At 31.5% G+C, this 71,582-nt stretch overlaps 6 protein-coding genes and 1 long non-coding RNA gene across 10 annotated transcripts in view; 4 read left to right on the top strand and 3 right to left on the bottom strand.

The window, feature by feature from the left end:
- The first annotated feature begins 546 nt into the window (after positions 1 to 546).
- Positions 547 to 2,167, top strand: LOC111712568 (uncharacterized). The gene is made up of 2 exons (XR_002767495.1): positions 547 to 619; positions 2,117 to 2,167. It is a non-coding gene; the product is annotated as an uncharacterized LOC111712568 (long non-coding RNA).
- A 61-nt stretch (positions 2,168 to 2,228) lies between these two features.
- LOC111712567 (acanthoscurrin-2) lies at positions 2,229 to 4,105 on the bottom strand. Of its 2 annotated transcripts, none has more exons than XM_023487218.1 (2): positions 3,569 to 4,105; positions 2,229 to 2,898 (listed from the first exon to the last, which is right to left on the bottom strand). In XM_023487218.1, exons 1-2 carry the CDS (start codon positions 3,580 to 3,582, stop codon positions 2,349 to 2,351), a joined length of 564 nt encoding a protein of 187 aa, XP_023342986.1. In that variant the 5' UTR covers positions 3,583 to 4,105; the 3' UTR covers positions 2,229 to 2,348. The 2 variants fall into 2 exon arrangements, with proteins under 2 accessions (XP_023342986.1, XP_023342988.1); XM_023487220.1 differs by having other exon boundaries at positions 2,229 to 2,895; positions 3,569 to 3,813.
- An 825-nt stretch (positions 4,106 to 4,930) lies between these two features.
- LOC111712566 (facilitated trehalose transporter Tret1) lies at positions 4,931 to 17,878 on the top strand. The gene is made up of 20 exons (XM_023487217.1): positions 4,931 to 4,991; positions 5,568 to 5,603; positions 6,250 to 6,335; positions 6,900 to 6,965; positions 7,995 to 8,071; positions 8,201 to 8,281; positions 9,306 to 9,386; positions 9,670 to 9,785; positions 9,994 to 10,035; positions 10,209 to 10,261; positions 10,579 to 10,637; positions 10,979 to 11,033; positions 11,202 to 11,228; positions 12,016 to 12,125; positions 13,172 to 13,226; positions 13,647 to 13,703; positions 14,135 to 14,173; positions 14,378 to 14,498; positions 15,120 to 15,238; positions 16,310 to 17,878. The coding sequence occupies exons 5-20, from the start codon at positions 8,012 to 8,014 to the stop codon at positions 16,462 to 16,464; spliced, it is 1,230 nt and encodes a 409-aa protein (XP_023342985.1). The 5' UTR covers positions 4,931 to 4,991; positions 5,568 to 5,603; positions 6,250 to 6,335; positions 6,900 to 6,965; positions 7,995 to 8,011; the 3' UTR covers positions 16,465 to 17,878.
- A 1,205-nt stretch (positions 17,879 to 19,083) lies between these two features.
- Positions 19,084 to 21,977, bottom strand: LOC111712565 (uncharacterized). The gene is made up of 4 exons (XM_023487216.1): positions 21,917 to 21,977; positions 21,374 to 21,452; positions 20,548 to 20,609; positions 19,084 to 19,762 (listed from the first exon to the last, which is right to left on the bottom strand). The coding sequence occupies exons 2-4, from the start codon at positions 21,442 to 21,444 to the stop codon at positions 19,203 to 19,205; spliced, it is 693 nt and encodes a 230-aa protein (XP_023342984.1). The 5' UTR covers positions 21,445 to 21,452; positions 21,917 to 21,977; the 3' UTR covers positions 19,084 to 19,202.
- A 4,590-nt stretch (positions 21,978 to 26,567) lies between these two features.
- LOC111712570 (long-chain-fatty-acid--CoA ligase 4) lies at positions 26,568 to 40,906 on the top strand. Its single transcript, XM_023487222.1, has 18 exons — positions 26,568 to 26,681; positions 26,794 to 26,869; positions 27,257 to 27,337; positions 28,449 to 28,552; positions 28,743 to 28,910; positions 29,594 to 29,669; positions 29,906 to 30,051; positions 30,695 to 30,819; positions 32,063 to 32,161; positions 33,246 to 33,463; positions 33,612 to 33,826; positions 34,179 to 34,307; positions 35,006 to 35,076; positions 35,310 to 35,419; positions 36,883 to 37,034; positions 37,207 to 37,308; positions 38,229 to 38,310; positions 40,238 to 40,906. Exons 1-18 carry the CDS (start codon positions 26,575 to 26,577, stop codon positions 40,358 to 40,360), a joined length of 2,184 nt encoding a protein of 727 aa, XP_023342990.1. The 5' UTR covers positions 26,568 to 26,574; the 3' UTR covers positions 40,361 to 40,906.
- A 1,877-nt stretch (positions 40,907 to 42,783) lies between these two features.
- Positions 42,784 to 50,781, bottom strand: LOC111712569 (uncharacterized). The gene is made up of 5 exons (XM_023487221.1): positions 50,549 to 50,781; positions 49,314 to 49,406; positions 48,776 to 48,860; positions 45,434 to 45,505; positions 42,784 to 43,262 (listed from the first exon to the last, which is right to left on the bottom strand). The coding sequence occupies exons 1-5, from the start codon at positions 50,779 to 50,781 to the stop codon at positions 43,161 to 43,163; spliced, it is 585 nt and encodes a 194-aa protein (XP_023342989.1). The 3' UTR covers positions 42,784 to 43,160.
- Positions 50,782 to 68,157: 17,376 nt separating this feature from the next.
- Positions 68,158 to 71,582, top strand: part of LOC111712572 (monoacylglycerol lipase ABHD12) — a 10,967-nt gene continuing 7,542 nt past the window's right edge. For 2 of the 3 annotated variants that reach the window (XM_023487226.1, XM_023487224.1), the window contains exons 1-4: positions 68,158 to 68,232; positions 69,262 to 69,376; positions 69,444 to 69,477; positions 70,213 to 70,286. In XM_023487226.1, the coding sequence (XP_023342994.1) occupies positions 68,163 to 68,232; positions 69,262 to 69,376; positions 69,444 to 69,477; positions 70,213 to 70,286 (293 nt within the window). In that variant the 5' untranslated portion in view covers positions 68,158 to 68,162. The remainder of the gene's footprint in view (positions 68,233 to 69,261; positions 69,377 to 69,443; positions 69,478 to 70,212; positions 70,287 to 71,582) is intronic. The other variant, XM_023487225.1, reaches the window with a different exon arrangement.

Genomic DNA, 71,582 nt, shown 5'->3' with positions numbered 1-71,582 from the left:
AATACTTTACACGTACATGTTATTTAATATTGCGGTTTTTATAACAGTGTGTACAGCAAATACGGACCAGGTTCAAAGCTGTTCATCATGAACTATTTATTTTCATACTTAATTTCCAGTTTTTTTTGTATATGGAATCAGAATGCTCATTTGGATAGCAGCCAAAAAATAATATCAACATGTTAAAAAATAAGATAGTGTAAACATAATTTCAAGTGACCCTGTATGCAAAGATGACAATGTCCTTAGGTGGAAAAAATAATCAAAACAGCCAAGAGCTATTTTCCACCTAATTGCTTTATACTTGTACTGTTAATATAATCATCAATTTTGTGATTGTAAACTCTATCTGTATACAGATACATTTATTTTAGCAATAAACTTTATCTTATCTTATCTTATCTTAAAGTAAAAAGTGTGAAAATTAAAATAGGATTACATGGCTCTCAAAATGTAGTTTTTTTCTTTCACTTTTGTTTTGCTTATTGCGGATGTATAAGAAAGTTTAGGTTGGGTTAAAAAATAAAAATCTGTATTATCTTTTTTTTTCAGAGTTTGCTAAAAGTAACCATCTGAAAATGACTCGCCTAAATCTGCTTATAATATTTCCAATCTAAAGGTATGTAAGGGTACTATTTTATATTAAATATGTTATTATTCTATTGTCCCAGAAATGAATCAGGATGGCGTAAAATCCTTTACCACGGCATGATAGGCAATAATACCAATATAATGAAGACGACTTTTTTAAGTTGTACTATTAACATGCTTTTTCCGAATTACAAGTTTACAAGTAATTAAAGAGAAGCTTTTTTAATTGACAGCTTCTCTTTGTTTTCATTTATTTTGTATCTATGCTCAGATGCTGTGTAAACGCTTGATATAAATCAAAATTTAAGTCGAAAGTCGTCTTCATTGTAATGATATAATCGCCTACCACCGTACAATGTCACACATAATTGACAAAGTTTACTTAAGATTATGAATTTTGATTTTGATGAATTTAATAATATTTGTCAGAATTTTTGGTTAATTTCATTTAAATGCTTTGACTAAATTACAACATATTTGTTTACTAAAACAAGATTCGGGTTTTCGGGACTTTTTATAAACAAGATTTACTTCAGATTCTGTTCAGCTATCCAGTTTTTGTTCTTTATGTATTCCTAAAAATATCGATATATGTTTCTACTTAAAAAATTGCAGTAATCGATAAGTAAGTGGTTTATATAAGATCTTAGATATATAAGTCTACTGGCTTGGAAACCCAGATTTGTCTGGAAACTACACTTTCCATTTCCACTTTAGAATCGTTTAACCCAATCAATAAAACTCCCGTGGTTCTACCAAGTTTGATTTATGATCTAACAGCCCAAGAAACAGAAAGACTACATTTTATATATGCATGTATATATATAAAAGATTATGTAAGAGTAACTGATGTATAATAAATAATTTCAAAATACAGGTTTTCAATTTTGCACAGACCTTAAATACATTCATAAAACACAATTTCAGCTTTATGTGTCTATAAAAAAATATTGTATTTATACATTTAAAAAAAGAATTATTGAAGCTTCGTGCCTGTTTATATGACTAAATATAATATATATATATACATATATGCAAATTAGATTTAACGATTTTAGCAGATAAAAATTAAAAGATTTTATATATAATGATATACATATAATATATATATATATAATATATTTTTCTCTCTTTTATCAAACATTTATGTCAGATGGTCTCTAAAATTTGCTTTCTAACATCTATATAATTAGGAATAATTTAAATAATTTTATGAAATTAGTTTTGACAGGACAGATATATATTTTTGAAGACAAAAAAATAAGACGTTTGTTCAAGCAAACTAATTATAATTATATTACTGTGGGGGGGGGGGACTTTATACAACAATTTCAGATTAATTTTGATAACTAATCATGTCTTAAATGATTTGTCATTGTAAGATAATGCACATTTTTTGAATTGTGAAATTCTGACCCCGTTATATTTCACGCCAGAGACCATATGAGGTCCCAGATCTTGGCCCCTTTGGCTCTGCAATTTCAACGCGTTTTGAATTCACAACAATCTTGTATTCTGTATTTAGGATGAAGGGTAAAAATGAGGGTAAAGAAAGCTATGAGAAGGAGGAGAAAAATGAAGAAATTGAAAAAATGTTGATCACTGGCAAAAAAGGACTGTTCACCGAAGAAAAGAGGTAAAAGAGGAAAACAAATTTATTTCTAATTTTTAATAAATAAATAAATAAGTTAGAAAGATAAGATAAACAAAATTCGTTTTTATCCAAATGCTTTGCCGGACTGAAGACCATTTCTTTTTCAATGATAGCCGTCACTTCCGTATCCGCCATAGCCACCTCCTCCTCCATATCCGCCTCCGTAGCCACTGTCTCCATAACCTCCACCGCCATATCCGCCTCCACCATGGCCTCCGCCACCATAGCCTCCATAACCGCCACCTCCGTATCCTCCGCCTCCGTGACCTCCACCACCATAGCCTCCATAACCTCCGCCCCCATGGCCTCCGTAGCCTCCGCCGCCATGACCTCCACCGCCATAGCCTCCGCCACCATGACCACCGCCTCCATAACCTCCTCCCCCATATCCTCCACCGCCATGACCACCACCTCCGTAACCTCCTCCTCCGTATCCTCCGCCGCCATGGCCTCCACCTCCATACCCTCCTCCATGACCACCGCCTCCATAGCCTCCACCGTGTCCCCCACCTCCGTAGCCTCCATGTCCTCCCCCACCATGACCTCCGCCATAACCACTGCTGTATGTTTCAACTTCTGCTACCTCGGCCTCGGCATATTCATCTTCTGACCTCGCAAGGCCTCCTAAGGCCAGCAAAGCCAATCCGAGCCTGCTTAAATAAAATTTGAATTATTTAATTTTTCTGAAAACATGTCTTTCAAACTAATAAGAGACAATAATTCAATAATAATAAACCTTAATAAAAAAATAAAGCCATGAATCAGAAAAAAAATACAACTCAAGATTTAGGCAAAGAAAATAAGAAAAAGTCAATTAGAATTTTTAAAAAAGTGTGTCTTAGTGTAGTTTTGGAATTATTCAATGAATACTAAAAAGTGGTGACTGTATATAAGTTTGCAAAGGTAAAAGTATTTTTTGAAAGCACAATTTAACAGAAAATTTTTATTTGTTTTTTGTGTCTATTAATTAACAAAATCTAAATCAAACATTTGATAAACTTACAAATTATTAAAAATGTTGGTGTATTAAAATTAAAAGTTTTTAAAATATTCAATTATACAATGAAACTAATAATTCAAAGAAAATTTAAAATTTAACAAAGGAAATGATTTTTCGCAACAAACTAAAAATTATAATCCCTATATATGTTCAACCCGATGTCGTAGATCTTTGATATTTCAAACTATGAATTCCGTTAGACCAAATAGCCTGAGTTTGAAATATCAACGGTTTATAGCATCAGGTTACAAAGAAATGGGGATTAAACATGTGAGTTTGTGGCAAAAACTCAATTCCCTTGCTTGAATTATTTCAACTGTTACCTTTTAAGCTGCATAATGGTGATTATTGTTGTTGTTCAGTAGATCAATACCAGCTCACTGTGCTGTTGTTGAGCTATTGATCTATGTCAGCTCACTGTGAACTTTTGGCCTAATTAGCACCTTATATATAGTTCAACTTTACACCTTAATCATTGAAGTCTTTACAGATAGGATAGCATACACAGGAGTTAACCAAAAGTGTGGGGGGGGGGCAATTATTATTTTAATTATCCCCCCTTTATTGTAATTGTATATCTAACAAAAAATTACACTGAACTCCCCCCTCCTTCCCGCACACCCCTTTTCCCTCTCACGCCCCTGATTTAGCGACAGCAAAGATAGGAATGATTTTGTGGATTATCCAGCTGAACAGATGAACCAGCAAATTCATCTGTGCATTCAGCTGTCATTCTTCCTAGCCTGTATTCAACTATTCATTAGGATGTCTTGAAAAAGATTTTAAAGTATGCACCCAAGTTTTCTTTATTCTAAGAGGTTCCCAGAGCTCAAATATAACTAAACGCTTTGTGTAAAAATCATTTCAGAAAAATGCAATTTTTAACTCTTTAAACATTTAAACAACTGCTAAGCAAGACACTTTGACTATTTTTGACAACAATTGTGTAGTTTAGTTCTAAAAATGTTTTTGTGCATTAATGGTCATGTACACTGACCGATTGAAATTATTCATTCTTTGAAAAAGTTCTAATTTTGAAAGAGCCCATTTTTCGTTCAAATTTTATTTAATTTCTTAGATTTTGTTGAAGCTATATTCTAACTAAAAATACCATAGAAGATGAGAAGACATGGCCGGGAGCATGTCAAGATCTATATTTTTTTTAGACACCCTACTTTTCATGGATGAATGAGTTGACTAATGGATAGACATGTTTAGAGTGACAAAAAATATTTCTTAAAAATCTAAAATTAAATTATTTACTTTTTTAGAAAAGAAACAAGTTTTCTACGAACATTTGTCAAAACTATTATTTTTGAATATAAGATTAAACGGAGAATAAGCGTGGATTTGCTAGGTTCAGTCAATATTTCAGAAAGCAGTAACTTTCGATCACAATTTGGCCCATCAAACATAATTTTTTCTTAAATACTTTTTTGTCGGCATATACGTTTTGAATAAAAAAGTTTGAATGAACAAATCAAGATTGTGGAATCGTAGACCGAAATATGTTTGATTTCAAATAAAAGAAATAGAATGCTTCCCACTCTGGCACCGGCAACCTTTAAGTTTTAACCCAAAAAATTAAAAACTTGTGACTTTATTATTATTATTATTATTATTATTATTATTATTATTATTATTATTATTATTATTATTATACCTCCCCCCCACTTTCTCTGAATATATTCGTGAGATACTGAGTGTTCTGGCGGTCAGCATTGGCTGCTTTATACATGGGACTAGGTAATAAAGAGATCCACACAATACAGTAGTTCACAGAGTTTATGATTTCAGTGGTCCATTCAATATAATTTTTCATAGAATACAGTAGTACGTCAACACCCAGGAAACATAACTGGATGATACATCTAGATGATAACTAGTTGTCCTAAACTCTACTTCAAAACTCCACTTAAACTCGACTTTAACTCCACTTTTGAATTCCAGTCACCAACTGGGTGAAATCTGGGTGCAAAAATTCGACTTAAACTCGACTTTTTGAATGCAAGTGTAGAATAAAGAGACCCAGAATACAAAATAAAATTAACCGTAAAATACTGTGGTTCACCGATTTTAGGGATATAGAGAACTGACCTAAAATATTTTTAAAACCATTTAAACATTTTTTTATACCTATTTTTTTTATTTACTATCTTGTCGCCTTCCAAAACCAATTTCAATGCAAACTAGTGGAATATTTCATGCATTTTTCATGTATTTTTTATTAATTTTTCATGTATTTTTCATGCATTTTTCATGCATTTTTTACACATATTCATTTTACATTTCCTTGATTTCAATTTGGCTTTTTTCTTTCAGTTTTGTTTGGCCGATCGTTCTACCAAAGATAATCAGGTATTTTCCAGAAATATTTGATAATTTTTTTCTTGCCAATTAAGCCTTTCTATCTTGTAATCTTTCTACCTTGTAATCTTTCTATCTTGTAATCTTTCTATCTTGTAATCTTTCTATCTTGTAACCTTTCTATCTTGTAATCTTTCTATCTTGTAATCTTTCTATATCTTGTAATCTTTCTATCTTGTAATCTTTCTATCTTGTAATCTTTCTATCTTGTAATCTTTCTGTCTTGTTATCTCTCTATCTTGTAATCTTTCTATCTTGTAATCTTTCTATTTTGTAATCTTTCTATCTTGTAATCTTGAAACGTTGCTGTTTTCAGTGGTACTTACAATTACAATCTTTTTAATTCTATATTTTTGGGATCAATTTGCACAGCTTTTGACGTGAAATTATCCTGCATGTTATTTCCGTAAAAAAGTATTGAGCCCGTTTGTTTCAGCCGTTTTGACTTTTATTTGATAAAAAAAGGGAAACATGATGTTTCTGTGAAAAAATTAAATTATTTTTCAAATAATTTTTTTTGTTTTTTTTTTCTCTCAAAGTTTGCTACAAAGTTATTTACAATGACTAGAGAAAGAAATAAGAAAAAATCTAAAATATTTCTTTATTTTTATTAATTTTTCTTAAAATCTTCATCCAGTGATTCCAACTCTTCTCTGGCCAACGTGACCGGCAGCGGGTATACAGGATACTCAATAGATCCAACCACTGATGTTTCATGGATAGGTATAAATTTGATAAACAGGGTGTCCCACTAAACCTGGAAATACAGGGTGTCCCACTAAACCTAGCAATACAGGGTGTCCAACTAAACCTGGAAATACAGGGTGTCCCATTAAACCTGGAAATACAGGGTGTCCCACTAAACCTAGAATACAGGGTATCCCACTAAACCTAGAAATATTTAAATGTATGTTTCAGTTAGTATTTTGGTGTTTGGTAACTTTAAATGTATGTTTCAGTAAGTATTTTGGTGTTTGTTAACTTTAAATGAATGTTTCAGTTAGTATGTTGGTGTTTGTTAACTTTAAATGAATGTTTCAAGAAGTATGTTGGTGTTTGGTAACTTTAAATGAATGTTTCAGTAAGTATTTTGGTGTTTGGAAACTTTAAATGAATGTTTCAGTAAGTATTTTGGTGTTTGGAAACTTTAAATGAATGTTTCAGTTAGTATTTTGGTGTTTGGAAACTTTAAATGTATGTTTCAGTTAGTATTTTGGTGTTTGGAAACTTTAAATGTATGTTTCAGTTAGTATTTTGGTGTTTGGAAACTTTAAATGTATGTTTCAGTTAGTATTTTGGTGTTTGGAAACTTTTTGGGAGGAGTCATCAGTGCACCACTTAGTAATACTTTAGGTAATACTTTTTTTCTTTTTCATTATCACATAGATATAGGCATTCATGCAAGTTATTATTTCAATTTGACATTTAAGCAATCACAACGCCATGGCCATTTCACTTTTTGTAGCCCCAGACATTTAAATAGTAAAACTGAACTAAGCTGGGAACTTTTGAATAGTGCATATCGGGAATAATACTTCATCCACTCTTTTTCTTAATCTTAAATAATGCTTGTTCTCCTCTTGTTATTAATCTCCTGAGCTGAAAACTAATTAACCGATCGGGATTAAGGATATTCCATTATAAAGTTTTCAGCTCAGAGCTGTAAACTTTAGAATGGTGGATATCGAGATCAATGCTTAATCCTTTCTTTTTACTAATTTTAAGATTAATTTAGTCTTTAGATTAATTTCTAGAGATTACAGATGCACTCTTTTTCATTAAAAAAACACTTTTTCAAAATTTAAAGAGCGCATCTCTGATCTCTAGAAATTAATCTCATGACTGAATTAGTCTTCAGATTAGCAAAAAGAGAGGATCAAGCATTGATCTGGATATCCCCTATTCTAAAGTTTTCAGCTCTAAGCATTCTAAATTTAGTGTCAAGGTGTTATTGGTAAATTCCTTAATTTTAGCTTGAGAGCTTGCATATTTTAGCACGTTGAGAACATTACAAATCGAAGAGGCAAACTTTTTTGTTGTTGGATTAATAAAATCTTTAAAATTTTCATTCTTCAGAGGGGTGCATGTTTGTCAAAATCTGAAGGACAAATTAATCATTTTCTCTATTTTGATTTCATATCGGAAAATGATTCAAAAATGACCACTTTATTTTAAAAACTCTGCGGAATGAACCATTTTTTCGAACAAACTTTAAAAGACTAAATAATTTCTGACGACTGAAAAAAACGAAATAAGTCAATGAGCGTTATAGAGAAGATTTTTAAAAGGCCGAACGAGCCCATCTCTACCCTTAACAGGGAGGCAATCAAAACAATCTTTTTGATAGTTTAAATTTTTTTGTAAAATTACTTTGAACATTAGGACGTAGGCTGACCTTGATGCTGGGAGTTGGGGGTATCTTCGGTCTGTCTTATATCCTAGTTTTAACAGCTGTACAGGTAATATTCATCTGTCATCTGTCATCTGTTATATATTCTTGTGAAATATTTTTTTGTTTTTCTGTTTATAAATTTTTATTTTTAATTTGCAACCTTTGACAGTCCCCTTAATTTCTCCCCTTGTTTAAGGTTAGCATGCTGTATTTGGCTCGAGTTCTCATGGGAATAGGATTAGGAATATCTACTTCAGTTTCTACCGTCTATATACAGGTATAGTTCAAGGAACAGAGGGGCGTATACAGGAATATCTACTTCAGTTTCTACTGTCTATATACAGGTATAGTTCAAGGAACAGTGGGACGTATATAGGAATATCAACTTCAGTTTCTACCGTCTATATACAGGTATAGCTCAAGATAAGATACAGTGGGGCATATACAGGAATATCTACTTCAGTTTCTACTGTCTATATACAGGTATAGTTCAAGGAACAGTGGGACGTATATAGGAATATCTACTTCAGTTTCTACCCTCTATATACAGGTATAGTTCAAGATAAGATACAGAGGGGCGTATATAGGAATATCTACTTCAGTTTCTACCGTCTATATACAGGTATAGTTNGGGGTTCTTTTTTAATTGTCCGGGAGGGGGCTCATGTAGTTCCCGTTTGAGTATGAATACTCCCTGCTGGGAATTATTGTTTTGACTTATTACAAGGGGGTGGGCTAAGTTCTGTATGCGCCATATATGAGGAGGAAGCATCTGATTATATTAGCAAACTTGAACCAATAATATTAAATACGAGATTTTACAAAAAATATTCCGAGGTCGTAACTTTTGTTTTGTTATCTTTTATTCCTTCAAAAGGTTTCAGTCCGTATATTTCATAGTTCGACGGAATTATGTTGATTACTCGTGGATACCTCTAAAGTTCGATAAAATATGATACATCTGTTTTCAAGGATAAAGAAATTGAGTTTTTGCAACAAACTCTAATTTTCTAAACCCTACATCTATGCAACCCAATGTCATAGACCTTTGATATTCCAAACTACGAATTCTGTTAGATCAAATAGTTTAAGCGTGAAATATCAAAGATTTACACTATCAGGTTGCGAAGATATTGATATTAGAAAATTCGATTTCGTGGTAAGAACTCAATTCCTTTGACATAGATTTAAAATTAAATGCATTGTGGATTAACACAATCAAAACTAAAGTTCCAAACTTTGTTTAAAATATCAACATAAAGTTATTGTTTAAACATTTATAACGTTTTTAACATATTCAGGATATAGCTAGCCCTAAGATCCGTGGCAGTTTAGGGGCTATACCTTCCGTAGCAGGGGCCCTTGGAGTATTCTCATTTCAGGTCAAATAAATCAATTACTTAAATATTTGATAAATCAATCATAAAATCAAATTTTTGAATAATCAATCAACGAATCAAACAATTACACAATCAATTAACTAATCAAACGTTATGAGTAATCATTTCACAAAAATAAAATATTTAAGCAATTATTTCAATAATAACACATTTCAGAAATCAGTTTTGCTCGAAGTAGCTGAGTTATCTTAATCAAATCTTTCGCAAATCATTAAAATCTGAAATAATTAGAAATTAAAGTGAATTAAAACAAAAACAATTTCAGATTCTGAATGCATTTATAACCTGGCGTCAGCTGAATGTGCTTGGCGCCACCCTAAGTATTCCATTAATCCTGGCGCTAAGCTTCCTTCCCGAGAGTCCAGTTTTTCTAGTTTCCAGGTAAAACTTTTATTTTAAAATTTAAAGTAAAAATATCCATCTTTTCCCAATTCTTTTGGAAGAGCAACATGTAGTGATTATACTTATCCAGGTTAGGTTATTTAAAATAGATAGATAGTCACGGAAGGTTGCTATTTCCAGAGGAACTGTCGGTCCAGTGATTTGATAAGAAATCACACATTTCTTTTTTCGCCTCATTTTATTTTAGGCAAAAATTGAAAGCTGCAGAAAAGGCTTTGCGAGCTCTAAGGTTAGTTCTGAATCAGATATACTTAAAAAAAAGATTCTATCCCGTAAAAAAATCTTAAAAACTAATCCTCCCCATTAAATTATTTCTCTAAAAATGATATAATGAAAACATAATTTTCCTAAAACAAATTGTTTTTCAAAAAATGTATTTTTTTAAATCAAAATATGTTTTAGAGGTCCAAATTATGATGTACAAAGTGAACTAAAAAGTTTGCAGGCTAGACAAGGTAAAACTTTTATATTTTCTATATAATAAAACAAGACATTCGTATATATATAGGGTGTCTATAGCCGGCCAAACGGCTGGACCGATTGGGCTGAAATTTGTTGTGGAAACTCAGTGGTGGCTAAAAAATCAGAAATTTTTTTCAATTTTTTTTTAATTATAAAAAAATCCACGGGCAACGCCGGGCCCTTCAGCTAGTGTATAACAAAATTAGTTGTAATTGAAAAAAAATACAACATACCAATACAAAAAAAAACAATGCGATAGAATAGCAATATTGTAAGTTAAATGTTCTTAATATTCTGATTTTATTTTTAGATAAATCAGGAAAATCTACCAAGAGTAGAATGTCTTTCGCAGTTCTTAAAGATAAAGAGGTAACAGTCGGTAATACTAAACAAAATCAAAACGTATTAAATTTCCAAAATTAAAAACGTTGTTTAAATAAAAAAATACAAAGAAAAAGAAAAAAGACTGAAAATGTCAAAATTAGAAAAAAAGTTAAAATAGAGTGCTTTAAAATGAAAAAAAGCTATCAAGACAGTTTAATAAAAACAGCCAACTTTGATTGTTACAAAAAAAGCAAATCAAAAGCAAAGTAAAAAGGCAAAAATATAGTCCTGGACCATGAATTAAAATTTCAGCTCCTGGTGTGCAATATAGCAATATCCAAGAAAAAAGAAAAATATAATGAATTTGTGTTTATTTGTATGTTTAGGTTTTAAAACGTGTTTTTATCAGCTGGATGCTACTTATCTTATTAAATGCTTCAGGAAATTGCAAAAAAAAGTACTACTACGAATAATGATTTAATAATAATTATAATGATATTTATAATGATATACGTATATATATACGTATCAATAATAAAAATAACAATAATAGAGATATATTTAAACTCTCAAAATCTCATTAATTTTTTTAATTGCAATTTTAATTAGGTGTTGGTTTGGTAATGAGTTATACAGGTAATATCCCTCATAATTGTTCGTTCTTGTTTCTTATATAACAATAGGAACCTAATTTACAAGAGCTAGTATGAAATAAAAAAGAATCAGAACGCTGTGTAACACATAGGTTTGAGGGAAAAAAAATCAGCACGCTGTGTAACTGGGTAAAACATAGGTTTGAGAAAAAAAAGAATCAGAACGCTGTGTAACTGTGTAACACATAGGTTTGAGGAAAAAAGAATCAGCACGCTGTGTAACACATAGGTTTGAGGGGAAAAAAATCAGCACGCTGTGTAACTGGGTAAAACATAGGTTTGATGGAAAAAGAATCAGCACGCTGTGTAACTGTGTAACACATAGGTTTGAGGAAATAAAGAATCTCTTTATCTAAGCTTGACATATTTTTTTAAATGAAACCCTGCCTGCAAACTCTATATTTGTAATGTTTCTAGCCAACAGAATATCATTAATTGAGAAGATGCACAAAATTTATAATCTTTTGTAAAATATATTGGCCGCTTGCTTTCATCCAGCGCAGAGTTATTCTATTAAAAATCAAAAACCTTGAGATATTTCCAAAAAATAAAATAGTTAATTTGTTAAGGATAAAAATTTGAAATAATTAAGTCCTGTATTTTCATGAAGGGCTCAATGGAAACTGCTTACATCTTCTTTTTTATAAGAAACATAAACTCATGACTTTTGACTTTGAATTTGAATTGGGAAGTTTGTTGAAAATAAGTATTGTATAATGTATATAAGATTAAATATAATCATCAAAATTGGAATCAGATTATTTTTTTAGTTCAAATCTTCCAATCTGTGAATAGTTCAGTAGATGAGTTCGTTGCTACAATATATGTCGGAAGTGCACTTCTAGCAAGCAATGTTGCTACAGTTTTACTAGCTCATAAGGTGACAAAACACTCATTTAATGGCTGATTTTCTAGCTCATAAGGTAACAAAACACTCATTTAATGGCTGATTTTCTAGCTCATAAGGTAACAAAACACTCATTTAATGGCTGATTTTCTAGCTCAACAAAACACTCATTTAATGGCTGATTTTCTAGCTCATAAGGTAACAAAACACTCATTTAATGGCTGATTTTCCAGCTCATAAGGTAACTTAACACCTGTTTTTAATGAGCTCACAATGTAATAAAACAGCTGATTTGATTTTCTGCTCATAAGGTAACTTAACAACTGACTTTCTAGCTCATAAGGTAACTAAACAGCTGTTTTTTTCTCATAAGTTAACTAAACAGCTGATTTCATACTAAGCTCATAAGGCGCCTAAACAGATAATTGTCTAACTCATAAGGTGCCTAAAATGCTGTGTTTCTACCTCATAAGGTAACTAAACAGCTAATTTTATATATAATAAGGTAGCTTAGCTGATTTTAAAGCTCACAAAGGAACAGCTGATTTTCTAGCGAATAAGGTAACTAATAAACTGATTTTCCAGCTCATAAGGTAACTTAACACCTGTTTTTAATGAGCTCATAATGTAACTAAACAGCTGATTTGATTTTCTGCTCATAAGGTAACTTAAAAACTGACTTTCAATTTCGTAAGGTAACTAAACAGCTGTTTTTTTTCTCATAAGGTAACTAAACAGCTCTTTTTTTCTCATAAGGTAACTAAACAGCTGATTTCATACTAAGCTCATAAGGTGCCTAAACGGATAATTTTCTAACCCAACTCATAAGGTGCCTAAGCAGCTGTTTTTCTAGCTCATAAGGTAACTAAACAGCTGATTTTCTAGCGAATAAGGTAAAAACAGCTGATTTTATAGCTCATAATGGAACTTAAGAGTGAATTTATAAAGATTCACATACAATACTTTTGGGAAGATATTAATTATTTCCGTGGCCGGGGACGCTGATATAAATAAAGCCATTTAAATGATCGAAAATGTTTGATAAACATAATTGAATTTTGGCAAAGTCCCTTTTTCAGTTACCTCGAAGAATTATGATGATGGTATCTTCTCTTGGTATTTCTGCAACATTAGGTATTTAGTTATATTTTTTTTCAGTTAACTATTTTTAATGTTTCTTAATATTAAAGCCTAATAATTAGATTGTTGGAACAGTACATAGAATTCCATTTCATGGATTGACGTTTCATGCAAAAACATTTTATTGAAAGGAAATTTCATAGATAAGCAATTTCAGGCATTTAATAGACAAAATGTCCCATCTGTAAAATGTCCTGTCTGTAAAATGTCCTATCTGTAAAATGTCCTCTCTGTAAATTGTAAAATGTCCTCTCTGTAAAATGTCCCATTAATGACTTTTCCTGATATTTTTATCTAAGAAATATTTTTCAATGTCCCAACACCAATTGTATAGTTTCAAGACCAAATTTTATAAATCCCAACATATTTTCTTGGGACAACCTGCATAGTAATTATTATTTCTGTTTTGTTTAGCTATTCTTGGTTTATCCTACCAGCTGCAGGACTGGGAGAAACAATGTATTGAACTAGGTGACAACAGAATAATGGAAAATTAATAATTTCATTTTTTTGAAAATATAAGATTTCCTGAGAACAAAATGTGAATGGAAACCATAACAATTGTAATATACTATTTCAATGATTAATAATCAAGTTGCAAACTCAAATATAATAACTATATATAACGCTTTTATTTTGGTTCGCAATGTTAAAGTTTTTGGACAGAAATTTTCTCTTTGTCGAGAAGGTTCGAGCCTTTTTAGATTTTATTTATTCCGAGAACCAATCAAAAATTTAAAGCACACTATTATGTACAGCTAATATAACTTTATACCACGTTTATAATAAAATTCACCAAGAATTGAGTAAGAATGATAAAGTACACAGTACATACTTGTTTCATAAAAGTTTATTTACAAAAATTTATTTAAAATTTTCTTATTAATATTAAATGTATTCAGGAAAAATAAGTGCTGAAGGATGTAGTTACGGAAACCTGGGTTAGTATCTATCTATCTATCTATCTATCTATCTATCTATCTATCTATCTATCTATCTATCTATCTATCTATCTATCTATCTATCTATCTATCTATCTATCTATCTATCTATCTATATATCTATCTATCTATCTATCTATTTATCTATCTTTCTATCTATCTATCTATCTATCTATCTATCTATCTATCTATCTTTCTATCTAGGCTGGTTACCCCTGTGTACCCTGATGATCTATATATTTGTTTTCAATCTTGGTATCGGAGCAATGGTCTTCATCACAATGGCAGAGATACTTCCCCCGCATGCCAGGGAGATAGGGATGAGGTAGACAGTCTCCTTTTTTCCCATTTTTTTCTAATGTTTTTTCATTTTCTTTTTTCTTTTTTTCTTTTTCCTTTTATTTTTTTATTTTTTTTCTTCATTTTTTTTGATTTATTGTTTTGCTTTTTATTGTTTTTTACTTTTATTTTTTTTTTCTTGATTTTTTCCTTTTTTCACAATTTTTTGAACTATGGAATAAAAAGACGTTTGTTGTACTCAAGTTATGATTTTTTATAGTTTAATAAAAATGAAACACAACATTTCTCCAGTCTACACAGAAAATTTATAATTGTTTTTCAAGCTGCTGGTAAGGGGTAACTAATTGTTTCATAACATTATTAAAAGATTGCGGAAATGTCGTCTTCTCATTTCGCAGTTTTAATTGTCTTGTTACTGTGAGATCCCCAGAACTTTGAATTTATTAACTGAAAGTAAAGATGTCTTAGGTTAAATTCTTATTATTACCAGTTTAATTTCGTTTTTAAATTATAAATATAAACAAAAATTGTTTCTTTTAAGGAATACAATGTAAAGAGTCAAAACCATAAGAACTCCGAGGTCATGTATTCAGACGAAAAATCAATAAAATATAGTTTTATTAGTTTAAGAAGATATTTTTTTTAGTCTTTGTATTGCGTTGTCGAGTCCTACAGCCTTTCTTGTTCAGTACTCCTTCCCCTACCTCCTACAGGAGCTTAAGGGACAAGGAGTTTTCTGGTTATATTCATCCCTATCTCTAGCAGGTAAATAATTCAAGGGGTTTATATTCATCCCTTTCCCTAGCAGGTTAATAATTCAAGGAGTTTATATTCATCTTTATCTCTAGCAGATTAATAATTCAAGGGGTTTATATTCATCCCTATCTCTAGCAGGTTAATAATTTAAGGGGTTTATATTCATCCCTATCTCTAGCAGGTTAATAATTCAAGGATTTATTCATCCCTATCTTTAGCAGGTTAATAATTCAAGGGGTTTATATTCATCCATATCTCTAGCAGGTTAATAATTCAAGGAGTTTATATTCATACTTATTTCTAGCAGGTTAATAATTCAAGGAGTTTATATGTATCCCTTTCTTTACCAGGTTAATAACTCAAGGAGGTTATATTCATCCCTTTCTCTAGCCGGTTAATAATTCAAGGAGTTTATATGCATCCCTATCTCTAGCAGGTTAATAATTCATGGGGTTTATATTCATCCCTATCTCTAGCAGGTTAATCATTTAAGGGGTTTTTATTCATCCCTATCTCTAGCAGGGTTAATAATTCAAGGTTAATATTCATCCCCATCTCTAGCAGGTTAATAATTCAAGGATATATTTATCCCTATCTCTAGCAGGTTAATAATTCAAGGGGCTTATATTCATCCATATCTCTAGCAGGTTAATAATTCATGGTTTATATTCATCCCTATCACTAGGAGGTTAAAAATTTAAGGAGTTTATATTCATCCCTATCCCTAGCAGTTTAATAATTCAAGTTTTTAAGACAATAAAAAAAAAAAATTTAGAATTTACGATAATGAGACATGTAAAAACTCTAGAATATGAACAAGAAACAAAGCACTTATGCAATGTAAACCACCCCATCACTTGATTTTAGTAAAGTACTTAATTTTCTGTTGATTTTTGTGGGCTTCACTGTAAGACATTGTATTTTTTTCCAAATTAAGATTTGTGTTTCACAGAATTATTTAGAATTCTTGTTTATATCATGCACATTTAGGGTTTTGGAATTTATAATCATATAATCCAAATGACTCATAAGATCAAAGATGATACTTTTAGACTTTAAAAAAACGTATTTTGATTTAAGGATTCGTTTTCATCACGTTCATGATTCCTGAGACCCAGGGTAAAACTGATCAACAGATTCAACAACAGATGCAATCAAATCAATCAGATAAACTGAACCAGGAATCTACAGTATCCATTGCAGATCAAAAAGTGGTGCAAAAATCTACAGTTTAAATCAGAAACTGGTGCAAAATTCCCCACTTTAATCAGAAACGTGCCGAAGTCCCCAGTTAAATCAGATACTGGTTCAAAAGTCCCAAGTTAAATCAGATACTGGTTCAAAAGTCCACAGTTAAATCAGATACTGGTTCAAAGTTCCCAGTTAAATGAGAAAGTAGTGCAAAAATCCCCAATTTAAATCAGAAACTGGTGCAAAAGGTCCCAATTTAAACTAGAAATTCGTGCAAAAGTCCCCAATTTATACCAGAAATTGGTGCAAAAGTCCTTATATTTTAATCAGAAAGTGGTGCAAAAATCTCCACTTTAGATCAGATACTGGTGCAAAAGTCCCCAGTTTAGATAAAAAAAATTGGTGGAAAAATCTTTAGTTATAATCATAAAATGGTACAAAAGTCTCCAGTTCAGATCAGAAAGTGGTGTAAAAATCTCCAATTTAAATCATAAAGTGGTGCAAAATCTCATGTTTAAACTGCAAAAATCTCTTATTCTCATTCACAATCGTTGCAAAATATCATTGTTAATATATAGGCATACAATCAATGGTTTAGATTTGATTTTATCTCGACATGGAAGCTTTCTGAGGGCAATCTTTCAATTTTATTATTTAGAAACTGACTTTGAAATAATTTGCAACCTGAGGGCAATCTTTCAATTTTATTATTTAGAAACTGACTTTGAAATAATTTGCAACTTAGAAATTACGGTCTCTGAATCAATAAATGAATATTTTTTTATAACCCCCATTTTTAGGGCGGAAAAATTGAACCGTTGTCTATTTATATATTATCAAAGTTATATTTTTTGAAAATCTCTCAAACAGATTTTTCAAAATCAATTTTTTTACATTTTGATAAAGAAAAAATTCTAAAACATTTAATTTTGAAAACAACGAGACTGATATTCCACTATTCAAGCTTCTTTTTAAAATATGGCTGTGCACAACAAATCGTACAGAGAGTTCCAAAAAAAATCAATTCGCAATCATTAAAAAGTCACTTTTTTACTTTGTTTTAGATCGTTAAAGTTCGTCCCTTTTTTCTTTAGCCACTATTTCTTTTTCACTGATGGTATACACCACTGATCAAAGATACAATTTTGAATTAATTTAAATTTAAATTTGTGAATTATTTTTACCAACATTGATCATACCAAAGAAAAGAACAGATAACAGATAAGAAATAAGAAATAAGAAGAACAGATAAAAAATGTCAAATTTTCATCAAACATGGAGCACTGGAGCCAAATTCAACTTAAATTTAACTAAGTTAAATTTTGCTCCGTTGCTCCAACAAAATGTATTTGAAGTTTGACATTTCTTAAAAAGCAAACTTCAAAAAAAAAACTTGTTTGGAACACCTTTTAGTATATACTGTACCTTTTTATACAGGGTAATAAACATGGGAATTAATTGCCGACTTCTAGATCGTGTTTGTTCCAAGCGGGATTACTTCGTAAACATAGTTTTGTGTATCACAGTTAAACATTTTTCACGTAAAACTGTTAGTCCTGGGATTTCCAAAATGTGGTCTACCATTTTTTTATCTTCAAAATTGAAGGAGATATTAGGAAATTTGTCCAGATTCCGCTTTAACACAAATCAACAAAATCTTTAATATCTCTTAAATATCTTAATTTTATAGATACTAAGATGTTTTGAAATCTCATAGAAGTTTCATCTTTTTTTGATGCACTTTATGTAATTTATCAATTATCGGAAATGAAAGACGATAGTCAAGTCGTCTCTCCATTCCAATGTTAATTGGGACATCTGTGCCATGCATTTTCTCACTCAGCCTTGTATTTTTAGCTTCTAAATTAAGCAGCCGACAAAAAAAGTTCAATATAATGAATTTTTTTTAAACATTGCAGCTCTTACAAGTTAAAACAAAGATTTTTACCGTTTTGGTTGTTTTTTAAATAGTCTTTTTCTTTTACAATCTTGAAAAGATCACCCTGTGTGCATAACTAAGCCTTTGCATTGGGATTAGGATCTCTCAAAATTCTAGATAAACAAAACATGATAAACATGATTTATCATGCTTGTATTTTTTACTGACAAGGGTTAGTACAAATTAACAAAAAAACGTTTGAAAATAAAATTAGGTTTAATTTTAAAAAAATAATTCAAAACGTGTGTTTTATACTATTTACAATAAAAGCTCAATTTAAGCTCAAATAAATATTTTCCCTTCAAAATGAGATTATCATGTATTCTCGTGTAGTGTATACACAGTAGATCCCAGAAACACATCATGAATAACGAAGACGACTAGAGAAGACAATGTTCGAAATGTTCAAAAAAAAAATTTTTTTTCTATTGCTGGACTGTTTTACATGTCAAGTCTCAAATAAATGGGTTTTAATTTTTAATTTTTAGTAAATTTAGTAAATTGACAAAATTAGAGCTTGCTTTCAGATTGTCTTTTTATGCAGATTTTGTTGATTAACCATTGTTACCAAATTTATTTTTGTATGTACTGTGCTGCGCTTTTAAACTATGTATATAGAGTAGACTGTTAAAATATTATTGCTGCCTTACATTCTCGTGATTCTTGTGATTATAATTTTGGTACAATTTTACTAAATGTATCTAATTCAAAATAAAATAATAAGTCTACAGAAATATGATTTATTTATTTGAATGTAATTTTTTGCATTAGATTGTACTTTTACAGAAATTTATAGCATTTTCAGAAGATATATTTATTTTTTGAAAATCTCAAATTTTCCAACTATTCGCACTGCTGAAATCCAGACCTAGCGCAGGTTCTGCACACAAATTTGCAATCTTTGTCTTCACAAACTTCAGAACATTTAAAATCCTCAAACTCAACCGGATTAGGGATAGATGGTTGGAATTCATTAGCTTCGCCCTTTGAAGTCGTCTTTGTCTCAACATTGACGTCGAAAAGCTCGACCAAAAACCGGTTCTCAGGATCTGGTTTGGTTTGGTTCGACGGAGTGTAAACAAACTTTCTCAGTTCAGCGGCCGCTTTTAAAATTGAAAAGGCTGAAAACGCCTTGCGAGCCGATTCCACTGCCACAGCTGACGTGTATCTGGTGACCTGTGCCGGAAAAACAGCAGACTTCTCCAAATCCGCGGCCATGTTGGCAGCATGAGCCATGATGGCGGATGCCTTACCAAGAACCAAGGCTTCTCCAGCTACTTTTGCTGCAAGATCAGAGGCTTTATCTGGATCCTGTTCGTTAGTGTTCAGTGATTTCTGGATTAGGTCCTCAGTTTGTTCAAGCATTGAACCAACAGCCTTAGCTAGCTCAGAGATTTCTCTGCCTAAACGTTATAATGATGAGTAAGTAATGTTCAACACATGTTAGCTTTAGGACAGGAACTAATCGACTTTTTGATGAACACAATATTCTAATTTTAAATGAATTGACAAAGCAAGTTTTTAATAACAATAATTTCAGAAACTTCTAAAAAATCCTTTTTCTAAGGATGACCATTGACCATTATGCTACAGCTAAACCCTAAATAAGCCATACATTGAAAGAATTCATCAAATGTTATTATTATGATAATGATAAATGATTATATGGAACTCTTTAAAACTGTTCCCGCATATTCATGGCTATTCATTTATTTTCGCAAATACTGAGATTTACGTAAAATAGTATAAAACCTATCAAAAAATTGTCAAGACGACATTTGATAATTTCTTTCGATGTTAGTCTTAGTTGTTTGCTATACAGACTAATACATGGACGTTCTTTAGTAATAGGTTTCCATTTCCTGGTTTAACAATGAAAATACAGAAGTTTTGAAGGATTCCAAAACACATACAGAGAGAAATAAAAAAAAACTCTGGAAGCGGAAGACGATTATTTCTTTAAATAGTCCATAAACACGAGACACCGCAATTGTGCAGTGTAAACAGACCCTTTTCACATAAAAATTGATTGAATTTCTGATTTTAAAAACTAGTTGCCTTGTAACAACATCAAATACACTATTAATTTAATGTCGTCTTCTTATTCCACAATCTTCTGGTTCTCACTGTAGATTACTTAAATTGCATATAAACAGACAGACACCATTTAATTGTAAAAAGAACTTACTTAGCTTTTCTTGGGATTTTGAAACTGCAGTTGCAGTTGCAACAGCTGCAGTCATGGCATCTCTACACAATAATTCACATTATATATTGATAATCAAGATTTAAATACAGAGTATCCCACAGAACATGATAATTAAAATACGACTTTTTCAGATAACCTTTGATAATAATTTAATGAGTGTGTGTTTCTAGAATGATTTCAAAATGTTAGATATATTTTATATAGATATCAAAAGATCGCAAAACTTTTTTTGCTTGAAATGTTAAGTAGATTGAAATCTCTGAAAAAGGCAGATTTTAAGTTTTTCATGACTATTGACAATTTAGAATTTGGTTTGCGTTATAGATTAATCTCCAGTCATTTTGAAAGTGCAATTGCAAAATAACTTTGAAACGGGTTGTTTCAAGGGCCGCTTTGGGAAAATCCCTAAATTTTTGCAACCTGATGTCATAAAACTTTTCAAACTGTGTTTTTTTAGATTATATTATCTAATTTTAAAATTTTAAAGGTTTACTCTATTACGTTGCAAATATATATAGGATAGATTAGAACATTTGAAGTTTGTGGCACAGACTCAATTCCTTTGTTATCAAAAGCAAAATTTAGAATAACGAACATTTTGTACAAAATTACGAACAGGCTGCTGGGAATTTGAAAATGTACGAGATATTCGTAATAACTTAATGTTTAGAATTTTGCACAACATGTTCGAAATTTTGAAATGCTTTTGGTAGTGCGATATTATGAACAAAATGTTAGGGGTTTTCCTTAAATAAAGCAATCTAATTTCTTTGTAAATTCTGTGATTTTTTAGTGCATTATTTTCCTTGCTGCGGCCACTGTAGCTCCTGTAGCAAAAATAGTCGCATCAGCTGGGGCACCGTGCTCCTCATTCATCTTAGATTCTATCAATAAAATTTTTTAATTTTTTTAAAAAAATAAATCCGTACAAATAAGGAGTTTCCAGCGAACAAAAAATAATTCTAAAAATGCGAAACTGGTGATACGTATTTAAAAAAATTGCAAAAGAGAATTTAGCAAAATAATGCTAATGCAAATACTTTGCGCGCAAATACTTTTTGCGAAATGCGAAATTTTCGTGAAACGATAAAATACCGAAGTACAGGGTTATCAACAAAGGATGAGACTTTAATGTCGTGAAATTGCGATACTTTTTCGCAGTGTATTAAAATTGAATTTCAAAATAATTGATTCATTATTTCACCACTGTAACTAAATTATGAACATTTAATGCATAAAATAAGCGTTAACTCTTTTGTAGTTTTTTCAGGTTACCTCGTGTTTAATAAATATTAAACATGAATTAATCTAGAGAATGATCAAAGGTGTTTTTTGTAAGAAAAATTACCTGTTTCCTTGTTTTTCAAATCCCCAACAGCCTAAATTAAAACAATTAAAAACGTTTATTTTCTTTTTCAAACACTTCTGAATATTTTAAAAACTCAAATATATTCATTTATAGTTTCTTCATTATTTGATATAAAGAATTGATTTATTTTGATTGAATAAATTTACAACATGTTTTTTGGTCAATATGTTTATTTCTTTGATTTTTACACATTCTAGTTTTTTTTTGTATGTATTATAACATAATGAATTTTTTATTAAATATATTGTTAAACGTATGAAACGGGTACATCAATATATATATAAATATAAAATAATCAACAAAATCAGTCTTTAAATTTTTATAGATTTATATGTATATATATTTTTTGCTTGTCTGTTTGTTGGATCCAAAAAAAAACGTCAGAACGGCTGAACCATAAAGTCCAAATGAACACATAGATAGGATTTTGCCTTCCAAATCAAATATATTTTGGAAATACACTATTAAAAAATTTAAAAATCCGCAAAATTTTATCTCTAAATAAAATAGAGTACAAAATAACCCATTTTTTAATTAGCCTACTGTAAGAACAAAAAACTGATGATGTTTTAAAGCAATTTTTGAATCTATTTTTAGCAAAATGGCTCTGTTTATACTGCATAATCGCTGTGCCTCATGCTCATTGGCATGTTTAAAATCATAACTTGAGCCTAAAGTCGTCTTCCTATTCTAAAGTCTTCTGGTCCTCACCAAGAAGTATGGAATACAATGGAGAAGAGATCGACCCGGACCGCCTACCAAATGATTTAAACATGCTTTGCAGACGGTACTCCATTTTAAAAAGAGTCGTCTTTTAATTTATTAAATGTTTTTTTTTTCTATACATATCAAATTAAACCCGCCGTTGGACCCATAATGTGTACTGACCCAAGAACATCATGGTGAACATGACTGGATGGGCACCTCAATGGAGAGAAAGCAAGTAGAAGGAGATGGTCCATCTAAGAGACAATGAAAGACTTAGGATGGGCACTGGGCAGGGCCTGCATTTCATACTACAAGATCATGTACAACATAATCGCATGTAAGGCCTCCTCCCAGATCGTAGGGCTTGAGATCGAGAAGAGAACAAATGTGGAGCGACAGATGCCGATGAAAAGGAGAAAATATAATATACCCGTTAAATCTAGATTTGGTAAAGGACAGGCGAAACACATTTCAAAATTCGATTTTGAATTTTATTTTTATGAGCTTATTCCATGATTTTTTCATAATTTCATGATAACATTTAAAATCTAGTTTTATTAAACATAAATCTCTATTCTTTCGATTTTTACTGTCAAACCAAAAACGAAACGAAGGTGAAAGACCGAATAGACCGGGTATTAAGTTTAAAGCCAGATTAAAATGTGAATTGCTTTTAGTCTTTCCGTCATGTTTTCTGTTTTTACGCGGTTTGAAACTTTCAGCGAATAATTGAGGTAGCGTTGTTTGTACTTCTTACATTTTTTATTTAAATGATTTCAAGTCAGGATTAAAAGTGAAGTGCTTTTTAACTTATTTTTCGGTTTGGTAATTCCTTGTTGTTTTTCTATACAGTTTATCTAATATCGGTTCGAAATTAATTTTATTTTATATTGTTTTAAATTGTTTTCAATTCCGTTAAGTTTTTCCACATTTCGTTTTTTTTCATTCTTTTTGACTCGTTCTATTTACTGAGCTTAAAATACCAATTACCAAAAATGTGTGTGAATGTAAAACTTCGGCTTAAATAGGCTGTATTTAGTGAAGTGCTTTTTATAAACCTTTTGATTACCATATAAGGCATAAAGGCATCTTTATGCCTTATATGGTAATCAAAAATATAATTAATTAATCAAAGAATATTAATATGCTTGTATTTAATGTATACATTTTATACAATAAATAGATTTTAATTATAATATCAATGTCAAATTAAACCGATTTTTTATATCATAAAAAATACGTTTGTATCAACAATTTTTGAATTGCAAAAAAATGAGTTTTTTGGCGTTATTCAGTCTACTTTTTTCCCTGTGTAATGTATACAATAACCTATTCTGAATACGTGTACGCGGTTTTTGTACATCAGAGCCCAAAACTTAAGACAGGGTATCGTTCTGAAAACTAGTTCTAAAACCCGGGTTTCACGAATGGGGTTAGGCAGTTTTAAGAATATTAATATTTTTGTTATGAAATATTATTTTATTCAGTTTGTTTATATTCTCATTTTTTTTGATTCTCTTAAATCAAAATCTACACAAATGTTAAGACCCCAAGAAGGAAACTCGGGAGTTTTGTTCAACGATACTCTTTTAAATTTCGGGCTCAGAGCCCAAAACTTAAGACGACAGAGCCCGAAATTTAAAAGAGTATCGTTGAACGAAACTCTCGAGTTTCCTTTATGGGGTCTAAGCATTATTGTAGATTTTGATTTAAAAGATTTAAAAAGTGGAGATTATGAAGAAAATAAATGAAATGATATTTCACAACAAAAAATATTGATATCCACAAAACTGCCTAACCCCATTCGCGAAACCCGGGTTTTAAAACTGGTTTTCATTACGATACCCTGTTTTAAGTTTTGGGCTCAGAGTCCAAAACTTAAGACAGGGTATCGTTGTAAAAACCAGTTTTAGAACCCGGGTTTCCCAAATGGGGTTAGGCAGTTTTGTAAATATCAATATTTTTGCGATGAAATATTATTTTATTTAGTTTATTCATATTCTCCATTTTTTCTAATCTCCTAAATCAAAATCTACACAAATGTTAAGATCCCAAAAAGGAAACTCGGGAGTTTTGACTAAATTTTTAAATTTCAGGCTATAAAACTGAGCCCGAAAATTAAGACAGAGTATCGTCAAAAAACCCGGTTTCGCAACCAGGGTTTCGTGTATAGCGTAAGAGAAATTTGTAGATATCAATTTATACTAATTCTTACATTTTTATCTACAAAAATGTATAGATCACAAAAAGGAAACTCTGGAGTTTTATTCACTGATAATCTCTTAAATTTCCGCCTCTGACAAATTGTACATAATGCACACTGTACAACTGTACTTCAAGACAATGATTTAAGATAAACAGCTGATCTAGTTGAAAGTGACTCCTAACCATGGATGCTCCTGACTGAACCAATAAATATATCTAATTTGACAGTAACAACCAAATATTTAAACCATTAAAAGTTAAAAATTTTTTATGGGTTTTTATTTGAACTTACAGAACCCTTAACCTAATATTACATTAATAAGTCAATAATTAACAATCTTTCTTCCGTATTTTCTAAAACGGGAGGGGCTTGTAATTTTGAAAAACATTCTATATTAATTTTTTAATGGACCTTCAAATAAATTGAACTTAGAGCGTGGCTCATTCTAAAACAATTAGGACTATATTTATTTGAATCAATAAGGAAAAAAAAACATATCGTCTATCTGTCAGGATGTCTACATCCTATAAATGTCACAACGGATCTGGCCCAGATTTTTTGTTGCCAATGCACAAATTTTAACAAAAAATCTGTAAACATCAAAAATGCCGAATTTCAGAGCTAAAATTGTTAATAGCACAAAGGGGGCGCAAAGCGGCCTGAAAGCCTAATAATTAAAAAAAAGTATATAGAAAACGTTACAAAAAGAAGTGTTGAAGATATAATTCCTCTAGTATGTATAATATTGTGATTCCTTATCAAATTCCCCCCCCCCCTCCCCCCAGATGCCCATAATGCCCCTTCACATCCCTCATTATCTGTTTAAACACCCCTTAATCTTTGAATGATAAATGTTGATATGAGTTGATAAGGACTGAATATTGAAAGAGATGATCAGTCCATCTTCGACCTCTCATGGTCACATTTCAGCATTTGATTCTTGTCTGTCTGTGGCTAGCTCAAATACGCCAAATTTCATTTAAAACTCTTAATTTGGATTTTATGTATAAATTAAACATGCAAATACCAAAAATTGTTCTTTATATACAACTTTATTAACAAACAAGAAAAAAGTTAAATTAATTTCGAATTTTTCTTAAGCTTTTTGATTTGTAAGCATCGAAGTATATAATTAGGTTCTTTTCTATCTGTAGCTAGCTCGAGCACGCCAGAACTCCCTTTTAAAAGATTCGTATACCATTTAAACACAAGAAAGTTAATAAAAAATGCGAAAAGTTTTTAATGTCCAAAAGACTTTATTTTATCATTATATGGCATGAAAATGAGCTAGGTAAAACTGTGGACAAATTCCAACAATAAAACAAGAAGATTTTTTAAAATTTCAATTTGCTTCGTAAAAATCTGCATATCTGTTCTATATATTCAAAACGTTATCCTTTACAAGTTACTTTTGTTACATGATGCAAAATTATGGCTCTTGCATAATATATTGGTCTGAGCGAAGAAAAAAAACGTTGGGAATTCATAGATCTAAAATACTGTTCTGATTGAGCCATATGTTGCATATTGAAAAAAAAATTAAGAACATTAAATTGTTAAATTTTCTCAGATATCTTTAATTAGAAAATCTCACACTTTTTGTGCACTTAACGCGCCGCCGGGTCAATCACACATTGTGTACACTAGACGGGCTGGTACGAGTAAAGACTAGACTGATAACTCCTTGGACTGGTTCGGATCATGTCATAATCGGGCTCTGATTATGTTTTACAGAAGTATGGCGGTGAGCTTGAGCCTCTTGTCCATAGTCCAGGCTATCATACGGATCTACGACTACTGTACAGGATGGTTGTACAGGATTCTTTACAGGTAGATAATAGGTATTTTTCAGCTTTGGAACTGCGAGGGGTCCACAACAATCTGACCAGTGAGCCACACATAAATTTGACTTGAGCTCATTAAAGAACCATTATTTGTTAAGACCGGAGAAAGTTCTGGAGGAGAGAATGAAGCAGCGAGCGGTTCAGGTCAAACCAATCCAGCCTGGAGACAACGAGGTTCAGTAGAATTAGTTATTTAATGTTATAGATTTTTTACTGACAATTGTTTTTAAAAGATTACTTTAACAATTTATAATAGTTCCTTAAAATCTAAACATAAGGATTAATAATTTAGTATCTAAGAATGGTGAATAGTTCAAGGCTTTTCTAGAAAGCAATTTTACAGCACAGACAAGCAAAAAATGACCACAATATTTCTTGCAAGATTGATCTAATGTAGTCACTCCAAGGTGAAACATTAATGACACACTTAATGTAATAAAAAATGGTTTTTTAACCTCATTCATTATCCCTTTCACAAATTGATTTTACATTTGAACATATCTCAAGATGTTATTTCTATTAATGGAAGTATTTTATTTGAAAACATTATATTTTGTTTAGGTAACCTACAAACCCCTTCCTATGGAGACTTCAAAACTTGTCAAGGAGTTTGAACTGGCTCAGTGCTCAACTATGGCTGAGGTAGAATATTATCTACAGTAGTCGTGGTATACATCAATAGAATAAGGACGACTTTCGAGTTCAAACTTCTGATTTTTACCAAGCTTTCAAACAGCATGGATTTGGATACACATTACACAATGCAAATAAAACACGAAGACGGCACTTATTTATTTATAACGGAAGGACTCATTTGTCCTTTAAGTGACCTTAGAAAAAACGAGCAGCCCGACCCGCCAGCATCCCCATTAGAACTTATCAACTTTGAATTTAATAAAGCTTTTTAGAAATCAAAAATTGAAAAAGTCGGCTTTATCTTATTTATATTAATTCTAACCACTGTATATATCTACTTATATGTTTATGTATGGTTAAATTTGACCAATTTTGAGAAGAAATTGTTTACATTTATTATTTTCTAAGTGCACAAATTTAAACAGAAAAGTCTGCGAAATAATATTTTTAAAGGAAAATGGCAGCTTGAAGAGTTAACAAGTTAACACCTAAAAGTATAGAAAATGATCTCTGCAAGCCTACAAAGATAAAACTTTATTTTTTTCTTAACTTCAATTTGTTGGTGTATTTTCTTTTTCGTCACCTTTCATTTTATATGAAAAAGATTTAATATTTGTTGTTTTTATTTTTCCAATCAACAAAATCCAAGGTTGCTCCTTCTAAATTTGATGTATTTTGTGAAAATTTTAGCTATCTAACCTTTTTGGACCAGGAGGCAGGTACCGTAGAAAACTGAGAGTTTCTAAAAGCCAAAAAATAGCTCGGTTTTAAGACCAAGATTTTTTAAAAAAATCTCAAAAAATGCCTGATTTAGAATAAAAATATTCAAATTGTATTCGTTTCCTTCAAAAAGGGTACTAAAAGTGTGATTTTCCCTTTACGCAAAGGGTTATAATTATTTACAACTACTTTAGAGGGAAGTTAAAAACATCTCTCGCTGCGCTCTGGATGTTTTGTAGGCAAAATTGGTCTTCAGAACCCTTGGTTTTTCTTAATTTATTTTATTGTCCCAAGGGACGTTAAGGTACTTAACCTTCCTCGGTAAAATTGGTCAAAAGGCGGTTCAAACTGCTAGCAAGAGATTACATTTCAAAATATGACCTGTGTTTGTTTACAGGTGTGGAGGTGGGCGGTGGACAGGTACAAGACCAACAACCTACTCGGCACAAGGGATGTGGTTGGGGAGGAGGATGAGGTTCAGAACAATGGACAAATATTCAGGTAAAGTTCACATTTATCTTCTATCTTTTTATGGATATTTTCACGAAGTTTGATTTAATTCGAAAAGAAATCTCGTCAAAAATGTTTGATAAACTATTTCCGAGATTTTCACGAAATTCTTACCCAAACAAAGCACCTTAGGAGAGTGGAGTTCTATCCTTTTTTTAAGTTTTGGATTGATTATTTTTAGAAAGCTTATACTGGGAGATTACCGATGGATGACCTATGAGGATGCTGATCAACTTGCTGATAATGTTGGACGAGGTCTCCGTGTACTAGGTCTAACCCCGAATAAACCAATTTGTATTTTTGCTGATACAAGAGCTGAATGGTTGGTTACTGCACAAGCTTGTTTTAGGTAATAAATTCTATTCAAAATCAATTCTTATTAAATTTTATGAACGAGACATTTTCATTGAGTATGTGGAGAAATCCAGTGAATTCTGTAGTTTCAAATTTAAAATTTGACTCATATAATGAGTATGCAAAAAAAGTCGAGTTGGATTTAGAATTTCCTGAGAAAAGGGTTTCCAGCGAAAAGTAAAAATTATTTCGCTTCATTTTTGCATTTCGTTCGCTCGAAAAAAATGCGAAAATTTTCGCTTTTTTCGCAAAATTTCGCTTCAATCTGTTTCGCGGAAAATTGCGAAATTTTCGCAAAATAGAAAATGCGAATACATGCCAAAATTTTGCGAGAAAAACTGATGCAAAAATTTTGCGTAAAAAATAATGCAAAAAATTTGGCGAAAAAGATAATGCAAAAATTACGCGAAAAAATAGTGCAAAAATTTCGCGAAAACATGCAAAAATTTCGCAAAAAGAAGGAAATTATGCAAAAAAAATACAGAATTTAAAAATAAAAAATGCAGTTTTTTTTGCTCTGAACACATCTGGATTATAAATTAGTTAAAAAATAGAGTGAATTAGCATTGATAAAGAAAATATTGCAATCTTAAAAGTTAATTTAGTACTTTCGAGGATGTTTAAAAGTAATTTATATTATTTGAACGACCCTAACATAACACATTATCTTTTTGTTAGACACTCATTGCCAGTTGTTACTCTGTACACTAATCTTGGTGATTCAGCTATAGAACATGGTCTTAACGAAACTGAGGTAAAAGCTACTGTTAAAAACATATTTACTAAATTATATGGAATTAAATAAAAGCTTCAAAGGAATTAAGTCTTTGCAACAAACTCTGATTTAATAATCTCTATATCTTAGCAACCCAACAGGGTTGACCTTTCATATTTAAAACTTAATTATGTTAAATTAAATAATTTTTTAAGTTTAAAATATGAAATGCTTACAAAGATATGGGGATTACAATATTTGAGTTTGTGACAAAGGCTCAACTCCTTTATCTTTGTAATGAATATGAACTGCTGCCTAAGTTTAAGAATATTTTGAAAGAGACTCCTAACATCAAGCAGATTGTATACTTTGATAATCCAATCAAAAGAACAGATACGGCTGGATTTAGACCAGATGTCAGGTAATTCAAATTTGATAATTTTAGCTACAGGGTGTCCCACGAAACATGAGAGTTGGTAAATAGTTTGATTGTCGTCTTCCATGCACTGTATTAGATATTAAAGGTTGTTTGCAGTTTATTTCGTTTAAAAAATCTTTTGATCAAGTATATTTTACTTTGAAGTTAATTTTACTATAATTTGACTCCTATAAAATATTTTTATTAATGTTTTTGGTATTAAACATCTTAACAAATTATGGAAGAAGACATTCTAAACTATTTACTAGCTGTCATGTTTCGTAGGACACCCTGTAGTTTCGAAAACGAGCTGAAGTTTACAAAATCTAACAAAAATTCCATTAATACAATACAAGTCCACAATTGGAAAGAACTATTGCTTGAAAAAAAATTTTTCTGAAAACTAACTCGTATGATTTGATGTTTGGATGTTTCGTGAAATAACTGAGGTTTTTGAAAATATGGGAAAAGCAAGGAAAAAATGTTAATATAGTGAAACCAATCGGAAAGAAACAATTAATATGCCAAGACTTACTAATCCTAATACCATAACTTGGGGATTTTATTAAAAATGAAAAGAATTTAAATTATATATTCTTGGTTTTTGGATTTTTCAAAACTCATTTTATCTCATTTTGTTTCTCAGGATTGTTAACTTTTGGGAAGTTGTAACAATGGGGAAAAAGTCGACAAACAACAATATTATTGATGTTGATGTTGAACCTGTTCTTCCAACACCAGACTCACCATGTATTATTATGTACACCTCAGGTACACTTTACCAGACTCACCCTGTTTTATTATGTTCACCTTAGGTACACAATACCAGACTCACCCTGTATTGTTATGTACAGCTTAGGTACACAATACCAGACTAACCCCATATTATTATGTACACCTTAGATATAATACACCAGACTCACCCTATATTGTTATGTACACCTCAGGTACACAATACCAGATTCACACTGTATGATTATGTTCCCCTCAGATACACTATTCCAGACTAACCCCGTAATATAATGTACACCTCAGGTACAATACACCAGACTCACCCAGTATTATTATCTCAGGTAAACTATACCAGACTAACCCGATATTATTATGTACACCTTAGATACAATACACCAGACTCACCTTGTATTGTATGTACACCTTAGGTACACAATACCAGACAAATCCCGTATTATTATGTTCCCCTCAGATACAATACACCAGCCTCACCCTGTATTATTTTGTACACCTCAGGTGGTACAAAACACCAGACTCATCCTGAATTATTATGTACTCCTCCGATATACTTTACCAGATTCACCCTGTATCATTTTGTACACCTCAGGTAGGACAAACCACTAGACTCATCCTGTATTATTATGTACACCACATGTACGCTATTCCAGACTAACCCCGTATTAAAATGCACACCTCAGGTACAATACACCAGACTCACCCTGTATTATTTTGTATACCTCAGGTGGTACAATACACCAGACTCACCCTGTATGTACACCTCCGATACAATATATTTTAAGCATTCTTACACAGGTATAGTCCCCCAACGGACATTTTTGTAGTTTTCATCCCTTAGAAACATGAGCATGTGGTCGATGTTATCAGTGCTTCAAAGAATTATCAAAGATATCAGAATAAATCAACATATAGTTTATCATAATATACAATATGCATCTTGTAAACATTATATTTGGGGGGAAATCTTTAATATACAAGTAAATTTGGACAAGTCAAAATTATAGAAATATTAGAGTGGCTTCAGATGGTAAAGTTGCATACGCTCTTAGAAATCTTGTGTTAAACCTTGCATAGAGTGACTGAAACACAATTGAATTTCTTAACAATAATTTTTTAAGTTCTACTTGGCGTCGTTCCTAGGGAACGATCTGTCTTTCACGGGAACGAATGAATCGGGACTGAACGAACGATTTAAAAAAAACGTTGAAACAAACCCAGCCCTTCTACCTTTTTCGACAAAATGTATATTTAATTTATATTTTAGGTTCTACTGGTACTCCAAAGGGTGTAGTTGTGACTCACAGGAATATTGTCAGCTGTGTCAGCTCATACTTGACTCATCTTAACACTATGGACTTTACAGGTACAATTGTAGCAAAAATTGTGTAAACATAACATTCTGTAAACTTGCAGTAAGTTGTAAATTATTAGTTATTTAATGTTGTAAACTTAGACATAATGACATTATTCATTGAAAATGCGTTTCCATACTTAACATGATTAGCTTAAATCATGCGACACACTTAAATTACGCTGTAAAGCATGTGTAAAGATAGTTTAACTGCGTTATATCTATTATATCTAATCTTATAAATACGTATATCAAACTTTAACTGTGCGATAAATACGTAATATGATGGTCTAAATCGTGTAATATATCTAACATCGTAGGAATTGTAACTACGTCAATTCCTGTGTAAGTTGTGACCTAGTAAGTGCTATGGAGTATCTTCGTATTGTTTACTGCTTGAGAGTAGACCTGAAGAATTGTATTCTGGTGGATCGTTCCCATTCATTTTGGATCGATATCTAGCTTATTGAAAGCTAGACTGGAACCCTGTTTTGATAAGCAGGTTGAATCGCCCCCAACATTTCGGATCGATATATAGCTTGCTAATAGCTAGGCTTGTGTCCCTGTGCGGCATTTAAAGTGGATCGTCCACATCATTTGGGATATACATATAGCTTCTTGCATAGCTAGACTTGTGTCCCTGTGTGGCATTTAGAGCACCAGATCCTCCCCATCATTTGTGATCAATATATAGCTTCTTGGATAGCTAGGCTTGTGTCTCTATGTGGCATTTAGAGCACTGAGCTAATAGCTTGTTGGATAGCTACGCTTGTGTCCCTGTTTGGCATTTATAGTTAGGTGGGTTGTGTCCTGGTTGACCCTGATAGCGGACGGATTGTGCCTGGATAGATACATTTCGAGAACTTGTTATAGTGTATGTGTTTACTACACAGTTTCAACCTAAATTAAAATTTTTTTTCTTATCTTGGGATAAAGTCAACCCCGAAAAAAAACATTATTAGATCTCAAATATGTAAACATTGGTTACCATAACATTTTTTGGTGTTTTAATTTGTTTAGGGTTCCAATGAAGAAAAGTAAATTTTTGTTAGTTTCTTAAGAACAAAATTACAAAATGATAATCACAAAATTTCAGACGAAGACCGCTACATTGGATACCTTCCCTTGGCTCACATCTTGGAGCTGATTGCTGAAAACATGATGGTTGTGTTTGGTGTTGCTATAGGATACAGTAGTCCCAACACTCTAACTGATAAATCAACCATGATCAAGAAGGGGGCTAAAGGAGACACCACTGTGCTCAAACCAACATTTATGGCCTGCGTTCCTCTCATCCTAGATAGAATTTATAAGGTATAAATAAATAAACTTAATCATAGTATAGTAGCCATGTCAGTAGCCAATAGTAAATTTGAGAAAGTTTACTCTGCATAGCACTGCACTGGTGAGAATGCATACACTCTCCATTGAAACATTTGGTAAAGTTATTTTCCTTTCGTAGGGTATCCATGAGAATGTTCGAAAGAAGGGAGATTTTACTGAGAAACTGTTTGATTTCTGTGTTCGATACAAGATGGCCGCTGCGGAGCGTGGCGAGATAACACCTGTGATGGATAGGTTGATATTCCGTGCAGTTCGGAACCTTATTGGAGGACGAGTCAGGGTTATTCTCACTGGAGGAGCCCCTCTCAGCCCAGAATCTCATGATTATATCAGGTAAAATCATAACCTTTGAACTTAAAGTAAAAGTGCAATACAGTTCTAGAACCGTAAAATAATTAATTATTGCCATAATTCGATTTCATTATTTTTTAATTGTTACAAATATTGGCATGCTTGTATTTTCATTTTAATGACTTTTAAAACAGGCCATGGTCGACTACAAAAGTAGCATTTATTTAAATAAAAAAAAAACATGTTAGTGTTAAAAACAGTGTCTTAATCTAAAAGTTATCCTAATTCTAAAATGTTACTGTTCACTAGACCCTAACTTATGCATTGAAAATTAATTTTAATGCCTCCACTCAAATTAAATTTCCAATTATTTATTAGTATTTCTCTCTGGTAGGACTTGTATGGGTTGTCCAGTTCTTCAAGGGTACGGATTAACTGAAACATGTGCTTGTGCTACTCTGATGCCCCTGGGAGACCATAGTACCGGCCGGGTCGGTCCACCAGTCACAGGGGTCAATATCAGGTAAATAAACAAAACAACCAATCGTGGTTAGACGGGTTCTCATCTGACAAATTTTAAAGAAGGCTTTATATTTTCTAGAAATTATAATAAAAGGAACAGTACAGTGAACTCTTACCTAATTTTCTTGACCTTTTAATCTTTACAAAACCTGATCGTATTATTGGTGTAAAAGCTTGAAAGGTCTACGACATCAGGTTGCAAAGATAAAAATACTAGAAAATTATAGTTTGAGGCAAGTAATCATGGTTCCTTAGTATACAAATAAGTGAAATTATGTGTGTGTACATTGTACAAGAAAAAAATTCTTAAAAATTATATTATAACTTAAAAATAATAAACTTATAAGTAAATAAGCCTTGTTATTTAATATTTTTAAGTTTTAATATATTTTATTCAGTTATTTCTTCTTTTTGCAATTTTGTATGTTAATGAAAGTCGATCATGTATGAACTATTATAATTAACTATTTTTTCTTCACATTTTTTGCTTTTTCATCATTAAAGTAGTTTCTAAAAAAGGATGCACCTTTTTAAAATTCAGCAAGTTGATACTAGAAAATCTGCCCAAATAAACTTTAATAAAGGGAAAAAGTCCATATTTCCATCACTGGGGTTTCTCTAGCAGAAAAGTGACGTTTTAAAAGAGTAAAAATATTCCTTTATGAATGATTATTTAACTTTATAATTTATTTGATGCAGGTTAGAGAACTGGGAGGAGGGTAACTACAGGGTAACCGATAAACCTAGACCCAGAGGAGAAATATTAATAGGTAAACTTTTAACTTAAATGATCACCAACGTTTTTTTCCTAAGTACAAATTCATAAGTCTAAAGAAACTACACTTTAAACTCCATTATCACTCACTTGTAAATTCCTTTGCAAAGCACTCAATATTAACACTTTTGTATGTATTTGTTTAGATCCATCTCCTAATTTATTGAATATACACAAAGTTTGGTGTATTTTATGCGATGAAAACTATTTTTATTTTTAATTTGGTAGGAGGAGGAAGCATAACGACTGGTTACTACAAAAACCCAGAGAAGACTGCTGAAGACTACTTTACTGACAACTCAGGTCGTCGTTGGTTCAAGAGCGGAGATATTGGACAGGTAATATCCCAGTTCTATCCCAGTTCTTTCCCAGTTCTCTCCCAGTTCTATTCCAGTTCAACCCTATTTAGTGCTATCCTAGTTTAATCCTAGTTAGTTCTATCCTAGTTCAATCCTAGTTAGTTCTATCCTAGTTCAATCATAGTTAGTTCTATTCTAGTTTAACCCTAGTAAGTTCTTTCTATCCTAGTTCCACCGTAGTTAGTTCTATCCTAGTTTAACCCTGATTTGTGCTTTCCTAGTTTAATCCTAGTTTGTTCTATCCTAGTTCAACTCTAGTTAGTTCTATCCTAGTTTAACCCTAGTTAGTTCTATCCTAGTTTTATCCCAGTTCTATCCCAGTTCTATCCAAGTTCTATCCTAGTTCCACCCTATTTAGTTCTATCCTAGTTCCACCCTTTTTAGTTTTCTATCCTAGTTCAACCCTAGCTAGTTCTATCCTAGTTCAACCCTAGTTAGTTCTATCCTAGTTCTATCCCAATTCTATCCCAGTTCTATCCCAGTTCCACCTTTTTAGTTCTATCCTAGTTCCACCCTATTTAGTTCTATCCTAGTTCAACCCTAGTTAGTTCTATCCTAGTTCAACCCTAGTTAGTTCTTTCCTAGTTCAACCCTAGTTAGTTCTATCCTAGTTCTATCCCAGTTCTATCCTAGTTCCACCCTAGTTAGTTCTATCCTAGTTCAACCCTAGTTAGTTCTATCCTAGTTTAACCCTAATTAGTTCTATCCAAGTTCAACCCTAGTTAGTTCTATCCTAGTTCCACCCTAGTTAGTTCTATCCTAGTTTAACTCTAGTTAGTTCTATCCTAGTTCAACCCTAGTTAGTTGTATCCAAGTTCAACCCTAGTTAGTTCTATCCTAGATTAACTCTAGTTAGTTCTATCCTAGTTCAATTCTAGTTAGTTCTATCCTAGTTCCGCCCTAGTTAGTTCTATCCTAGTTCAACTCTAGTTAGTTCTATCCTAGTTCAACCCTAGTTAGTTCTATCATAGTTTAACCCTAGTTAGTTATATCCTAGTTCAACCCTAGTTAGTTCTATCCTAGTTCAACCCTAGTTAGTTATATCCATGTTCAACCCTAGTTAGTTCTATCCTAGTTTAACCCTAGTTAGTTCTATCCTAGTTTAACCCTAGATAGTTCTATCCTAGTTCAACCCTAGTTAGTTCTATCCTAGTTCAACCCTAGTTAGTTCTATCCTAATTCAACCCTAGTTAGTTCTATCCTAGTTCAACCCTAGTTAGTTCTATCCTAATTCAACCGTAGTTAGTTATATCCTAATTCAACCCTAGTTAGTTCTATCCTAGTTCAACCCTAGTTAGTTCTATCCTAGTTCAACCCTAATTAGTTCTATCCTAGTTCAACCCTAGTTAGTTCTATCCTAGTTCTATCCTAGATTTGACCACACCCTAGCCTAGAACGAATTGTCTCCTTCCCTAGATTTAACCCTTTAAACCCTGGTTTAGATGGAACCGGATGGAACCCTGAAGATTATAGACCGGAAAAAGGATCTGGTGAAACTACAGTTCGGAGAATATGTATCCTTGGGTAAAGTTGAATCTGTCCTGAAGACAAGTTCTATTGTAGAAAATGTCTGTGTTTACGGAGACTCAAAAAGGTAAAAAAAAAAAAATGAAAAAATGATTTAAAGAAATATATCTTTACACTTTTCCTGGTGGAGAAACGACGATATCTTCCAGATACTTGATCTGAAAGAAGTTTAAAGGGCATGCCCCTATTTTTTAACTGCAACAACAATCTCTTCAAACCATAAAAAAACTATTGTTTAGGAGCTACGTAGTAGCCCTGGTTTGCCCTGACCGTAGTGCTCTAACCAGGCTGGCCGGCAAGCTAGGAAAGAGTGGCGCAGTGGAAGATCTAGTCAATGACAGGTAAACTGATGATATTGTAAATACAATAGCTATATATAGATAGATCTAGATTAGTTCCTATCAGGTCACAACCTCACATGACCTTAGAAAAGGTTTATTGCCAGTCGATATATTCATGAATGTGTGATCAAAACCCAAGGATTAAAACCAGAAAGATGGATCCTGTAAGCTTAGTCATCTATATATTTACTAAACGTCAAAACGGCTGAGGCAATCGTTATAGTAACCCACGTGACCCTGAAAAATGTTGAAAAATGTTGATAAAATTTTTTTTTGGAAATCCAACAATGTTAATTGAATAATCCATGGAAATTAACATTCCTTTATAAAAAGCTGGTTTTTTGGTATGCAACAATTTTCATTTAATCCCGCCCCTTTTAAAAATAATAATAAATAATAAAAATAATTTGTTATTTTTTACAAAGGAATGTCCTCTCAGACAAATTAGAATCAATGGAAATTTAAACCCTCGAAGGATTCAATGATAAACCTGAGGGCGCAGCCCAAGGGTTTATCATTAAATCATTGAATGTATCATTTAATGCAAGGAGAATTGAATAGAAGGAGGGGGCGATAGGGTTTCCGTACACTTTGTTGTGACGTTTTTAGACTTCTGAAGAACTAGTTTTTGCGTAACAACAATAACAAAGGCAGCCGATCTAATGTAAACAAACATGAGTTAGTATACGGTGAATCTTCATCTAACGCCAGAAATGCCAGATGTTTGTTTATCATTTGTGTTATTGTTTACAATCTTTATTATTGTTGTTACGCAAAAACTAGTTCTTCAGCAGTCCAAAAACGTCATAGCAAAGTGTACGGAAACTCTATTGCCCCCTCCTTCTATTCAATTCTCCTTGATTTAATGTATCATTGAATGATACAATTCAAGCTAAAATTAATACCAGTAATGTTTGCAGGGATGTAGTAGGAGCTGTACTGAGGGAACTGATGAATCAGGGGAAACTAATGAAACTTCAGAAGTTTGAAATTCCTGGCGCTGTAAGTATTTATATTTATATGATTGTCTACACAAACCACAGAAGATGGGACTTAAATGACGTAATTTCTAGTAGCCGTCCATCACTGCAAACCAAGATGTGCAATTGCTATCACGCAAAAATCGAGAGTTTTTATCAACTACTTGTTTTTAACTCGAGCTATAAACAAGCACGTTGCATTTTTTAAATGTATATACCTAGGGCTATAAAAAATATAATTGAGTTGGTAAGTTATAACCAAGGTCAAGGTGTTGCGACACTTGAAAATCGTGGCTGTCTAAAAATTTGATGACTAACTTTTAGAATTTTATATATTTCCTTAAACTCTACTCTAATAATGTCGCTTGTTAGCTTTGATATTCCCTCTTTTGTTAGTGGAGCAGAAATCCGCCTTTCACTAAATAGAAAAGCAACAGTTAAATAATTTTTAATTAGAAAGTAGTTATAACCTTCTTGTTTATACTTTAATGACCTAAACCTACAGTCCCTTTAATGACCTAAAACCTACAGTCCCTTTAATGACCTAAAACCTACAGTCCCTTTAATGACCTAAAACCTACAGTCCCTTTAATGACCTAAACCTACGGTCCCTTTAATGACCTAAACCTACAGTCCCTTTAATGACCTAAACCTACAGTCCCTTTAATGACCTAAACCTACAGTCCCTTTATTGACCTAAAACCTACAGTCCCTTTAATGATTACCTAAAACCTACAGTCCCTTTAATGATTACCTAAAACCTACAGTCCCTTTAAAGACCTAAACCTAAAGTCCCTTCAATGGTCTAAAACCTACAGTCCCTTTAATGATTACCTAAAACCTACAGTCCCTTTAATGATTACCTAAAACCTACAGTCCCTTTAAAGACCTAAACCTACAGTCCCTTTAATGACCTAAAACCTACAGTCCCTTTAATGACTACCTAAACCTACAGTCCCTTTAATGACCTAAATCCTACAGTCCCTTTAATGATTACCTAAAACCTACAGTCCCTTTAATGACCTAAACCTACAGTCCCTTTAAAGACTACCTAAACCTACAGTCCCTTTAATGACTACCTAAACCTACAGTCCCTTTAATGACTCCCTTTAATGACTACCTAAACCTACAGTCCCTTTAATGACTACCTAAACCTACAGTCCCTTTAATGACCTAAAACTTATGAGATCTGACTTTGTTGGTCCAAATTGATGAATTTTAAATCTTACTCTACATGAAAATCTAAAATGATTAATTATTGATAAAAACCGCCCTTATGCTTGGCATGCAATGGTTTCTTGGAATCTAAAACAACTTTTGGCTTATTTTCTTTCAGCCTTATTTACTATACGTGTTTAACAGGGAATAGGAATAGGCAATATGGCGCTGGTCTGGCATGAGAAAGCCAGTCGCACTGCTTTGCAGACGAGTTCGGTATTACACATGCACACTTTTTTGGTACAGACACACAACATGACTACAGTCAGGGAAATTGCAGAACAATGTCGTCAATTATGATTAAGCTTGAATAACTACTAGTCTATTGTAAATTTTAAACAAATTATATTCTTTACATGAAAATTTGGCAAATAGTGTTTGTTGACTTAAATGTATAAATAATATAATATATGTATATTAAACTTATTTTTAAGTAAACAATTAACAATAAACAAATATACTCTCCTAGACTGTACAAATACCAAGATACTTATGTACTGTATAAACCTACAGTACACGCCTTCGGTTCGGTATTCCTTACACACACTCTTTTGGTACAGACCCACACACATGACGTTTAACCTATCAGTTTTTTTGGCTTTCAAATGGCGCTTCCAAGAATGTTTGCGTATCAAACATTTGTGGCATTTCCTGTTCATTGGAGCGCATCGAGAGTAACCAACCTTATTATAAACCCTTGCTTTACATTTTTTCCATTTTTTATTGTTAAGGTCTACCTGTGCCTGGAGCAGTGGACCCCTGACAGCGGGCTGGTCACCGCAGCATTCAAACTTAAACGGAAACCATTGCAAGAGTTCTATCAAGGACAGATAGATAGGATGTACGGGGCTTAAACTACTTGCTGTACAATAGAATACCTGCTGTACACCTAAACAATGGTAGCTTAGAATTCAGCTGTACAGATGTACATTTTAAATTATAGCTTAAATTATCCGCTGTACAGATGTACAATTGTTTTCTAAATTATCGCTTAAAATGCAAGTTGTACAGATGTAGTATAGCAGTTAAGAATATTTGCAGTACAGTTGTACAGTTTCAGCTTAAAATATCAGTTTTTTATCAGCTGTACATAAGTACTTATCAAGATTACCTGCTCTGCAACTGTTAAATTATGGCTTAGAATATCAGCTGTACAACGGTAGCTTAGAATTTCAGCTGTTATACGTCTGTGCAATTTCGCAAATTCAAATCAAGTTGAAGTCCTGCTAAATAAATCTTAATCTTGCAATAAGTAAAATGTACTTGAAATATTTTATGTAAAACTTAACATTAATTTAATTAACAAACTAGCAATTATGATTGGTCAATTCTTTGTATCTATGATTAAAAATTGTCAAATTATGCTCTTTTCTTAGAAATAAATCTTTAATCGAATTTTATATCGATTCACTTATTAAGAATCTAAGATATTATCAGGTATTTCAGTCTCATCAAAACTATTGCAGCTCTTATTTGCAAATACCATATAAGTTCTCAAAGTAAAATTATTCTCTACTTGTAAAATGTCTTCTCAATTTATGAAATATATTGTCCCGTTTTATCAATTATCCTTTATGTGAAATGTTTAATCTATGAAATGTCTTGTCTCTGAAATGTCCTGTCCATGAAATATCCTGTCCATGAAATTGTCTTGTCCATGAAATGTCATGTCCATGAAATGTCCTGTCCATGAAATGTCCTGTCCATGAAATGTCCTGTCCATGAAATGTCCTGTCCATGAAATGTCTTGTCTCTGAAATGTCATGTCCATGAAATGTCCTGTCCATGAAATGTCCTGTCCATGAAATGTCTTGTCTCTGAAATGTCCTGTCCATTAAATGTCCTGTCCATGAAATCTCCATTGAAATTTCATTCAGAGGAATTTAAAGTGGGACCCATATGTATAACTATGGAGGAGAAAGACGACTTTTGGACTCACGTTAGAAATCGAATAGTTCATTGCACATTTTCGCATTGTTTATCTTAAACGCATGATCTCGTTATCCAATGTGAGTACTTTTAAAATACAGGATCTAAGGCTTGATCCCTCAATTGAAGTTGTCCCTGCAGAGTATGACGATCACTGGAGATCGAAGAGAAATAAATTAATTCGAAGATCTGCATAAGATAGAAAGAATTGAAATCATCGCTTTATCTCGGAGATTCACAAAACTTAAGTTCAAACTTCAGATTTGTTAAAAAGTAAAACTGTTTACAACAAACAAATGTAACGATATCAAACATTTTATTCATTTTATTTTTTTATTTTATTAAACACATTTCATTAATATATATACATGGCACTTTCTTTCCTTAATTTGACTTTTAACATTTTAAATTTCATGGAGAAAAAACTTGATTTTTTTGTTATTTAGAAGGTCCACAAAATGAAAGTGCTTAATAGCAACATTGTTAAAAGTATTGTTGGGGTAAATTGTCTAGAAATTTGAATTTATGAAAAGTTAGCATTTTAACTAATTCAACATGTATCTATCTACATATTATGCAATTACAAAACATATGTACAAACAAACTGGTATATTATTCCTATTTATGTACAAAACAAACACATTTTTGTCAATTGGACTTATATGAATACAATAAGGAAATGTCAATGTTAAGAGCAATTAAAATGTTAAATCGAACAGCTTTGGTGGTGTTTAAATATAAAAATTAGGACTTCTTTAAGTAAATTTTTATTCAAATGTCACAAATAGCATGGATTTATATTTTATTGAAGCGTATCAGATGACCAAACAATTATAAATTTAAATTTTAACAAGGCTGAGTCATTATATTAAATTGACTTATAACACAATCACAGTAATCATATTTAACATATATTTTATATGAGTTGTAAGCTGGATTTCCGCCATTTATCTTGGTGAATTTGTTTATCAAAATCACTATGGCAGATTTTATTTCAATATTTTAAGGGCGGAACTATATCTCTTTGGCGGATCAAAATCCAACCGGTGGATCTTAATCTTCCCTGGCGGATCTAAATCCCCCTGGCGGATTTAGATCCCCCATGTGGATATAAATCTCCCTGAGCTGAAAACTTTAGAATGGTGGATATCAGGATTAAGGAGAGTTTCTAAATATCCAGAGCTGAAAACTTTAGAATGAAATATCCAGATATCCGATCGGTTAACTTTTCTGGAGTTTAAATTCATGTGGAGAACAAGCAATATTTAAACTGGATATTAAGAAACTCTCCTTAATCCTGATATCCACCATTCTAAAGTTTTCAGCTCAGTTTAAATATTGCTTGTTCTCCACATGAATTTAAACTCCAGAAAAGTTAACCGATCGGATATCTGGATATTTCATTCTAAAGTTTTCAGCTCTGGTGAATTTAAATCCTCTCTGCCAAATCTAACTCCCCCTGGTGGATTTTAATCCCCCTATATGGATCTAAATCCTCCTGGTGGATCTAAATCCTCCCCGGAGGATCTAAATCCTTCCTGGCAGATCAAAATCCTCCTTGGCGGATCTAAATCCTTCCTGGTGGATCTAAATCCTCCCTGGCGGATCTAAATTATCTCTGGCGGATCCAAATCCTCCATGGCGGATCTAAGTCCCACTGGCGGATCTAGATCCCCCTGGCAAATTTAAATCCTCCCTGCAAAATCTAAATCCCCTAGCGGATTTTTAGAAAAGTTCGTTAGGTCTGCTACTCCCAAACTCATCGTCTGATACATCTCCCTCTAGTTCTGTATAGTTCATCTTCGGCGCTAGCTTGTTAATATCAACCTACAACAAAATATTATCTTAATTCCTTTTTTGAAAAATAACATATTTTTTAGGTATCAAGGTACAAACTTAAACCTGATTCTGAACCTTTAATTTATATTTTAAATTCTTGAGATTTTCAAAAAATGAGAATGTCAAGACGACAGCTGAAACTCTTTCAATACTTCGATTCCAATTGGCTTTTACAGTCTTTTTGCGACTTTTTTGTAGATTGTAAAACGAAGGAACCAAGCTTAAACTTAAAGGAAAAAGACAGCATAACATTCCGTACAGTCGTCTCTGCAGTCTCATAGTTTGTGGAAAACCTTGTATAAAGGATTAAACAAAGACGACTTGCAGTCCACTTTATACTGGTTTTCCTAATTGCGCGATTTTAACAGTCATGCAGAGAAAATACGCAATATTGGATATCCTTATAAAACCCTGCATCAACAAATAAGATTAGTCTTCAAAAACATATTTTCAAAAAACATATAAAAACAGAAAACAAATTTATTTATCAGTATTTTAGTAATTAAATACCTTGTATTAAGAATGTTAACAACAATTTTTATAATTAGAAAAATGCAAAAATAACAAGAAAACGTCAATGACAATAGACTGAATAAATTAAAAAACATATTTTTAGATCAAAAATTGCTCTTTTGTTAAAGACTGCAAAGGCACAAAATTTTAGAAGGCAATGTTTAAATAGGATAAAAATTTTCTTTGAAATATTAATACTTTGCCTTTTTAAAGACGTTTTCCCAAAAACCAATAGATGGGGAGATCGAGGGGGGGGGTTATATATAGATGATATATGCATATACATATATAAATATATATATATATATGATATATGCATATACATATAAAATTCTAAAAAATTTACAGTATCGAACAGACATTTTGTAAAATATACCAAAATAATTAATAAAGCCAAGAAAATCAACAAAAGTTTAATCGATGCCTTTAAAAGTAGTAAACTTAATATTGACTATTACCAAGATTACATCCCACAAACTCTAAAGGAATTAAGTCTTTGTCACCAAATCAAATTTTCATTTGCTTGAAGCCCTCAGAAGAGAACGGACCTCTCTCACAGCAGTCCCGGCTTTACAGTTAGGGGGAGTTGCTGCATTTAGTTGCACACATGTCTTATCATACAGGGGAGTAGTCTGTCGAATGTAATATAGAATAAAACAAGACTCCATCTTCATCCTGGTGCAGCTGAAAGAAGGAATTTTACCCCTGATGGGTATACAAGCCATGCACAACGATATCGTTTTTTTTTACTCGACAAGCTGTGAGGACTGGACTACTGTAGAAGATTCCTCTTAATTGGGTTTAAGGGCTTACATCTCCCCATTTTGCATAGGGGGTTTCCTTAAAATTCCACTTAAATTGGAAAGACTATAACAGGAAGGGAAACAGCAAGCAATCCCTTATATCCTTCCTCCTACAGACCTCCTTATCTCTCTCCCACTTGCTATGTCAAAAGAACTATTTGGAGTGCATTAAATTGCAGAAACAAGAAATAAGAAGCAAGAAGCAAGAAAAAAAATGAACTGGAAAAATTGGAAGGGATATCTCTTGACATTAGAGATGGGGGCTTGGAAGACATCCCTCCAGGAGATGGTGAGACGCTCACTCCCCCCCCCCCCTCCCCGCCCCCAAGAAAGCATGAGGATGATGTTTTGCTTTGTCAAATGTAACCCATGAATAAGCAATTGAATACAAAGTTCCCAAAAAAGAAAGCAATATCCTCTCAGCTCGTTCAATTCAATGCAAAGTTAAAAAAAAAACAAGATCCTTTGAAGATAATTCTTACTTGTAGAGTGTCTTACTACAAGGAAGTTAAAAAAAATCCTTTTTTTCAGAAATTTGATTGAAAGATGTACAAACAAGCAATATAGAAATCTCAAAATATTTTCATCAGATATCAAATAGATATTTAAAATATTGTAAAACTTAATTAAAATAAATTATTAAAGTTAAAATTGAATTGACAAAATAATTTACTTTAAAATCCCTGGATATCTTTGCAAACTGTGGTGTGAGATTTTTACTTTTCAAACTATGACAATTTAAACAGGCAAAGTTCAAAATTCAAAGTTTGAAATATGAAAGGTCGACTGAAGGTTGAAAAAAATATGAGTTTTGTAAGAAAAAGAAATAATTTAAACTTTTACCTTTGAACTGTACTTATGCTTTAGGTTCTGTCCAAGATACGAAGTTTTATCAGCAACCTGTCTCCACCCATCCTGATAATAATAATAATAATAATAATAATGATAGCAAAAATAATAATGATAATAATAATCATTATTATAAAAATGATAACTAGATGAAGTGCCCGGCGTTGCCCATGACATTTTAATAACAATTTGAAAAAAATTGGAAGAAAAAAATGTTAAGCCTCTGTCAACCCCGGGGTATCTATGAGTTTCTGCAAAAAATATACATTAGGAAAGATAATTATCAAATAGATAATAATAATATTAATAATAAAAATAATAATAATAATTATAATAATAATGTCAATGTACTTAAGTATAATACAAAAATGTACACACTCACTCATCATCAACAAATTTACAACATATTTGATATTTTAAGCTTTGTTTTGAAAAGCTATTAAGAGATTACTGTGAAGGTTAAAATGAATCAAAACATACTCTTGATATTATTTACTATTCTATACAATACAGGAGCTAAATTTTAAACCATTATCAGGTCTAGAACAGACACATAACGTTAGGTTTTGCTATATTGACAAAAAAATGAATTTTAGTTGATTATAAACTTGTTTTTAAAAGTGATAAAAAATCCCAATTTCTTGTAAATTATTTGTTTTTTACTGTAGTTTAAACTTTCTGTCTAATTAGGAGTTTTCCCATTTTTTTCTTAGATTTCAAAAATTGTATAAAAACGTTCATCCATAAAATGTTTTGTAATGGCCCTGCTAGGGTTTTAGGAAAACCTTTGTGGTGGCATAAAATACAATCAAACGATTCTTTCTGGAATGTTTATTGTCGGATACCTTTAGCATTTGTTTTTAGAATGTAAATAAAGAAAGAAATGGAAAAATGAGGAAAATACTAAAATTGAGGTTTCATGAAAATTTTTTGGTTTGTATAAATTGCTCCGGGGTGTCCCAACAAACTTTTATTAAAACTGAAAAAAAAACTATATTTGATTATTGGACTAGTGACTAAATAAATGTTTAACCCTAAACAGGCTGGGGGGGTGTTTGGCGCCCCCCCCCCTATGGTTTTTTGTTCTAGCACTCTCATTTTTGACACTATCCCCGAGAAAATATTTGACTTTAAATGAATAGTAATTTAAAGGATTTTTTTTTATTTATAGTGTTGGGTACAGGGCGGGGAAAATGTCTGGTCTGGGGGAAATAATCTAAAAAAGCCCATAACTTTTTTGTGACTAAAGCTACAGTTCTAAAAACTATATTTTTAAAAAAGCCCTTGAAAAACGAATGTAGAAACATGTGTCACACTTTTAAATATTTGTTTAAAACAAAAATATTTTTTTCTCACTTGTTTGACCCTTTCTTGGCATTTTTTTCAACCCTCCCTAACACCCAAACTATTAAAGCTTTCGGTCTATTTTTTTTCTATGGCTTAAAATATTGGGCCATGAACATGCATTTCGACCCTATACATATTCTTCAAGGCCTTTTTCTAGGGGGGGGGGCGCAAAACGCATGGATTAAGATCGCCCAGCATTTATAGGGTTAATATGTGGCCTTTAGTGGGTCGTCTTCCATGATTCATGAAACCAAACCAAATCATTTTCTGTAATATACACGTTTCATAGTTATATTTCTACTTTAACAATTCAATATATATGTACAGTACGTTTTTGCTTCTATTGATACAGGCGCATAAACTTTTTACATAGAAGGATAATCTAAATGTTAAATAAGGGAAAGAAGTTGGTTAACACAGATACAGTTCTCGGCCGACAACATTTTTTTTAATAGGAATTTATTTGGTCATTTTAAACCCTGATGCTATTTAGAATACATGTGGAATTGTTACTAAATCCAACACTAAGGATATCAAATATCCTAATATAAGATACGAACTGTACAGAAATTTTAAAAATTGAATTAACCTTTTGTTCAAGTTGTAAATGGAAAATGTCTGTTTTTTATTTAATTTAGGATAGAGTATCATCTCGTCTAATTCCAGAAAATGTGGCGCTTGATTTTAACAGTTAGGGCCGCAACCTAAATTGCCTTGTAAGCACTTAGGACTAGAGACGAATAAAATTTTTTAAGTCCAAAAAATATCAAGTGAAATTTTCAAAAATTTCCGGAAATTTTAGCTACTGAACCAGACATAAAAATTATTAATCTTATTTTATTGACAACTTCCACACTTCTACACTTCACCACAGTTCCAGAGTTCCACACTTCCACACTTCCACACTTCCACACTTCCACACTTCTTCAACACTTCAACACTTCAACACTTCAACACTTCAACACTTCAACACTACAACACTTCAACACTTCAACACTTCAAAACTGAAAAACTTCAAAACTCCTAAACTCCTTATAACTCCATAATAAATGTAAAAACATTTAAAAATATAATTTTTTATTATTTCAGTCAAAAAATGTCTGCTATTACAAATATCAAAGGATTCCTTTGTGCATTTGAATCTTTCATATCGCTCTTGAATGTCCTTGGTTTGTTGTGGTTGGGTGTCTTGGTATGTATGTATTGATATATCAATATTGAAGAGAAACTAAATGGTCACATTAATATAGGTTTCGTTACAACCCGAATACTGGATTAGTACATGAATATTTAAAAATATGTCAGCACTGCATTAACTGGTTTTAGGGCTCGGCCCGGATTAGACAAGATGATACTCTATCTCACTCGATCTTACTTTAGTTTATAACATACAAACGTTTTTGGAGAAAAGTTACAATTTTTAATTCCGTAAGATGTGCTTTGCCCATAATTCAAATTGTAAAAATTTCTTTGAATTAGATTTTAAAGTCACAAACTCTAATTATCTATAGTCTATAACCCAATGTCGTTGATCAAACTGTTAATTCTAGTAGATCAAATTATCTATGTTTTAAATATCAAACTTCCATCTTGAGGTTGCAAAAATAAAGGAATTAGAAAAGTTTAGTTACAATTGGAGTAGTAAATATATGGTTTATGCAAGTAATTAGTGCATGATGTAAAAATGTCTGTAAATATATAGATGTAAATATATAATTGTAAAAATATAGATGTAAATATATAGAGGTAAATAAATAGATGTAAAAATATAGACGCAAATATATAGATGTAAATATATAGATGTAAATATATAGATGTAAATAGGTGGATTATTCTTTAGTTTCACCATTTAGATAAGGAACCAATTTTCTGCCCCCCCCCCCCATCCCCTATACCCCTTTTCATACAAAAATAATATTTAACTAAAACGACATCTAGTCTCTGATATATCCCCTTCCCCAAAACCGCATGTTATCCCTATATTTTTACCTTTGTAATCTGTTCGAGATTCTGCAGAGATTTTGAGCTTTTAATACCTCTACCCACACCAGATATTGATCTGGCACCACCAGCCCTAAATAGTAAGACTTTTTTTATTCGTTCGTTTTGTTTTTTCGTTTACATTTATTTCTTTTGTTTCTTTCATTTTCTAATTCCTTTTGTTTTTGTCAGTCATTCCGTTATTTCCGATTCTTTTGTTTCTTTTCTTTGCTTTGTTCCTTTTATTTCTTTCGTTTCTTTCGTTTATATCGTTTCTATCGTTTCTTTCGTTTCCTTCGTTGCCTTTGTTTCCTTCGTTTCTTTCGTACCTTTCTTACCTTTCGTTTCTTTCTTTTCTGTCATTTCGTTCTTTCCTTTGTTTCCTTCGTTTCTCTCGTTTCTTTTGTTTCTTTTGTTTCTTTTGTTTCTTTTGTTTCTTTTGTGTATTTTGTGTATTTTGTGTATTTTGTGTATTTTGTGTATTTTGTGTATTTTTCCTTTTGGATTTCTTTCTCTTTTCTTTTTTTCTCTCTTTCTCTACTATTACCTTTGATCCTTGTCTGACCCAGTGGGAGATGTGGATATATCAGATCTAGTAACTTTATTAGGTAAATATTTTGTAGTGTCTGATAACTTTAGTCTAATGCAAGGAAAGTTAATTGCGGTCGTGTATACTCTGCGTACACATTAAAACCAGTTCTCTTTGGGCGGAATTTGTAAACAAGATTAGATACATCAGTGTTCGTTTAGTATCCGAGGAGGTTAAAAGCATTTGATAATTTTGATAATTTTGATAATTCACATAATAGTTTCCTATGACCAGAATATTTCATTGATTATTTTATGTGAAAGATGGATCCCATGTCAGGCTTAGACATCCGTCTTGTGTTTACATTACAACCCAGAGACAGTACACTGCAGTACAAAAGATGTGTGCACTTCTGAAATAACTTTCCTTGCAATACATCCTTGAGTCTAGCTATCTAACGTTTTCTTATTACACAGTTGTATTTTAGTGTATCAGATTCTGTTTTATTGTAGTTTTTTTCTCAATTATTAAAGTTATATCATCTTTATTCATTGTTTCATTCTTTTATCCATTCTTTCTACATCCGTCTGTATTCTTCAATAAATTCATTATCTATTTATTATTAATTTATCTTCTCATTTTCCTCTTTATGGAATTAGATTCGTTTATAAACGTGTACTAATTCCTCTATAATTTCACCAATACTTGCCTCTCAGATAACTAACCCCACTCTCCCAATCTTACCCAGCCCCCCCCCCTTACCATCAACCTTACTTACTATATATTCCTACTCCTAGTGTTGGGACATTTCAAAGAAAGTCATTTCATTAATTGACAGAACATTTCATAGATAGGGCATTTCACAGAAGAAATTTCATATACGAGGAAATTCATGCCCTGTTATTTCGGGGGTCTCTCTGATTTTATGACACCTTCCTTATTAACCAAAAACCTAAACTTGTCCCTGAAAAAAAGTGTTTTATCTGTCTATGAAAAATCTGCACGGTCTATGAAATTTCCTATCTTATTTCCTAATTTATTTTTCTATGAAGTGTTTTATCCATGCATTGACCTGTCTATGAAAAGGCCTGTCTTTGAAATGTCCTATCTATGTAATGTCCTATCTATGTAATGTCCTATCTATGTAATGTCCTATCTATGTAATGTCCTATCTATGTAATGTCCTATCTATGTAATGTCCTATCTATGTAATGTCCTATCTATGTAATGTCTGTGAATTGTCCATCAATTACCTGTATTTCCCACTGAGTTGGTTCTTTATATCGTAAAGCCTGCGGCTGCTAAGTTTTCTAAACTCAGATATTTTCTCTTTCGTTGTCATCTGAATTTTTGGCGATCTAGTTTGAATCGTCAGTGATGGACGATTTAATCCTCCATTAGAATCGACATCCTTCTCATAGTCCTGCAGTTCATTCCACTTTGCTCCAACACTCTCGTCCCTATAGGTCGTCACTGGTCGTCGCATTCTGGACGATTTGTTAACTGACACTTTCACAGCTTAGCAGCACTTCCGCTTTAATAACAAGGACAAGGTCACTTATCTAATTTAAATAAAATTAAGTAAATGTAAGATTGAAGAGAGATTACAGGAGCAATTATGATGTTATCTCTTTGCGGCCATTCTTTGAATCTGAAAAAAAAATATTTTTAATGTGATTTAGTCAAAGTGATATTTGGCCACATGTGTAACATTTGAGACCTCCTCCCGCTCCACTAGCAATATACAATGAATTTTTATATCCATTAATTTCTATTTCCTTAAAAAAATATATATTCATATTTTGCAAGTTAGCACTGGTGCATTTCTTTATTAGATCATAAATTCTCCTGATATGATTATATCTCTCAGAATATAATAAAATTATCAAGCCTCAGAGAGCTCGTGCTCTAGACATAATGCTTCTACTTTGGACAAAAGATGAAAATTTAAATTCGTTAAATTAAATTATTAGAAAAGTGTGCAAATTATTATCGCAATTGTTTTTGCAATTAAATTGATTTTTCACCCTGTAATTCATAAACTTGATGCTAATAATATATGTTACCCTCTGTTACAACCCTTCTTCCCCTTTCCCTTATACTTTTTCACCCCCTCTCCTTACCTTTTTCCTGATTTATCATCATTGTTTTGTTAAAAAAGCGCAGTGTACATCCATCTTTTTATTTACAATTCTTAATCGCTTATAATGGGCCAACCAATCAAAACAACCAACTCTGGTTAGGCGGGTTCAAACTTGTGATTTTTTATTTGTATTATCTCGTGATTTGTAGTTGAATAAATATATGAAGAAAAAATATGAAATAAACGGGACTCTATTTAACAGTGGCAATTCTGATTCACAATGATATCGCTTAAATAACCTGAGGCGGAATTTAAAGAATTTGAGCCGCGACTTAAATATGGTTGGTTCCACTTAAAATTGTATTCAAATGTTTCAAGATTTAAGCCATCGCTTAATTTAAACCGGGTTTTGGCGGATTAAAGCCGCGGCTCAAATTCTTTAAATTCGGCCACTGTAAGTGTATTTTTAATTGACCCTCCATGCGAATATTGCAAAACCCGATTACAACTGTACTTAGAAACCTTTATCTGATCAATAATTGGGAAGACAATGTATTTTTTTCTAGGTTAAAAAGTGTTTAATTCTCATTATTCGTATTTGTTTTCCTGAAGTAGAAATGTAAGTCACGTTTGAAGAGCACCTTTTGTTGAAAATAAATATTAATATTAAACTCGTACTTGACCCACCAAAGCTTTTAAGAGTACCGTTGTGAATCGTGAATCTTTGCATTGATTACGCTTAGAGTCCCTCAAAACCTTTATCTGACTAACAGTGATGAAGATATGTCATTCATAAGTTTATAAAAAGGTTTAAACGGTACCGATGTGAATCAGAAATGCTACTTTTCAAATTAAGACTCATTTGAATTTACGTCAGCAATTCCTTTAATGGTGGTTTTTCCTTTTTTCCTTTTTTTCCAATGAATTTTACTGCAGTATTATAAATTGAGAGTTTGCCTTTATAATTGTACCAACATTTCAGTTTATGTCAAGGTTTAAGGATAAACTAGAAAAGTTAAATATTGGACACTCCCCCTCTGTCCCCTTCTCTTCTCTCTATCCCCCTCCTCCCCCTTCTCCCACTCTGCCCCCTTCTCTTCTCTCTACCCCCCTCCTCCCCCCTCAATTCCTTTACTTTTCTAATGTTTACACTCTGTTTTGGTTTGGTCAAGTTGTGATTACTATTGTTAATGTAGTTAAGGTTTATTTTGGTTCAGATTTATTTCTCTTAATTAAACGATTTTACGAAACGAACAATTTTACTAAACGATCGTTCAGCGAGAAAACGAAAGTAATAGATGCAAATGACCGATAATTGTGAGGACGAGGAAATCTATGAATTTTTTTTCGAATTGACTTGTTGAGACTTGTTCTTGGTTGATTTAAAGAATAGATGGTTCTGATTCAATTTGATCTCATTTGTTGTCCAAAAAATTGAACATGATTCAATTAAATTCATTCGTTTAGGTTTCGTAAAAAATATAAAAAAGTATTTAAAAAAAAAATCTTTTATATGAAAATTGATCCATGAAGCAACGCTTTTTCTTTTCTGTGAATTTTTGGTTGTTAAATATGTTTGCCCTTAATCGTTTTTATACAGTACTAAGGTTAAACGAATATCTTTATTAAAAAAAATATTTTTTTTAATCTTGCCAAAAAAGTCACTTTTTATATGGCTTTTAAATTACGCTAGTACAGTCCCTTTAATACTGGTTATAACTGTAAATGTATGTATACAGGTAGAAAACATGAATGCATAAACAAATCAATATTTGCTCTCCCGGATCTTGAATTAATTTAATAAAAATTTGTGATTAAATATGAAAAAAAAACAAGCAGGGTTTTTAATTTATCAGATTTAGGGATAGAAAATACATGAGAACACTTTTTTCATACAACTAATATTTTAATAGTTTTAATATGACATACTTTTAATGTGACAAGAACTCAGTTCCTTTGTGAAAGTATAAAAAATTTAAAATTTTCATTTTAAAATTCTTTGTTGGAATCCTCTTTGTTTGCAAAAAAAGTGTAATGCAATTGCTGGGGGGAATATAAACAAAAATTTGCATTTGTTTTTTTTTTGAAAAGATATGTTCAAAGGTTTTCGAAATTCACTAATTTTTATGAAATATTCGCATGTTATATAAAAAGTTTTGGAGAACACTGGAAAGTTTTTTAATCAAAAATTGCAAGATTCCTGTCTTTCTAGGCTGAGATTGTTATGAGAATGAAAGGGGGAACTGTGCATTTAATGTTTTAACTAACCACCCAAACAAATTCTATTGACTAAAACAAACGATAATTAAAATTAACAATTCTCGTACACCACAGTTTGCAATCTAATTTTGTTTACAAGAATTTGTTTTCCTGTCTCAAACCTACTCTTTGGTTAAAAATTCCAAACCTGCTAAATAAAGTTATTTACTTCGGCCAAAACAATTTACAAAGGTACTGTTATCGTTCTACTGGATTCCAGGCTATAGTTTGCTAAAGAAACCGATTCCATGTTTTTTTTTAGCGAAGCTGAGTTAAAAAATATTCTGCAAACTTGCATTTATTTCCTAAACAAGTTTCAGCCATAGAAAAAAAAATTTGTGCAAAAATTCTAATATATTGGGGAATCAATTTATTTCAGAATAAAAATACCACTCTTTTTACCTTTGAAAAATTTTCATATTTTTTCTTAAAAAACGGTTCTTTGCGTTTTCCTGTTTTCGTGTTTAATTTTTAAATGGGAAGAGCATTCAATGGAAAATTTGCAGGTCAAAAACATTGGTGAAAATTACACTAAATTGTTCAAACAAATCTAGGATTTCATATCAAACAACCGCACCCCAACTTCTTTACACAAAGTATCCCAGTTGCGCCTTAGAACCATTTCTCTGAAAAAAGTCTAAAATATTTCTCCTGAACCAATTATAGAAATAAATGCGTAATTGTACTACTAAACCGTGATAGGAATAATTTATTTGGATAAACTTTGCAGTAAGGGTGAAAAGTTGATTTAAAAAATAAAGTAACAAAAGTTTTGTATCTTCTATTAAATTTCCCCTTTGTATTCAGAATTGCAGCAACAGATTTAAATATTTCTTTCTTTATTGGGATAAAACAGATAACTAAGAGAAATAATTTTTCTACAAAACTTCTGTGCACATTTTTATCATTGCCATGCTTTGTAATATGGCACTGTTTGTGGAATCGTAAATGAAATTTAAATTATTTCATTTTATAAATGTTTAAATGTCGTTATATCAGTCCAAAGTTTTATATTTCTCAAATGTCGTTATATCAGTCCCAAGTGTAATATTTCTCAAATGTTGTTATATCAGTACCAAGTTTAATATTTCTCACATGTCGTTATATCAGTCCCAAGTTTAATATTTCTCAAATGTTGTTATATCATTCCCAAGTTTAATATTTCTCAAATGTCGCAATATCAGTACCAAGTTTAATATTTCTCAAATGTCGTTATATCAGTACCAAGTTTAATATTTCTCAAATGTTGTTATATCAGTCCCAAGTTTAATATTTCTCAAATGTCGTTATATCAGTACCAAGTTTAATACTTCTCAAATGTCGTTATATCAGTCCACAGTTTAATATTTCCCACATGTCGTTATATCAGTCCACAGTTTAATATTTCTCAAATGTCGTAATATCAGTACCAAGTTTAATATTTCTCAAATGTCGTTATATCAGTCCAAAGTTTAATATTTCTCAAATGTCGTTATATCAGTCCAAAGTTTAATATTTCTCAAATGTCGTTACATCAGTACCAAGTTTAATAGAATGTCACCTTCCTGGTTCCGAGTTTTTATAAGTGCGTCAATGTCCCCAGACTGATCCAAAATTATAATAGTGCTTCTTCCAAACCACAATTTTTAACAGAACTCAAATGTCGTCTTCCCAATCCTATGTTTGCAGAATACGCATTCGTTGGAACCAGGGTAGATTAGAGAGGAGCCGGGGTTGTAATGTAAGGGAGATTATGCTGATGATCTAGAGGGAGGGGGGGATGCTAGAAAACAGTTGGGTGGGGGGGGGGTTATAGTGTAAAACTCATTTTCCCCTTCCTCCTACAATATTTTTCCATCATGTCAAATTATATATAATTATAATTATCTACCAGAGAAAAGGAATATCTCGGAAAGAAATGTGAAATTCATCAAAAATAGCACAAAGTAAAAAATGTTTTTTTTCAATGTAATTCCCTTTTTAAATCTACAAATCTTACATTAAACAATAATTGAGAAAAATATTTTCAAATAGAAATGGAGAAACATGGGGGGGGGGAAGGGGGAGGTAGGGGTATTGAGGGTGAGGCAGGGGTTAAGAAGGGGAGTTAGGGGTTTAGATAGGGCGTGGTAGGGGTTTAGAGGGGGAGATAGAGGTTTAGAAAGGTTCATAGGGGTTTAAGAAGGGGTGTATGGGTTAAGAAAGGAAGGCAGGGAGGGGGAGAAAAAGGGAGGAAGGGGAGGGATGGGGAGTAAGGAATAGTACAGGGTATAACGGAAAGTCCCGATATATAATATCGACCTGATGTTTATCTCAGGTTACTATTTATAAATAAACAAGTGGGTTTCCAACAGAATCAATAATTCTATCTAAATTTATTTGATCAGAATTCTTCATTACAAAATATTCTTTTCATCTCAGGTTTCACATTTTTGATCAGTTATGTAAAATTGTAATTAGAATTGTAAAATATTATCACATGTTCTCGACAGTTTTATTTAACTTCAATAAACAGTATACGTAACTTTAGATTAACCTTCCTATATAGCAAGTCCGCTACACAATGGTACCCTACAAATGATTTACCCAACATCTTCGCCATCGGCGCGCATATAGTTGGTTTAAATGTCTCCTGGGCTCGCTTTGAACCTTTATCTGAGTAACATTGAGTTCTGTCTAGAAAAATGATGAATTCTGACTATTTTTTACGTCGTCTTTGTTAAATTTAATCAAAATTAAAAATTGTCCAATTTTTATTTCGACAAACTAGGATAACTCATTCATTCTTAATTTTACATTCGGAAAATCCGCTCTATAAATGAAGGGTTAGTCGGTAGTCCCAAAGAGAATAGAATATATATTAGAGGAGAATTTACTAGAAAACAGTGTAAAACGGCCATTTTGTTGTACTGTTTCCATACTGCAGGTGTACTGATAGCCTGTCATGCATACGTGGATAGAAATCAATCCAATATGTTATTTTCAAATAGGAAAATTATTTGGGAATCAGAATCTTTAATTCAAAAGTTTTCATCGACAAAATGTTTTGAAAATAAAATCTAAAATTATTGTTAAAAGAAAACCAAATTATGAAATAGGCTGGTTTCATAATTGACCTATGATCATTTCACATAGACTCTATGCCTTTCATTTTACAAACGATGATTTTTCGTTATAACTATAAATCAAATGATGTTTTTTATTCACCTAATTCATTATAAAGTTTATTTAACAGCTTTAAATAATTCGAAATTAAAATGAATAGTCTAGGGAACATACTGTATTAATGTACTCTACTGCATATAATTTGTGAACATTTACATGATTTGTACATCCCTTTCAGGCTGAAAGGGACTGGCAAAATTCATACCGAGGGATTATCTAAATTCCACTCTAATATATATTCTTTGGTTAGTCCCTCTAAGCACAGTCAATCTCACATATATGAACACATAGCAAGAACGCATGAAATGTCATCTTGAAATTTATTTTAAAAAGTATGACAGCTGTAATGCTTTATCATTGGTCTGCTCAAAAAAATGAGTTTCTATTTTCGCAGCTTCAAAGGGTTAAATACGATTTATGAAAATATATCCATAGATCATTGTAGAGTTATAAGTTTTTTGATAATTCTTAAGAAACTGCTTTTTATTTTTAATTCAACGTAAATTAATAGCCTTAAAATATAGAGGACAGCAATTGATATATTAAACTTGTTTTCCCGCGGCATTTGATCTAAAATATGTTGAGAATACGACATTATATAAAACTCTTGCTATGTATTCATATTTCTGGGATTTACTGCATTAAAAACAAAAGGTGAAAAAATGTTGAAATTGAATATTATTCTTTGACAATAAAAGTATTTAAAAGAATCAGTTTTTATCATATCTCCATCACCTATCGTTTCTAAAATATTATAAAATAATATTTTCAATCCAATTTAGAAAATCACTTTCTAACAGCTAATTCTGGTAACGCCCTTTTTCACAATAAAGTTTGAAATATTTACATAATATCGGTTTAAATCTGTTTTATTTCACTTAAATAAGGAAACCTTACTAAAAACCTGAACGTTTACATAAAAAACAATGCTTTGATTTCAGAAAAATCCCCAAACCAAACCCGATTCAGCATCTGTCATTGTTTTTCAAAGTTACAAACATCTCAATGTTGTTAAATGTGTTATACATTAAATTTCTGTCATTTTTTTACCTAACAACTAGATAAAGTTGGAACAATAATTAGATTTTCAAAACTTAAAAAGGGTAATTTGTAAATGAACATAACATGTGATTTATTGATTGCTGTAAATTTGGACAAAAAATGTATTTTGTCTTAAAAAGGGTCGTCGTTAACGATCGTTAACCATCGTCAAAAATTAAAACGATTTGCTTTCGTTAACGCAATGACACGTTTTTAAAAACGATCGTTTTTAAAAACTACTTCTTCGTTTTTTCTTCGTCGTTTTTAAAACGAAACGATCGTTTTTCAAAAAAGTGAAAAACGATCCATCCTTACTTATAAATGTAAATCGTGCATGGTACCCCTGAAAGCTCCGTGAACAGTCCCTTTAAATTCTGAAACAAAATATGAGTTTGATACAAAATGCCAGATATGAAAATAAAACGTCAATATTGATTTTCGATGGAAATGATTAAAGAAATTATATTTAAAGTACATACAACAATTTACAAACCTAATACTGGAAATAATAATATTAATTTTTTAATGTTCTTTGAAATCGATATTGAAAGATGATAATAATGCATTAATTTGTAATTATAAATGTACTTTTAATATGATGATAATGACAATTATAATATTAATAATGATCTTATCTATAAAACAAAAGGAAAAGTTTATAACGATTGGTACGGGTACATTGGGTACGGAGAAGGATAAGTTACGGCTCAATACGGAGAGAAGGATTAGTTACGGTACAGATATATTGGTCGGGCACGGTACGGAGAGAACGGAGAGAAGGATTACTTACGGTACTGATATATTGGTCGGGCACGGTACGGAGAGAACGGAGAGAAGGATTACTTACGGTACTGATATATTGGTCGGGCACGGTACGGAGAGAACGGAGAGAAGGATTACTTACGGTACTGATATATTGGTCGGGCACGGTACGGAGAGAACGGAGAGAAGGATTACTTACGGTACTGATATATTGGTCGGGCACGGTACGGAGAGAACGGAGAGAAGGATTACTTACGGTACTGATATATTGGTCGGGCACGGTACGGAGAGAACGGAGAGAAGGANCATTTTCTCGCATTATTATTATTATTATTATTATTATTATTATTATTATTATTATCATCATCATTCATAAATAGCATCATCATTATAGTGTAAAGAAACTCTATGGTTTATCAAAGAATCGTATCTCTAACAAACGTGAACACTGAAAGGAAAGTGTACTCAATAATATCGTATTTGTGTAAAAGAATCAATCTCTATTTTCTACCACAATAGTATTCTCAACAACTATTTGAATTATATAAAACTAGCTGAAGTGCACGGCGTTGCCCGAAGAATAAAAAAAGGATTTTAATGAAAAAGTCAAAATTTTTAACCTATGTTACCCCACTCAAGGGTTCTCTTAAAAAATTTCAGCTAATTTGGTCCAACCGTTTGGCCAGCTTTAGCTTACACATATACAAATATATATCTATATATATATATATATATACAGGGTGTCCCACGAATTATGACAGTAGTAAGACGAATTGAAAGTCGTCTTTCTTTAAACTTTAAATTTCTTTCTGACATTATGTCGTTAACCTTCTTTCACTGCACATGTATGGTTCTTGAAACTATAACCACTAAATTATTCTTTTTATTTCCAAAATGTGGTCTGCCTTTTCTGTGTTGTCAATATTACCGAAAATATTGAGAATTTTGTTTAGATTTCAATTTTATAATATTAAACCAAAATTATTGAAATCTGAACAAAATTCTTCATTATCTTCGATAATATTGAAAAAGGCAGACCACATTTTGGAAATGCCAAGACTAGGTGTATTTAGAAATTATTACAGAGAAAATTTTACTTCTAAAATTAGTTTTACGACTAAATGCCACAAGTTATTTCAAGGAAAAAAGACGACCTTACAGTCGTGTTCCTCTTCTGTAATTTGCAGGGGACACCCTGAATTAAGGGAAGAGCTTTATTATATAGAATACTAGCTGAAGGGCCCGTGGAAAAATATGTTTGAAAAAAATAAGAAATTTTTTTTAAATAAGAAAAAAAAATTTTAAAAAACGAATTTTTTTAGCCTATAACACCTCCCGACCACCCATGAGTGTCCACAAAAAAAATTCAACCCAATCGGTTCAGCCGTTTGGCCGGCTATCGGTGACATATATACATGCGAATGTCTTGTTTTATTTTAGATATAGATTACAGTAAAGTAAATATCTAGCGAATTAGTAAAATATTATTTTAAAACTAATTATTATAATTAAGGTTTTTTCTTAGTTATGTCGAACCCACCAGTATTTTTGTTAATCAACAAATAATGATTAATGAATACTGATGAAAAAATATATTATCTTGAAACGTTACCTTTACGAGCACATCAATTGTTATGCTCGTAAATAATAATATTTTACAGAACAAACAAAAAACATATTAACACAATTTTAGCCCACAATTTTCTTTAAAATCTAAAATCTTTGATTTAAACCAATATATCAAGCATAGTCATGAAAAAAACCTACTGCCCCCCAAAAAATGTATGGTGTTAAAATCGAAACTTGCAAAAGAATCTTTAAAGTTTATATAACATAAACAAATCTATATATCACACAATAGTGCAATACTTAAAATTATTTTTCTAAAGCTGTTTCCTGATTTTATAACATATATATTTTTGTAAATCTTTTGCAACTTTGATAAAATAACTCTTGTTTATTTTTGTTTTGAAATATTTACTAAATGAGAAAGTTGAATTTGATATATCTTCCTTAGTTTTACATTTTCAGTGTATAAATCAAATTTTATAAAATCAAGATCAAGATTGCTTTTGTTGGTAGAACTTCCCTTTAAATAGTTGATAATATTTCAAGGATATTGTCCCTTTAAATAGTTGATAATATTTTCCCTTTAAATAGTTGATAATATTTCAAGGATATTGTTCCTTTAAATAGTTGATAATATTTCAAGGATATTGTCCCTTTAAATAGTTGATAATAATCAAGGATATTGTCCCTTTAAATAGTTGATAATAATCAAGGATATTTTCCCTTTAAATAGTTGATAATATTTCAAGGATATTGTCCCTTTAAATAGTTGATAATATTTCAAGGATATTGTCCCTTTAAATAGTTGATAATATTTCAAGGATATGGTCCCTTTAAATATTTAATAATATTTCAAGGATATTTTGTCTGAAATTGTGTAAGTCCCCTTTATATAATGTTTGTTTATTAAAACCTGGAGATATTTCTCTTCAGTTGTTCTTAAAGTTGGCACCAGAGTGATCCGAAGGTTGCCAGCTCACACGCAAAACAAAACTATGAGAATTTTGCCAATTACTTTTAAAAGCCTAAAGCGAAAAACACGTGTGTAAAATGTACATGTCTTAGGTATCAAAAAAAAGTGAGTAATGGAAAATCTAAGGCCGAGGCATTGTGTCACTATAAAGTCGACTCAGTCATGAAAATTTGTGCAAGTTTACTTTAGTTTGACGTGAATCTGGATAGATGCAAGTTTACTTTAGTTTGACGTGAATCTGGATAGATGCTTTGACGTATATCTGGATAGATGCAAGTTTACTGTAGTTTGACGTAAATCTGGATAGATGCAAGTTTGCTGTAGTTTGACGTAAATCTGGATAGATGCAAGTTTACATTAGTTTGACGTGAATCTGGATAGATCAAGTTTACTGTAGTTTGACGTGAATCTGGATAGATGCAAGTTTACTTTAGTTTGACGTGAATCTGGATAGATGCAAGTTTACTTTAGTTTGACGTGAATCTGGATAGATGCAAGTTTACTTTAGTTTGACGTGAATCTGGATAGATGCAAGTTTACTGTAGTTTGACGTGAACCTGGATAGATTTATCAGTTTATTATTTAAAAGGCTCCAAAAAAATACTGTTCCATAATAATAAAATTTTAAAACTATATTTTATAAAAGTTGACTTTTTTAGAATATACAAAAAATATTTGTGGAAAAAAATAACCTTACTTTGTTTAGAATTGTTGTTTACTGCCCTTTACATCATCAGTTATATCCTGATAGTTCATGTTTATATTTGGCTGGATTGCACAAAACGGTTCAATACTGATACCGTTAGTTTTCAATAATCATGCAGCTTGGTTCAAGAGTTTAGAACGGTTTATATTTTATTTCAAGGGACAGAAGGCGGGAATTCATAAGATTCTTCATTTGTAAAGCGGCATGTCCGATTCACAATGTTACCTATATAAGTTTTGTCTGAACAGGAATGCATAAGATATTCATAATTTTCTCTTTAAAAAGATAACAGAGGAAAATTAGCAAAATTTACACTATAACGCTAGAAAAAAGACAATATCTTTCACACTATTAATCGGGTTAAAGGGACTGTAAAGGAAAAAAATGAAAGAGGGTATAGGATGAAACCTGAAAATCTCAGGAGTTGAACGAAACTGTAAGACATCTATTTGATGTTTCTGTCTCGAGAAATTGATTTAAAACTGTTTCTAATTTATACGAAAATTCATTTATATGAAATTTTGTATAAAAGTAGTGTGTATAAACAGATTATATTAAGCAAATACGCAACCGATCATCCAACAGGAGCCTGAGAATATCGGGTGTGCTCCTATTATAATTTTGTTTATTTTGCATTTTTAATACATATAATTGATAATATTATTATAGTCTTAATTACGTCACCAGAACATCAGCCAATGGCAGTGCAGTATACTGGTCACGTGATTTCCGTCTGTATTACGTGACAACGATACTACACTGCCATTAGTTGAAGTTCTGTTGACTTAATACGTAATTATTACCAATTATATCTCTTAAAATGCAAAATCAAAATTAAAAAATTATAATTGGAGCAAACCTGAGATTCTCAGGCTCCAGATTGGCTTCGTATTTGTTGAATATGATCTGTTTAATACTACAACTTTTATACAAAATTCCATATATATGAATTTTCGTATACATTTAACACATTTTATATAAATTTCTCGAGACAGGAACATCAGATAGATGTCTTAGGTATCGTTCAACACCTGAGATTCTCTGGTTTCATCCCCTTTCATTTTTCATGAACAGTCCCTTTAAAGTAGGATACTGTTGTGAATAACAGTAAATTACAGCAACAGTTTTTATTTCATTTAATGACTATGCAAATAGCACACAGAAGTGTTCTAAATCTTGCAAACTCTCACAAAAAAATCAATGAAAATTTTGTAAAATACTTTTTAAAAACTAAAACAAGTACCAAAGATTATAAGCGAGTTAGTGAGATAAAATCATAGGCCAAGGCATTGTGACACTTTAAAGACGATCCAGTCTAAAAACTATGCATTATTTTATAGCTACCTGAATCTCTGTACGCAGGTTCTCAAGGAATGCATGAAAATTCCCAATCATTCCTCTCTTTTAATCTGAAGTCCTTATTCTTCCGTTAATCTGAATTTAACAAGATATTTGTTTTTACAAATTTTCGTTTAAAATTTGCAAAATAACGTTAAACAAAAATATATAATGTAAAAGAAAGCTTATGATCTCTGCCTAGCAATTAGATGATAGCGAATAAGGACTCATAAAAACATGCGAACTGTGACACAACAGAAGAACAAGAAAACTCAAGATAAAAATAAAATCATTGTGAATTGTTTATGGGTCTCTTTACAAGGATCAATCAAGTTTTTAAAATTAGTTCCTTAAATTGAATATTTTTTTGACCCAAACATAAATACATGTTAATTGCAAACCATAAATACATGTTAATTGCAAACCATAAATACATGTTAATTTCAAACCATAAATACATGTTAATTGCAAACCATAAAAACATGTTAATTGCAATCCATAAATACATGTTAATTGCAAACCATAAAAACATGTTAATTGCAAACCATAAAAGCATGTTATATGCTTATATTTACTTTTAAAGATATTTTCTATTTAGTATACATGTGATATGTATTTATCTAGTATACATGTGATATGTATCTATCAATATATTTATCCGTAGTTTTGTCTAAAAATTCATAAATATAAATAAATAGATAGATAGATAGATAAAGAGATAGATAAATAGATGGATAGAAAGATAAATAAATAGATAGAAAGATTGATAGATAGATGGATATATAGTTAGATGGGAAGATAGATAGATAGATAGATAGATAGAGATAGATAGATATATAGATAGATAGATATATTAAAGCTACTAAATATATAATAATACTGATGACCTTCACACTATATACACAAATACACTGTTTTCAATGCAATAATACATTTATTACTTATACAATGTAAGGAGAGAGTTCTAGACACCTTAGTAGAAGTGATGGAAAATAAATTTTTTTTTTAAATAAACGTTATCTGTTTAAATACCTTTGCAGAAAATAAATCAGCTTAATACATCGAGTGTTTCAAAAAATTAACTTAATACATCGAGTGTCCAAAAAAAATTATGAAGGTATTGGCTAAAGAGGGAACCAATTGTTATTTAATTTTTTAGAGGCAAGGTGTTATTGGAGAGCTCTACGTTATAATTTGTATTTTATTTTTCTAGACTGATTAAATTTTGCAGTTAGAACTATTTCTGTGAGTAAAAATCGAAAAAAAATTATCTTTTCAGCAATGGCAGCCTGAACAAGGAAATGATACATGAAAAATCAAGTATATTGACCAAAAAAATGTTTGTTCATTATTTTTTGAAATCAATCAGAAAAATAGACATCTCGCTTTTTTATCAAAAATCTTTAATTATTCCCATAATTCTAACCAAGCGGAAAATTACAAGATTTTAAGTGAATCTGAAAGGAAGGAAAAAATAATCACATTAATTTAAAATAATTTTACTTTTAGATTTTTTCTTAAAAATATGTTTGTTGCAACAAATTAAATATTTAGTCTACAAAGAATAAAATTAAATCTTGAAATAAATAATCTATGAAGTCTTTTTCACTGCAGACACCTTGATGGTCTAAAATGAACGAAAATTATTCCATCTGTGGTAAAAAATCGGCTCAGTAACATTTTGCCTAGTACAAGTTCGTCTAGTACACTTTCACCTAGTACATGTTCGCCTAGTTCAAGTTCGCCTATACAACATTTTGCCTAGATACAGTTTGCCTAGACAACATTTCGCCTAGATAACATTAGAGAGTAATTTTCGCCTAGATTAACATTCTTCAAATGATATTTAACCAGCTTTAGGAACAAAAAAAAATACACAATTTTTGCTGTAAAAATTTCACTTTTTTTTGTAGTGTAAATCATTCAGTTTTCTACTGACATTGATGTCGACATGACGTCCTTAATTCAGGCAGGGAAAACCAAACGATGCACACCAGCCATATTTGATAATCAACATTTCTCATATGTCTCCAATGGACCTGGGTACAGTCCAAATGTTTGTCACATTCCGGACCAGTTTGTCAAACAAGATGCTGATGCAAGACGAGCATTTCTTTCTAATTCAGTTGGCCAGGATATGGCTGATAATACAGGCAGAAAGCAGAGAGCCAAGGATGCAAAACAGAGGGTTAAACTGGTTGTGGAAGCTTTTGCTACAATACCTAAAACTGATTATCTGAAAATGCTGGCTCATGATCTCCAGTGAGCTAGTGCCCTTTAAGAAAAAACTTGTAAACATTATTTTAATACATTTTTTTTGCTGTTAGTTGAATTTCTTGAGAAAAAAGAGGAACTTTAGAAATTTTTGAAATAAAAATAGTGAATTTATCTAGGCAAAAATTACCCTCTAATTTTATCTAGGCAAAATATTATCTAGGCGAAATGTTGTCTAGGCAAACTGTGTGCAGGCAAAATGTAATCTAGGCAAAATGTTATCTAACAAAAAGTTAGTAGGCGAACATGTACTAGGCGAAAGTGTACTAGGCGAACTTGTACTAGGCAAAATGTTACTGAGCCAAAAAATCCTCCAAAAAAGTTTTTGGGACACAAAAGAAACTTTTCTACACGTTTTCACAATTTTCTTTTATTCTTTGTGGTACAATAATTTCAGTTAAGTCTTGAAGGTGAATTAAAGTTTGAACATGAATTAAACTTTTAAGAATTTAAATGAAAGTTTAGCAGTTTTATTGATTTCACCGAGAAGGGTTAGACATAGGTTTTAGAGCTTCAAAGGAGGGGGAAGGCTCATTTTGCCCCCTCCCCCTCTTCTTATATTTTTTCCCCATTGTTTTTTTCACCAATCCCCCACAAACTTCTTCAGTAATAGAAAAACTAATTCGGCAAATACATTTTTTATTGCGTAAGGATGTACACATTGCAGAGCCTCTTAACCCTATTTTTTGCTCCCCCCCCCCTTATAGTTTTTTTGCGAAATCTGAAAAAGTTTTTAAGCTAGGAAGCTCATATGTTCTGGCTTTTCTAACTAACACACCCACCTCACTTAAGGTTAAAAGCTGGGCTTTTATACCCCTACTGCCTGGGTCCTCAGGCATATACTGCTTAAATGCCTTATGTTTACGTATACCAGATCAAATCTGTATTTAGACCTACTATCAGTCATTGGATTTCAACATTTTATAGCTTTTTGGAAAGCCTATAACAAAAATGTATAATTGGTTGCAATTTGCGCATTATTTTTTGCACATTTTTTGCTTAATATCTAGATTTCAAGATAAATATTTTTATTTTTGCAAATTTGACATTATTTTGCAGATTATTAAAATAGAGCCCAAGGACTTTCCAAAAACGTTTCAAATGTTATAGATTTAAATTACAATAAGAAAATTGAGTCTTCCACAAACCAGATTTTGTATCATTTAGGGTCACTTAAAATTAAGCTTACAGTTACTATGTTTCTTCCTATGTAAATCTTTCTAGTCAAATCCAGTTCTAAAAAAATCATGTTTTATAACGTTTCTACTTTCATTCAAAGAGTATAAAGTATAAACAGAACCATTCACAAATAATATATAATGCTCAGCTAATGCACAGAAAATACGATATTTAACAATAATTTTTAATTAAATTAAACTAAATTTCAATTTTTTAATGAGTTGAGCTGAAAACTTTTGTAACATCATTTGAAATTTAAATTTAAACCTCCGTTATAACATTATAAATTTATTAATGAGACATCACTTGTTTGTCTTATTAAAATTAGTATATGCACTTAGAAACTATCGTTCACCCTGAAATGACTAATATGCAAAAATATAAATGGTTAAATTTTTTCAATATAATAAAGGACTATTTAATACGAAAATTTTTTTAACATTGACATTCTCAGTTAGGTTTAGCATAACATAGTTTTAAAACATGTGTTTTGTAAGCACGATGATTCGGCTTGCTTTTTAGACAGTTTTTATTGAAATATGAAACAAGTTCCATAATTCATAAATATTCATGTTTTAGTCTGTAAAAAATAAAAAAAATTTTGATGTTAAAAAATATGATTTCGTTTATTGCAATTTTTATGTGTATTATAGTGATACTTTTACACAAAGTGACCTGAGCCTAAGGTTGAAAATAATTTTTACGTTTATACTTTCAATTGGAAAAGTCCTAAAAAATCGAGAGAAAAAAACAATAAAAAAAACCAACTGACACATTGTCAAGGAAAATTAAGTCATTAATGTCATTAAAAAGTGTTATCTTCAAGCATACTGCCTTAATGCCTTATTCTACCTTAAATTAATTACTTATAAATTTACTAGACCTATACATTACAATACATTCATTACATATATAGGAAGCAGATTGGACAAGTTTTGCTAAGATATTTTGCACACAAGCCTTTTATGTACGGTGGTAGGAATAAAACCAAAATAACGAAGATGACTTTTTTATTGAAGTTTTAATTGTTTATAAGCTTTTTTCGAATTACAAGTTTACAAGTAATTAATGAGAAGCTTTTTTTATTGATATATTTTCTTTGTTTCCATCCTTTGGGTAGCCTTGACATTTAAAAGCTTAATATAAATCAAAATTTATATCGAAAGTCGTCTTCATTATATTTATATTATCGCCTACCACTGTATATAAACACGACATCTTGGCACACTAGGGTTATGCAAATTTAGCAAAAAATTAAACATACCTAGCGTTTAGTGTGCTTCGTGCCTATCTCCTATTTCAACTTTAATTGTGGCAGTATCTGGGGAATAATGTTAAGGATTTATTATTTTTTGTTCGTAGATTTTTTAAATTTTACGAAAATCTAAATTTGTTGGAGACAAATTTTTGTTATTCCCTGTGGTTGCCTCAAAAATTTTGGGCTCGATCGGTTCAGTCGTTTTGTCGTTTGTTGGATACAAAAAAAACAATGAAAAGATACTCAAGCTAAGTATATTTTTTTATATTTCATAGACAAAAATGCTCCGCTGGTTGCTGCTCTTTTCCTTCGTTCTTACAGTCACCCTAGAACCTGTTTTAAAAAATCAAGGTAAATATATATTTGATTGTTAGTCTCTCTGGGTGTTTGTCTGTTTGTTTGTTTCTGTGACAGATCATGACTTGTGAACTCCTTCGCCGTTTATCCTCAAATTTTGATTGGTGAACTACAGGTGAACTACGAAACATAACAGGTGGTGAATAGTTTTGAATGACTTCTTCCATTTACTTTATTAGATATTAAATACTTTTCGCAGTTATATTTGTTAAAAAATCTTTTACTCAAATATTGAAATAAATATTTCTATTATATGACTGCCATGTGATATTTGTATTATTCTGTTTGGTATCAAATAACTTAACAAAATATGGAAGAAGACATTCTATGCTATTCACCAACTTGCATGTTTCGTGGGACACCCTGTAGGTAGAACGAAAGGAATGTTCTTACCCGGCCCTGGTTTAAAAATTCTAAGTTGAGTTGGTTGACGTTTGTTTAAAGTAAAGTTTAGTTTCCAAGCAAAGCTGGGTTTCCAATTTTATCATCTTTTTGAATTTCTTAAACTTTAGAGCATTTATGTTATTATAGTTTCTTTCTATTAAATTTGAAAATTGAAAAACTTAATAAACCAGAATTCAGTTTTTCATGTTGGCCAAGGGGTTTAAAAAAGTAAATTTTTCATATTTCAAATGTATTAGATAAATCACGAAATGGATTTAAAAGAATAAAAGATCTCAAACCTACTGTTGTCCTCTCATTAAATGAATGATCGATTCAAAAGTACCCTTTTACCCTTTTCAGAGAAAAAAGGAGATATTCTTGTTTTTTATTTATAAAGTTGATAATTTTCCATTGCGGATTAATGCAACAAAGACAAGGAAGAAAATCTAAAATAAGCAGAATATTGTTTCCAGCTAGAAAGACAAACTCTCTGTAAATTATGAAAAAATTGTACTTTTTCTGGTTCAGATTATTGTTATTTTTAAAGAGTACTTTAAAGCTTTCGGCAGTAGATTTGAAACGCCTTGTTTATAGTGAACAATCCCTTTTCTCATGTTTATTCGGACTCACTGTATGTAGGAAATCAGGTTGAAAATAGAATCAGTACAAAAGAAGAAGAGTGGTTTCAAGATGAAGATTGGGAAGAAGAAGAAGAAAAAGACCACGAAGAGGGAGACGAAAGAATAGACGAAAGGTGAATAATTGATAGATAAAAAAAAAACAATTTAATATTTTTTTTCAATATTAAATACATTTTTCAGCTTTATGGAGGACATTTCAGCTCGAAATATAAAGGTATATAACCAATACAGTTTAAACATTTCCAAGATAGCAAGCTTAAAGGGAGTGTTCGCGAAAAAATAAAGGGGGTATAGGCTTAATGCGATAAAAAAGCGCTTTGGATCGCTACTAATCTTACTTCTATCTGTCGCCTTGCGTCTATAAGGAAAAAATTGTTAAAGACGTCTCATACCGAATAACATGGCGTCCATACAAATTGAGATAATTGCAACATACGACTTAGACCGTAAAAAAATCAATTTAATTTCAAATAAATCATTCAGATATTACAACCTATAGTCATCGATCTTTCGCCACATTTGTATATAGTTGATTTTTCATAATATGTTTTAATTGTTATGATCTGAGAGTTACTTATAAAAACATTTATTCCTGATTCGAGGATTTTTGGTAATGATATTTTCCAGGAATGTTCGAAAACAAGTTGTAAGCTAAATATAATTTTAAAAAACAAAATCAAAACTAGTATGAAATATGCAAAAATACACCAAAAAGTTTTACAACACTATATGCAGTATTATAAAACAACTCTTTAGTATTTATTTATCTTAAACAAAGATATTTTAAAATGATCATATGTTAATAATCTTTCTATAACAAGAAGATTAAAATAAATTGCTGGCTTACTGAAAATATAATTTTTATCATATCTTTTTCCTAAAATTCAAATAAAAAAATTCTTTCATGTCTTTACCTAAAAAAACAAATTCTCAAAAATTTTTGCTTCAGGAGAGAAAATGTGGGAAATTTCCTTGGTTTATAAGAACTGTCGTATTCTTACCTATAGTAAGGTACAAAATCAGGTATAGTGTGCTGCATGCTTTTTTTTATAAAATATATTTTAGAAATATAATTTTTATGCATAATTACTTTTCAAAAGAAAAAATGCCTCGTTTCTTTTTCTGTGAGACTGCTTTTGTTGTCAACGATCGAATTCTTTTAAGGTTTGTGTTGCAGTGTTTTATTTTTGTAAAGTATATAATGATATGTTATTTTTCTTAATATGATATTTCTGTTAAAATACTCTCCTCTACGCAGAAGTTGTTTTGTGTGAAAAAGTTGTGAAGCATGACGCTTTCCTGTACATAGCGGTGAAAAAAGTGATTTTGAGGATGTTGGTATCTTCCCAAAGCCATTTTCCCAAACGGCAACTTCTTAAGGGTATTTTCCCACGTGGCAAGTTCCAAAATGTGCAATTTTCTCAGCGACAACTTTTTCAAGTGTGTCCTAGCCGCAGCGCTTAGTCCCCTATCATGCTATAGCCGCAGCGCTTGGTTCCCTGTCCTTCCTCGCCGCATTGCTTAGTCCCCTATCATACTATAGCCGCAGCGCTTAGACCCCTATCATGCTATAGCCATAGCGCTTGGCTCCCTGTCCTTTCTAGCCGCAGCGCTAGGCCCTTTTTACAGCCTCAGAAGGTCAGAACCTACCCTTTGGGAATTTGCCATTTGGGAAATTCGCCCTTGTGTAAATGCCCGTGGGAAAATACCTAACACCATTGTTTTGAATGAGAGAGTTCAGCATTTTTAAAGTATTTTTGTTCATGGTTGATTCCAAGTTTATTTACCTTGTGGGTAGCTCTGTATATTTTATAGCATGACAATGGTAGAGTGAGATATAGATAATTTTGAATAAAAGGTTGTTTTTATTTTACTCTATCGTGAAGGAGTTTAAGATTTTCAATAATTATATCTCTTAAAAATTTTCAATGCATTTTTAAGTATAATAGCTTGGTTGCAAGTATACAAACATCAGCAAGATTAAATGATTAAAAGCAAAAAAGTGAATAGTGAAAATTTCACTGTTTTCTCTCCACCCACTTGCCACCAAGGATGTTTATAAGGTTACATACTCTTGATGCGCTCTAATGTAGGTAAAGACGACTTTTGTAGCAATGAACCCTTTAATACCTAATATGACGTCAATAATATTAAAAATCATCACAATTAACAAATATTGATTGTACTATCTAGTTTGAAGCTAAAGAATGCAATTCTAATTCAAGTTTTCAATTTATTATTCTTTAAAATAAGCAGTGGCGTCATGCGAGGTATATATAGAGTGTCCATTGTTATAAAAGTCGTTTTTTCCTACATCGG

The sequence above is a fragment of the Eurytemora carolleeae genome, unplaced genomic scaffold (genome assembly GCF_000591075.1).
Source record: "Eurytemora carolleeae unplaced genomic scaffold, Eaff_2.0 scaffold1136, whole genome shotgun sequence".
NCBI lineage: Eukaryota > Metazoa > Arthropoda > Copepoda > Calanoida > Temoridae > Eurytemora > Eurytemora carolleeae.
This window is presented reverse-complemented; position numbering and strand designations above follow the sequence as displayed.

What these genes read in the sequence shown, in the direction of transcription:
- LOC111712569 (XM_023487221.1), bottom strand. Translation starts at nt 50,781, where the DNA reads ATGCGACGACCAGTGACGACCTATAGGGACGAGAGTGTTGGAGCAAAG. An exon ending in ATCTCGAACAGATTACAAAG is followed by an intron (nt 45,506 to 48,775) that starts GTAAAAATATAG and finishes TATTATTATCAG; the next exon opens with GATGGGTGGAGACAGGTTGC. An exon ending in AGCATAAGTACAGTTCAAAG is followed by an intron (nt 43,263 to 45,433) that starts GTAAAAGTTTAA and finishes ATTTTGTTGTAG; the next exon opens with GTTGATATTAACAAGCTAGC.
- LOC111712566 (XM_023487217.1), top strand. Translation starts at nt 8,012, where the DNA reads ATGCTGGGAGTTGGGGGTATCTTCGGTCTGTCTTATATCCTAGTTTTA. An exon ending in TTTCTACCGTCTATATACAG is followed by an intron (nt 8,282 to 9,305) that starts GTATAGTTCAAG and finishes TAACATATTCAG; the next exon opens with GATATAGCTAGCCCTAAGAT. An exon ending in AAGGCTTTGCGAGCTCTAAG is followed by an intron (nt 10,036 to 10,208) that starts GTTAGTTCTGAA and finishes AATATGTTTTAG; the next exon opens with AGGTCCAAATTATGATGTAC.
- LOC111712565 (XM_023487216.1), bottom strand. Translation starts at nt 21,444, where the DNA reads ATGAATGAGGAGCACGGTGCCCCAGCTGATGCGACTATTTTTGCTACA. An exon ending in GCTACAGTGGCCGCAGCAAG is followed by an intron (nt 20,610 to 21,373) that starts GAAAATAATGCA and finishes ATTATTGTGTAG; the next exon opens with AGATGCCATGACTGCAGCTG. An exon ending in AAAATCCCAAGAAAAGCTAA is followed by an intron (nt 19,763 to 20,547) that starts GTAAGTTCTTTT and finishes TATAACGTTTAG; the next exon opens with GCAGAGAAATCTCTGAGCTA.
- LOC111712570 (XM_023487222.1), top strand. Translation starts at nt 26,575, where the DNA reads ATGTTTTACAGAAGTATGGCGGTGAGCTTGAGCCTCTTGTCCATAGTC. An exon ending in ATGGTCTTAACGAAACTGAG is followed by an intron (nt 29,670 to 29,905) that starts GTAAAAGCTACT and finishes TTTGTGACAAAG; the next exon opens with GCTCAACTCCTTTATCTTTG. An exon ending in GAAGATCTAGTCAATGACAG is followed by an intron (nt 37,309 to 38,228) that starts GTAAACTGATGA and finishes TAATGTTTGCAG; the next exon opens with GGATGTAGTAGGAGCTGTAC.